This window comes from Poromitra crassiceps (genome assembly GCF_964638095.1).
Source record: "Poromitra crassiceps genome assembly, chromosome: 5".
In the NCBI taxonomy this organism is placed as follows: domain Eukaryota; kingdom Metazoa; phylum Chordata; class Actinopteri; order Beryciformes; family Melamphaidae; genus Poromitra; species Poromitra crassiceps.
The window spans coordinates 64138447-64210535 of record NC_139642.1 but is presented as its reverse complement, the minus strand read 5'-3'; the positions used below and the strand labels follow the sequence as shown (position 1 = coordinate 64210535).

Below are 72089 nucleotides of genomic sequence, written 5' to 3'. Positions count from 1 at the left end.
ACTATCAACACCAGTATTGTTGTATTGTAATAATATGCCATAAAGGTTTATTTACATTTTGGGGAGAGCAGGGGGGAAAAATCACACACACAAAAAAAGAAAAAAAAAGAAAAAGAAAATGCATTTCCTCTTCTGGCCTGGCAGGGGCGTCGTTGGAGAATGGTAGGGGAAATACTGCTCTTAACCGATATGGGGTCTAGTGTCCTGTCCAGAACCGTACCAAAAAGATATCTTATAGATGTCCAAAGGAGTTTCAATAAATCAACGAAATTTTCCCTTCAAGACACATTTACTCCCCCACTCTGTGACCAGGTAAAAGGAGAGTGAAGGTCCTTGCACATAGAGTCCGTTTTTTCGTCCGAAATTGACGCACGAAAAAAATAAAAATACGACCTAATTTGTGTCAATCATCATTGACACACCGAGTCCGACAATTACGTCCGTCATTTAAGTTTTCGGACGAGGTTCGATTTTCTGCGTTTTTCCGCATCCATGAAATCGTTTTGACAGGTGTTTGACCACTCAGAGCTGCCGTAGTGTTGCTATTCACAATGAAAAATGGCGTCTGAGAAGTTAATTCAGTTCGTCTCCCAGCACAAAGCATTTTATGACAAAGCAGGAATACAGAGATTCGGAATTAAAAGACAGAATGTGCCGGGTGATTGCAGACCAGCTTGGAATGCGGGACGCGGTGTGTGTGTGTGTGTGTGTATGGGGAAGGGGGGGGGGGAGGAGAGAGACAGAGAGCCACACAGACACACTGCCAGTTGTGGATCAATAGGATCGCGGTAGTTTTCTTTTCGTTGCGAATCTTCGCAACGAATATTGGATAATTAACGCATCGGACTCAGTGGGCAAGGTATCTGTGCGTGACGTTTTTTTTCCGGATGACGGATTAAAAAAACGCAGCGAACAATTCGGACTCTGTGTGCAAGGACCTTGACTCTTCAGTTTGCTGGAAATAGGCGAATTCAATAGGCATGCATTCGATTTTGTAAAGTTAATTTTGTAGATTATGATGATGATAATAATTCAAAATATTTATGCAGTTGTGTGGAATACGACCAAAATGACAGTTAGTAGTATTACTGTTTCAAATTGTAATTATCGTTAAAACTGTGTTACCATGATTACAGCACTTTGAAAAACACAGTAAATACTATCCATCGTCAACCAAAGTTAGCAACAGTCTGCCATACGCAGGCGTGCAGCCTGGGTGAATTAATTTCAGTGAGTTTATCAGTACTTTTTTAACATCTTCAGAACATTTGAACAATATGGTGTGTGACGTGTCTTAACAGCTGATTGTTTCACACGCCGTCTAGTGACGCCTCTGATGAAGACTGAAGTGTTACCGTCGAAACATGTCAGGTAGGAATGACAAGTCTGTGTCTGCTATATAAGAAATTCTAAATTCTAAGTAACAATATAGACACAATGAACCCTTTTGGATTAATACCGCGATAATCGTGATATGGAATTTTCATATGGTTTCATCTCTAGCAGTGTAGCATCGATTCTACAATAGAATATGTTTAAACAAACTGGATGCAGTTCATATCAGAGGTAGAGCACACTGACTGGCTGACACTCATTAATAAAAGACAACTACTGTATTGTATAGTATATCAATGGTAATCCTATGTGTCAGATCTCCTTACCTTGATGGTGTAGAGCGTGTAGGGGTGTGAGCCGGTGCCTCGGTGCTCCTTGGCGGTGATGGTGCCAGTGATGCGGAGGTTCTGGATGATGACCGGCCCCTCTGGGCTGCTGAGGGGCTCGAAACTGAAGGAGGGTAAAGGAGAAGAGCCCTGCAAGGGACTGACCAGCTCATTAGAGTGACCCAACCCTACCTGCTCCACCCCCAGGAGGAGCTCTCTGGCTGGGTTGACACAAGCCGAGCTGCCCTCCTTCTCCAGGTCCTGGAGGCTGCTAGAGCTAGGAGTCCCCTCTACTGTCCTTAATGATGACAGGCTACCGCCGTCCGTTTGTTCCACTGGTTTTGAGTTCACCATGACTTTGGGGCAGGAGCCCTCCGCTAGGCCGGGGTAAACGTCCTCCAGGTCCATGCCATTGTTCTCAACGGTCAAAACACATTCTTTCTGTCTATCGTACAGGCCCACCTCTTGGCCTATCAGGACTAGTGAATCGGCCAACGGAGAATCCAGGTCCGAGTCATTTTCCTGGTAGAATGGGTTTGACTTGGCTTGTCTCAGGTAATGTCTTAAAAAAGGACGCGTCGGGTCTTCTTCCTCCATGTTGTTCAGTGGACAGTACAGCTCCTCCGAGTCGATCATGTCGTAGGGAACCAGATCGAGCGTTTCTGTCTCCGTGTCTTTGGCCGTTTGGGTCTCGACCCTTAACGTGACCGGGCACGAAGGAGCCTCAGTGCATTTCGGAGGCCCGTGTTTGGGCTCCTGCTGTGGGTCCAGCTCGCATCCAGCGAGCAGCGGTGGCGCCGATGAGGTCAGCGGTTCTGTTGTGACCGTTTCCCGCCGTTTGCAAGACTTGGTGAACACTTCCACCATGAGCCCATTTAAGCGGTCTGGGTCGGAGACTTTGGTGATGAGAGGGAGGAGCACGTTACAGGTGATGAGCTCTCCGACCACAAAGCGGCCGGTGCGGGTCTCCAGGTGAGGCGGTGGGACCAGAACGTGCAGCAGCAGATCCACTATCGTCCTGGCGTAGTCGACCTCCAAGGCCGCGCTGGTCATGGCAGGGTGAGGTGTGCTAACCCTGGAGTAGACCTTCCACAACTGGTCACTCTCATTACTATTGCTTGCCGATGGAGACCTCTGCTGCTCACTCACCAACTCCTTGGTTCTTATGAAGTTCTGTAGGTGGCAGCCACACAGGTCCAGGGTCCTCTGGGCCAGCTCCTATAGAGATAGATTCAAAGTTACACGTTCCGCAAACAAGCATTTGTGCCTTTCACATTTCAAAGGTTTATTAATTTCTTATTATACTAAGATCTGGGTGAATACTCGATTCTGATTGGCTGCAGGGTGTCCATTGTTTTCTGATAATTACACCTACTAAGTAGTTCCAGTCTGTTCACCGTTCTGAATTCATGCAAAACACATCAGTGCCCCATGAACACCACAGGATAGCGACTTTAACACAAACTGAAGTAGGTGGTGCCCCTCTGATACTTTGAATCTCACATTCAATTCACTATTCAACTCGCTACTTCAGTATGCTACACAGCCTATCTCATTATGTAAATCTTGATATTGCGGACAATGACATGGCTGGATAGCTAGCTTGTAATGTTATTAAACATACTGTCAAATTATATTTACGCTTTGTCAACCGTACGCAATTTTATTGACTTTGAAACTTGCTAGTATAACTTTCGATTTCCGGCTCTGAACCAAAGGGTTCTTAGCTGAGCGGACTAGATTACCTCCCATTGTCAAGTCCAAGGTCCAAGGTTCGTACTATTTACTGGAGCAGTTAACGTTTCCATTGCATGAGAAGCTGATGGGATGGTAAAAGATTGTTCCAGGTATTAGTCAAACCCTCAAGTGTTAGCAGGGAAACTGAGGGGGATTGCAAAAATGCATGAAAATATAAATTGTCTTTTTTTTCTTTGGCAAGTGACCATGGTATAAGCTGGTTAATACACTTTGAGGTACCATTATCATAAATGGATGTACTTCGCGGAGGCACGCCTATATGACCAAGGTTATAAGAATGCACAATGCTTCCCCATACGTTTTATCTGCATCCTTGAAGCATTATAGCTATAAAATATGTCAAATGAATCATAAGTGCAAGCATCTTATGAACATGTATGACTATTTGAGAAGGTGTCTGAAAATAATTCTAATGTATTGTAAGAACATGTATTTAAAGGGATAGTTCAGTTTGTTTGAAGTGGGGTTGTATGAGATACTTGCATACAGTCAGTGGTCTACATGCAGTAGAATGCAGCCGGCGCGGTGCCAGTTTAGAGAAATTGAGACGGGCTGCATCAGGCAAGTAGAGCTGTCTGGTGAGTGTGAAGGAGGCCATGAGCAAAAACGTAAAAAACAACAGAAAAAATACATAAAATGCTTCCATACTGCTGGTATAATCCAAGTCTCCACAAGCCCTGAGATGCCAAGTTGACTTGGAAATACGTAATTTACTTCCTGTTTTTAGCTGACATGGTGCGGTAGTACTTGCTAGTACAACAAGTGGAGTTGCGGCGCCTGGCTACATTGAAGATTTCAGCTAAAAACATGGTGTAAATGATGTATTTTCATTTCATAAAGTGATAGTGATACCAATAGAGAACTTCATTCAATACATAATTTTTTTTTGCCATACTTTTGAATATTTTGGTCAAATCTTAGCACACTGAACTGCCAACTCCATCACACACCACGCTCAACTTCACCACCACAGACCTGTATGTTTTGTAGCGGCTGTATTAGTGGGCCAATCAATTAAATTGAAGAACGCTTGCAGTGATTGGCTGTGAGCAAAACCATACAAATAGTAATTTTCTCCTAGATCTGTGTACAAAAAGGATCAGATGCCAGAATTGTTTGACTGGAGAAGTTTTGATCCTACTTGGTACTGAATTATTTCAGTCGAGTATCGATACTCATCCCTACTTAGAGAAAGTCAGAGAAAGTGTTGGCTTAAATCTTTCACATCCCCAGCACACAGCCAGTCATAATGTAAACACAGTACCTTCCTGTCCACCTGGCGAGCTCGTCTCTTTAGCTCCATGGCCATGCAGATCATGGCTTCCTGCACCTCCGTCTCAAAGGCCCTCTCAGTGGACACGGTGGAGTACCAGGAGGAGACAAAGTCCCTGATGATTTTCCTCACTGTGTTGTGGATCTCCTGATCCAACTGCTGCTCATCTTCCACAGAGCTTGGAACCTGAAAGACAGTCTTGATTTAGGTGCTGCAATACAGTCCTGATTTAGAAGCTGAAAGACAGTCCTGATTTAGGAGCTGAAAGACAGTCCTGATTTAGAAGCTGAAAGACAGTCCTGATTTAGGAGCTGAAAGACAGTCCTGATTTAGGAGCTGAAAGACAGTCCTGATTTAGAAGCTGAAAGACAGTCCTGATTTAGGAGCTGAAAGACAGTCCTGATTTAGGAGTTGAAAGACAGTCCTGATTTAGGAGCTGAAAGACAGTCCTGATTTAGGAGCTGAAAGACAGTCCTGATTTAGGAGCTGAAAGACAGTCCTGATTTAGGAGCTGAAAGACAGTCCTGATTTAGGAGCTGAAAGACAGTCCTGATTTAGGAGCTGAAAGACAGTCCTGATTTAGGAGCTGAAAGACAGTCCTGATTTAGAAGCTGAAAGACAGTCCTGATTTAGGAGTTGAAAGACAGTCCTGATTTAGGAGTTGAAAGACAGTCCTGATTTAGAAGCTGAAAGACAGTCCTGATTTAGGAGTTGAAAGACAGTCCTGATTTAGGAGCTGAAAGACAGTCCTGATTTAGAAGCTGAAAGACAGTCCTGATTTAGGAGCTGAAAGACAGTCCTGATTTAGGAGCTGAAAGACAGTCCTGATTTAGGAGCTGCAATACAGTCCTGATTTAGAAGCTGAAAGACAGTCCTGATTTAGGAGCTGAAAGACAGTCCTGATTTAGGAGCTGCAATACAGTCTTGATTTAGGAGCTTAGGGGGAGAAATGGTGATGGAATGAAGCTGTCCGACTAATCAAGGGATGTTGCGCTCGGCCAAACCCACTGTCAAGCCTACCTCTTTGATTATTATTGAGAGGTATTGGTTTTTTCATTGAAGCAAAATCAGCAGTTTGAAAAGGGGGGGTTGAAAAATGAGTTTTTGAAGGCTGATACCAAAAGAATCTGGATGTGAAAATGGTATTTTTTTAAATGGAAACAAATTACAAGGACTCAGTGTTGCTCCCAGAATTGTATTATTGTAGCCTGGGAAGCTGACAAATGTTCTAGTTGCTAATTGCTCTGGCAGATGCATCGGGCCGCTCTCCCATTCGAACAGATTTCCACCCGGCCTGAAAACTGCCAGGCCAATCAGAAGAGTTTGATACAATGACGACAGAGGAGCGCCGATGGTGAGGCATTTTCGTGCATACCAATGGTGAGAGACTGATCCTCGCGGTTTTTGACTTCACTGAAATATATGTTTTTTTAAACAGCAGACTACAAAGTACTCCCCCTTACACAGTTAGCAGGACATTAACAGGAGGGCTTTCGCATGGCAGAGCATCAGCGCAAGACTGTATCATCAGGCACGTTACGCTAAGTTACGACTATGCTAAGTTAACTTTATAAACCGGGCAGGCCTGCTTTATTGCACAATACAAATCTTCGTCAAAACTTGCCATTTTCAGTGTGTAGGTTGCTAGCTTGCTAGCTAGCATTGTTGTATTGAGGCATTTGCGAGCGGACGGCCATGCAGGGAGCGGAAAGGGATTTCCCTTCTGCTACGACTGAAATGGTGGGAGCCAATGGCAGAGCTTATACCCGCAGCCTGCTTCTACTGAGTCCGACTACAAGTAAACAAACAGGAAATAGGTTAGAGGCACATAGGTACCTGCTCCAGGGTGATGAACCTCTCAAGGTGCAGCAGACTGTTGGAGTCCAGGACGGCCTGCGAGCCCAGCCAGCCTCCCAGCACCACCAGCAGGCTGGTGAACACACACAGCAGCCAGATGTTCACCAAGAGGTGGAAGAGCAGCAGCCAGGCTAACACCAACACCATACCACACAGGCTCCTCTGGCCCAACACCTCAGCCATGCTGCAGCCAGGGTGCGCTGCCTGGCCTGGCACCTTCAGGATGAGATGTGGAGACTACTCATCATGTCAGAGTAGACCCTGGAATGCAAACAGAGCAGAGGCTACTGAGTTTCAAATTGACAAGCCGCTTGGTTCTCATTATGCGATTTTCAACTTGCCAGACACGTCGCAATTTGCAAAATATCAGTCTGCCGACTAATAAGACTCTGAGTTTGAGCTTGAGATTTTCAACAATATATATATAATATTTTGGGGGTTTCCGGTGTAGAGCGGCTGTCAGTGCCAAGACTTCCTCTTCCGCTGTTCTTTACCGTCCGACAACGTACAGGATGCAGTTATCTGTTTAAAGAGATGACCCCAAATGTAGTCTGGACCTAACAATGCTAACACCATTAGCGACATGTTCTGGGATGTACAGTAAAATAAAAACACAGCTTTGGGTGGTCGAACGGTTAGATGTGCGATGTGATGTATCCCTCGTATTATAGTGTTTGAAGCAGGACATCATAGCTTGCTAAGTTCTCTAAGCCAGTGGTTCTAAACGTGGGGTTCCAGGGGGTCCCCAGCAAAAGGATGCATTCTTCAACTTCCCCATTATTGAATTTACAATTAGAGAAGTAACATTTTAATATTAGTAATATTTTTGTGAGTTATTTCTCTCTTTTAGACAAAATCATATCTAACAAGAAAATATCCTCAGATTTGGATCTGAGAGTCAAAATCTCATCAAATGGGGGTCTCTGGTGTGGACTAAATTAGAGCTCCATATGAAAACGGTTGATAATCACTGGACTAATCTAACGTTACAAACACCTGTGATCTTACCTGCCTATGACGTATGGAATCCTCCTAACGTCTATCTGTGTTTTGATGTGCTAATAACCGCAGCTAACGCTAGCTAAAAACGCGTTTGGCTAGCGTTGGCCCCGATGCATTCAGTCCTCTCTTTCGTCACGCCAAGCCTTCTAATATCTGACAATATATCGTTTATTTGTTTATCAGCAAATGCAACGTTACAAGTTGCACCCTAGAACATGGCAAAATACCTACAGGAATCACTGGAACATTTAGCGTACAAGTGATTCACCCAACAGCACTTTTCTATCAAATGTTGAAGTGGTTTTACATGCTGCTTGGTTATCAGAATGAGCTAACGTTATGCCAAATTGAATAGTGGACCGCGAGCATTTTGGGCGTAGGGTTAATTTACTATTTTGCAAGATTTGTTATGCTAGCTGTAACTGTTAGATACCGTTAGCACTGCTAAAGTAATGTTAGTTAATAGCTAACGCTACAACGTTAACGTTAAGTTAACTTTACGGAACACTTGAAATGTCGGACTGTCATAAAGAAATGTAGCTACCATAATGAAAATGCTAAATATTCAACCTACTAACGTTGTCATGATGTCAATAGATCTTGTGCGCCTTCTTGATCTTCTTGACAGTAGCTCCCAGCCATAGCTAGCTCCCAGCCCGTTTTTGTTTATTTCCTGTATCGTGACGTTTTCTTCTTCTTCGGATAGCTTTCCGGCAGACTAGATGCCTTACGGCACATTGCTGCCTCCCACTGGTCAGAATTATTACTGTTTATGGTGTTTCTAATTCCAGGCTCTTCATTGATACAGTCTTGGTGCCCAGGCTTAATACAGCAGCATACAGCCTTTCTCTTTCTTGTGTGTAACAGTTACATTCCATGAGCACGTGTTTGACAGTTTGTTTTTTTCATGTCGCACACAATCCATCTTCATGTTTTCCAATCTTTGACGTCTTCTTCTTCTTTAGTGTTTTATGGCGGTTGGCAAACCAACTTAAAATTGCATTACCGCCACCAACTGGACTGGATCGTGACGTCACGTCTCTTCTTCTTTCTTCACTTGATCTTTACAGAAACAAAACTCATCATGCTTGCTGGCTGAGGCTGATTTGACCTCTTTAACACTAGAACTGCCAAGCAGGCATTTTGACTGCTTTTAAATTTTGCAATGCAATAACTTTGTTGACATCAAACCCATAACTATAGGACCCTGACTTTTCCTAAATGTGTGTATTTTTTATTCTAACATTGTTATTTTATCAAAATTAGCCTACAAAACACAAAAGAGTTCTGAGTATTTCTACCTAGAACTCCCATATAGCAGTCATATTGACTGCCTGCCTTATAGGCTAATAGGGTCTATAGTGACCGTTCTCTGGTTAACATGTTTTGATGACTGATTTGACTTCTATGGATCTTTTATAAGAGTTCTTATCTCACTAAATGCTTTTAAAGCCGACATGAGAGATTTAGAGGCTGTTTCCCTAACACGCAAATGTTTTTAAATGACCTGGCTTGTTCTTTTTGCTGTAATTTTGTATTCTGTGCTTTCTGTCTGTAATGATGTGTTTTTGATGCTGCTGCCTGTCTTGACAGGACTCAGTTGAAAAAGAGATTCTTAATCTCAATGTGAACATGGCATTGACTTATCTGACACTATATGGGATAAGAGTCTGTGATACAACTCTGCTCAGTTAATAGTAGACATCAACTGATCCAATTCAAAGTCACTCACCGTCTGCACTATTCTAACCATAAGTTGCACAAGATTTAGGCCTATACCCGTCTGTCTCATCACCACTGTGTAACAGGTGTTGTGTATCGGAGGGCACTCTGTCTCACGCATTCTGGTTCTGCCCTTTACTGACCGGATTCTGGGCCAAAGTATTTAACTGGTACTCTAAGGCCTACAAAATAACCCTTCAGCCGGAGGCAGAACTCGCCATCTTCGGCTGCTCAGAGACCTCTATGGACTTCCCTACAGCTATGCAACAATCTCTGACACAGGGGACAATCGTTTCCAAGCAACTCATTCTGCAGGAATGAAAGTCCCCCTCTCCACCCTCTTTTCAGCAGTGGTTGGCGGATATGACTTCTGTTATACGGATGGAGAGACCATCAGGTTCCTGAGGAACAACTCAATTCAGAGATTTCTAGTTGTTTGGGACCCGTTTCTGGCCTACATCGACGAGGTTAGGGCGGGGCGACAGGTGATTCGCCCGGCTCGTCTCCCATAGACCCCCTTATGCAGGATCCCATGCAATAACATTTATTTATTTATTATTATTATTATTATTTCTTTATTTTTACAAGCACCTTCAACACGCTGTAATATTGGAGTGTGTGTGTGTGTGTGTGTGTGTGTGTGTGTGTGTGTGTGTGTGCGTGTGTGTGTGTGTGTGTGTGTGTGTGTGTGTGTGCACGTGTGTGTTTTTCTTTTCTTTTTCTTTTTATGTTTCTGTCTGAGTTTGTTCGCTTTTGTGTGTTGGTGTTATAAAAAGAAGGGAGAAAAGATAATTACATTCTAAAGCCGCATATTATCGTTGTTCTTGTAAAAAATGAAAAATATGATCGCTTGATTATGTCCCAATGTACTGTGCCCTGCAATAAAAAATATTCTTGCAAAAAAAATAAGTTATCCTTTATTTATCCCCATGGGGAAATTCATCCTCTGCATTTGACCCATCCTCTACTAGGAACCTTTCTAGAACTATAGGAGCAGTGGGCAGCAGCAGTGCAGCGCCCGGGGACCAACTCCAGTTCTTTTGCCAGTGCCTTGGTCAGGAGCACTGACAGGAGTATTAACCCTAACATACATGTCTTTGATGGTGGGAGGAAACCGGAGCACCCGGAGAAAACCCACACGAACACGGGGAGAACATGCAAACTCCACACAGAAAGAACCTGGGACGGACCGGTGTTCGAACCCGGGACTTTCTTGCTGTGAGGCAACAGTGCTAACCGTCACCATTGGCCACCACTCGACAATGATGAACGACATCGCTCTGGGCACCACTCGACGATTGTGGGGCCTGACATCATCAGTGGGTATGACATCCTCGACAATTGTGGGGCATGACATCATCAGTGGATATGACAACAGTCAGTGGCGTTTGCAGACCCTTTTCACAGCAACCCTTTTGAGATGGTAAGCAGGAAGTAGGGCAGCCTGTTTTAATTCCTGCTTCACCACCTCAAATGGTTACTGTGAAAAGGGCCTTAAATTATGTTGACATCACGGTGACATCATCACTGATGACATCAAAATTGCTCGAGTGACATCATCCTCGGGTGACATCACCAATTCCTAAAACAGCAACACACACACACACACACACACACACACACACACACACAATCCCCAAACTTGGTGATCCAGCAAAAGTTAAGAATTCTACAGTGATATCATGATTTACAGACCCTGATGATGTCATATTGTGACATCATCAGTGATGTCATAACTCCTTCCCTGCAGAGGCTAAGTAGGTGGAAAGAAAAGTGGTCAAACATAACACCATAGCTTCTCACAATCCAACAGGTATTGTCATGGCGTTGAAAAGAATCCACAAGGAGTTACATGACCTGCAGAGGGATCCCCCAGCTCAATGTTCTGCTGGACCTGTAGGAGACGACATGTTTCACTGGCAAGCTACAATCATGGGACCGAGCGACAGCCCGTATCACGGAGGAGTGTTCTTCCTCGCTATCGACTTCCCCACCGACTACCCTTTCAAACCACCGAAGGTCGCCTTCACAACAAGAATCTACCATCCCAACATAAACAGCAACGGCAACATCTGTCTTGACATCTTAAGATCACAGTGGTCACCTGCGCTCACAGCATCCAAAGTGTTATTGTCCTTGTGCTCTTTGCTATGCGACCCAAATCCAGATGACCCTCTGGTCCCAGACATCGCACACATCTATAAATCAGACAAACAAAAGTACAACAAAACAGCCAGAGAATGGACTCAAAAGTATGCAATGTGAAGGACTGTGAAGTTTTATTATTATTATGGCCTGCAATTCTGTTTTATTTAGAGATTTATATCATATAGTATTAAACTATACAGAATCTATTATCATTTTGCATTAAAAAAGGTTAATCAAACAGAAGGTAGGACAGATCACCGATATGAGTCCATTGGTACAGCAATGTTCTCCCAGTGGCAAAGTGATCAGATGAGAGAGAGCCTGAAGGGCCTGAAGAAGACCATGGATGACCTGGACCGCACCATCAATGCCTACGTCCAGAAGAGAGTCCTGGAAAAGCCGACCAACCACCGCTTATCATGGAGATGGGGACGGAGCCTCAGTCAAGGCTGTGAACGAGTGATTGAAGATGCTGAAGGCTCAGTCTGCTGCCATGCTCTTCTTCACTGTGCACCCAGAGGCCCAAAAGATCATCTGTCTGCCTGTGCCAGGTTCCACAGGACGTGGCTAACCGCCGCCTCAAGGCCAGCGAGTGCGTGCAGGAGTTGTGACCCCAACTGGATGGCAAAGGAGGTGGACAACGACATGTCTGTCTGCCCACCAAGCCACAGCCAGGAACACACAGCCTGAAGGAAGCGCTAGTGTTGGACGAGTTTGCACCGCTCAAGATGGGAGAGAACTAGGATGGAGGGGAGTATATGACCACTAACACTGAGCCTAAACAGTAACAGCTCCAGGATCTGGGTGTGAACACAGCACTGTGTGACTGAATCCTGGACTTCCTGACGGGCCACCACCAGGTGGTGAGAGTGGACAACTACACCTGTTCCCCACTGACCCTCAGCATAGGAGCGCCGCAAGGCTGCGTCTCCAGCCCTGTCTGGTATGACCCCTACCCCAAAGACTGCACAGCAACTCAGGACTCAAACACCATTGTGAAGTTTGCAGATGACATGGTGGTGGTGGGGCTGATGATCTCCAACAACGATGAGATGGCCTACAGGAAAGAGATGAGTGCCCTGGACAATGGTGCCAGTGCCAATCACCTCTCCCTGAACATCTCCCAAGACCAAGGAGATCATCGTGAACAACAGGAAGGGAGAGAGAATGGACCACTTCAAATACCTGAGAGTTAACATCCACCAGGACCTATACTGTATGGGCCAACCACACCTCCCAACAGCGCCTCTACGGAAGCTGCTGGCCGAGCACATCTGGCCAAGCACATCACGAGGTGCAGACTGGCCAACCTGCAGGAACTACAATATACCACCAGAGGTGCAGACTGGCCAACCTGCAGGAACTACAGTATACCACCAGAGGTGCAGACTGCCCAGCCTGCAGGAACTACAGTATACCACCAGAGGTGCAGACTGCCCAGCCTGCAGGAACTACAGTATACCACCAGAGGTGCAGACTGCCCAGCCTGCAGGAACTACAGTATACCACCAGAGGTGCCTCAGGAAAGCCAAGAAGATCACACAAGACACCCTGTTCTCCCCTTTACCAGCAGGGAGGAGATACAGCACCCCCAAAACATGCACCGACAGACTGAGCAATAGCTTCTTTCCTCAGGCCACGAGGGACTCAACAAATAAATAACACACACACACCCAAAACACACTCTCTCACACACACACACACACACACACACACACACACACACACACACACACACACACACACACACACACACACACACACACACAATACCTTGACTGAGTGCAATAATTCTGTTGTATTGTATTGCCATTTGCACATTGCTGCTGTACAACTTGCTGTGACTGCACCTCCTCTTCTACTGACAAGTGCTATTTTATTTCTATTCTATTGTGTTTTTAATTGTTTGCTTTATGTACTGTGCCGATCTGGCACCCCGCAATTTCAAGGCGATCCGCTACAGTACGTACTTTGTACGTATGTATTTTGGTTGTGATTATACCTGCTGTACTGTACTTGCACTGTCCTGTAATGGACCCCCCTAGCATAATGATTTCAAACGTACGTATTTGCACAAAAAATATCTTGAATCTTGAAACTAAAATAAGTCAATGGCAGATTTATTGGGAGTATGTTGGCTGTCGTGCCCCAATAAAATTAACTTTTCTGAACTTAGTTCTCACAATTGTTTTTAAGGGACTTTCCTACTGCCCACCTCCGTCACAAGCCGACATCTCCACCCTCGACTGCTGCCCACCGTCACAAGCCCACATCTCCACCCTCGACTGCTGCCCACCTCCGTCACAAGCCCACATCTCCACCCTCGACTGCTGCCCACCTCCGTCACAAGCCCACATCTCCACCCTCGACTGCTGCCCACCTCCGTCACAAGCCCACATCTCCACCCTCGACTGCTGCCCACCGTCACAAGCCCACATCTCCACCCTCGACTGCTGTCCACCTCCGTCACAAGCCCACATCTCCACCCTCGACTGCTGCCCACCACCGTCACAAGCCCAAATCTCCACCCTCGACTGCTGCCCACCACCGTCACAAGCCCACATCTCCACCCTCGACTGCTGTCCACCTCCGTCACAAGCCCACATCTCCACCCTCGACTGCTGCCCACCTCCGTCACAAGCCCACATCTCCACCCTCGACTACTGCCCACCTCCGTCACAAGCCCACATCTCCACCCTCGACTGCTGTCCACCTCCGTCACAAGCCCACATCTCCACCCTCGACTGCTGCCCACCTCCGTCACAAGCCCACATCTCCACCCTCGACTACTGCCCACCTCCGTCACAAGCCCACATCTCCACCCTCGACTGCTGCCCACCACCGTCACAAGCCCACATCTCCACCCTCGACTGCTGCCCACCTCCGTCACAAGCCCACATCTCCACCCTCGACTGCTGCCCACCTCCGTCACAAGCCCACATCTCCACCCTCGACTGCTGCCCACCACCGTCACAAGCCCACATCTCCACCCTCGACTGCTGCCCCTCACAGAAACCATTATAGGATACTTGTCTGATCAATAATACAGAGGGATTATTAGGCTATAGAACATGTTTCAACATGGCTGCAAGGAGAAAATGCTCATATCAAGACAAAAACACTACCGACAGCTTGAAGGAATTCAATGTTTATTGTTGTATAAATTGGTAAAATACATTTTACGCTTTAAAGGATAGTATATGAACACCAGGATAGATACAGTAGGCTACTTATCTATGTACAGTTTTTTTCTCTTTCTGATTTATCCCTAATTTTCTCCCCAATTGTACTTGGCCAATTTCCCCCTGCTGCTCCACCCTCTGCCAATCTGGGGAGAGTCGACTTGTAGACTAGCACCATGCTTCCTCCGACATATGCACAGTTGCCAGCCACTTCTTTTCACCGGACAGCAGGGAGCTTCACCGGCAGGACCAGGCATGTGGGAGGATCACACTATTCCCACCAGTTCCCTTCCGCCCCGAACGGGCACCCCGACCAACCAGAGGAGGCGCTAGTGCAGCGACCAGCACACATACGCTACCCCTAATCCGGCTTCCCACCCACAGACCTAGCCACTCCTGCCTGTATGGATGCCCGACCAAGCCGGAGGTAACACGGGGGTGCGAACCTGTGACCCTCGTGTTGGTAGGCAGGGAATCTACCGCTATACTACCCAGTCTATGTACAGTTTTAAAAACATGGTAAAAATCATAAACATTGACATCAGTTCATTATGAAAAAGCAATTATGGACAACTTTCACACCAAACTAAGATACTGACTTAAAGCTGCACTAGGAAATATGTTTATGTACAAAATAATCCACCCTGCAAGACAACACAGTGTCCCATCCCATCTAATGGAGATCCAGCAGATTCTCTCTATTTGTCCAAATGATGTTCTGCTGGCAGGTCTGACACTCATCACCCACAGGAAGTGATGAATCCAAACTAAAGAGTAAGGTGTGTTCACACCAACCTATTAAAGTTTTTTGCTGGCATCGAGTTTACATACAAAGTCAATGCAAACGAGCGATTAAGCGTATATTCGCCCAGGAGAAAAGTCGCTGGGCGTCCGAGCGACAGAGACAGACAAATTCGCTCGTCACCCGAGATGAAATATCCCAACCCGAGCGAAATTTCGCTGCCAACAGTCGCTTGCCGCTCAACGCTGATTGGCTGCCATAACCCCGGAGTATTTATTCATTCTTGGATCGGGGGAAAACACAGTTGTGTTGTTTGCGTTTTCATCCTGTCTTAACGTTAGAGCTGTGTGCTGCTTGTTTCTTGACAGTGAAGATCTCTCTCGTTAGCTCGCTGCACCCCGCCCACATCTATCAGAGGGAGACACAGGTGCTGCCAATTGTGCACAAATAGTCTCTCCCTCTCTCCGAGCTCTGAGTATGAACACCTCGGCCCGAGGGCGGAGTGCGCTCCCGGTTTGCTGTGTTGACGAGCGATTTAAACACAGCGACAGAGCGATTCCAAAGGGTTGAATCGAGCGACAGGGAGAAAAATAAATATCTCGGTGTGAACACAGCTTTAAATACAAACTGTCTGCTGATCAGCAGTGAGCAACACAGCTCGAGTGCAGCTTTAAAAATAATGGTATAAAATATATAGACAGTAGGCTATATAGATATAAAATATATAGACAGTATATAAAATATATAGACAGTATATAGATATAAAATATATAGACAGTATATAGATATGCATAAACTCTTAGAATGACTAAACGTTTAAAACTAAAATAAAAACCTAAAAGGATCTACTATCAAATACATTCTGTACAAAATAATGTGCATGTTTCCCTGCATTCCATCCAAATGCATGCTGGGACAAGCTCCAGCCCTGAATCTGAATATGAATAAGCAGGTATAGAAAATACACATGCAATGTTTGAATAGTAGAGATGAATGCAGGTATAGACATCTCATCTGTACAGTGTACAGGATACAGTGTGTTATGTACAGTGTACAGGCTACAGTGTGTCATGTACAGTGTACAGGATACAGTGTGTCATGTAAGTAAGAATGTGTTTAAATGTTATTCTAATCCGGGTCTCTCTTGTGTGGCTGCACACAATTCTTTTTAGGGGCCAAATGTACGTGTTCTGTCTGACATTTTACATTCAGCTGCAACTCATTTAATTATATGTAGAATGCAGCCTTCAAAGAACAAGACAACATCTGTATATGATATAATGCAGCATCAGCTCTATAATGTTACCATGGGCGGTTCACAGTTTGTCTTCAGAATAACCAGTGTCTTCAGTTCCTGTGGGAGTGGTCATTGCTGTGAATGGAGAATAAACATGAATTTAATTTTAACACATAAATGGGTGTGAACAGACCCACAACACTTTGATACTCGGTCTCCAAATACTCAGTTTGTGTTTTAAAGCTGTAAAACACTATGGTAATGCTGCATAGCTTTGTCCAAAATATAACAATAAAATACAGGAGAAAACATGAATGATCACAAAGCTGACTCGTTACCACAAGAGTTGGTGTTAAAAGTAATAAAACAGCATATTTGTGGAGGACACAGAAGTCAATAATATGTTGTGAACTGCAAGTGGGCGTAAACCTGTTCACAGGTCACATGTGACTTCTAGTACAGACGAGACATTTCAACACTCATTTGTTAAAAAGATGTGCTACAGTAAACTGTTGTATTTGATTGATCTTAACAATTAAAACTGATATTTGGTATTATACTGATATTAAACTGATATCTTCATACTTTAATAATTGTCTGGTAACTAGAGACAGAGAAGAAACAAGCTCAGTCACTGCTTGTCAGTGTGAGTGGAAACAACTCTTTCACAGTTTGTCTGAGAACTGTTGCTGTGATGTCAGAATTTAGACAGTGTTGTAACCACATTGACGCCAGAGCTCATGTGTGCACGCACAGCAGCTAGCAGGTGTCATACAGTGCACCCAGAGTGTTTGAGGAGACATTTGCATAAACAAGTCCACAATGCAATGGTTCTCGTTGACACGATATTGTTAGCAATAGATCTATCTTGACACCACCAGCTATCTCTGCTGGTGTGAACTCATTCGTGTGAGAAGCTGAGGAAGTGAGTAGTTGATATGATCGACCACACAACCTAAAACACCTACAGTATATATGGTAGAAGAGAAAAGATACAAATAATCTCATCTAAGAGATGGTCATGGACATGTCCTCCTTTATTCTAATGGGCATCACTCATGGACACAATATGGATACATATGAACAGACAAACTAAAACTCTTAAGCGATTGGCTGAAACTTATCTGACACCTTGGAAGTATTTTAATTGTCTCGTTATTAGAATGATCTGGGCAGTGACGAGCCAAAGCAAACAGCCAAAGTGACTGAGGTGATTTGAACTGCAGCCTGACTCAGGATTACATCTGTATCATCAGTAATGATGCTGTGATACAGTTTCAGTGAAGAGTTTGTGTCAGTGAGCCAGCAGGCTGAAGGTTAGAGAGGATCATTATAACTAGTTTGTGTCAGTGAGCCAGCAGGCTGAAGGTTAGAGAGGATCATTATAACTTTACCTGTGGTTGATATCATTTTCATAGTCAGAGCTCTCTGCTGGATCAGCATGCTGCCCTGTTGAGGATGATCAGATGAATATATTAACACACATCACACACACACACACACACACACACACACACACACACACACACACACACACACACACACACACACACACACACACACACACACACACACACACATCACACACACACACACACACACACACACACACACACACAAACACACCTGTGTTGTTTTAGGTACATTTAGGCATCGCTGGCTGTTCTGTATTAAATTTCATGTTTATAATTTGTGTACTCACCATTCTTGTGAATGTTTCTGAGCTCAATCGAGGAAAAGGTGATGTCACCGGATCCACCTGCAGCTCCGCCTGAAATATAGATTTTCACTGGAATTTAAATCAGTCAGTTACTCACCTTAATTCCTGTGATTCTACCATTTCAAACTGCTGCACATTAATAATAATAAAGTAAATACTCTACCATTTTCACTGTCTTCAGAGCCTTTGATAGATTCATAGATGTCAGCATCACCTACAGGTCAGTACAAATAAAACTCAAATTAATCCCTTTTATTCCATGATACCACCTCAAACCCCACACATCTTGTTCAAATAGAGAATGTTCAGTGGGATATCTAGAGATAGATGTAAGCAAAGCTATACCATTTATATAAGAGCCTTGGATTGTTTTGTAGATGTTATTATGACATTTTGGTTAATCAAGACTCAATTCAACAATTTACATACTGTTTGATTGTCTGATTTAACAATATGCAGGGTGGAATACATGTATTCAGAATACAGTATTTAGAATACAAAATCTGAGTATTCTGTTCATTCAGTTGAGTTACATTTTAAATTGCTGGTATTCTGAATACAGTTACTTTCTTTAAAAAAAATGCTTGAAGTGAATGTTTTATGTGTTTGTTTTTATTTGCTCTAAAATTCATTTGAAGCACACAAGTTGTGTAGCTACAAACTAATCCATTCAACTATTGACAAATGCTACTTATTGCTTTTAAAAGGTCTTGGCTCATGCAGACTGTGTTGCACAGTTTGATTTCACTACTGTTAACAAAATGTACTAATGTAAGTCACTTTGGATATAAGTGTCTGCTAAATGAAGTCATGTAATATGTAAATGTAAGAATTCCAAAGTATTCTGAATAGGTTACATCACTTGAGTATTCTAATGGAATACGTTACAAAATACATTTGAGGGCATACAGTATTCTGTAGTGGAATAGCTTTTAAAAGTAACCCTCCAACACTGACATGTCACAAAAAGTTCCAATCTTTGTTTTCTTTGAAGACACACTTTCTATTGATTATAAAGTGTTTGTTATAAATGTTACTGTAGTTTTAGTTGTGAAGAGCAGTCATGATTAGTTTGAAGACTGACCATGTTGAAGAGTGCCATATGCATTGTCTTGATCATCTCTCTGGTCTGTAGTGGAGGCCTGGTTGGTGCTCTGAGACTGGATGGGTCTAATAAATGGAGTAAATATAGTCAATAACATGGAAGTTATGGCTGTTCTGGTTAAGATGAGAGAATTGGTGCTGTACTTACCTGCCACAACATGGACCTGTGGAAAACACATGTGTTGTTATAGTCTTGCTTTACAAACAGTTCCTCTGTTATTCAGTGTCATGACATAAGGGAGAGTTGCTCAGTGAGTTTGAATAGTCACAGTATAATCACTCTAATATGCAGGAGAAAGTCTCACCCTTGGACTTTCTGCAGATGAGCCACAGCAGCAGCAGCAGGAGGAGGATCAGTAACATGACAGCAACCAGTAGAATGATCAACCACACAGGAAATGAAGAGCTTGCAGGACTGGACACTGCAAGTAGAGAGGTATTATTAAAACACTTATTTTAAAGTGAAATAACAGATCATGCAACAACAAAATATTGTTTTGAAATTTAACATCTTTTGTCACATCCACTCTTAACTCTTTTTTTTGCGGAGGGGGATGTAGGAGTGATCGTATAACATCAGTCATTCACAGCAAAACAGTTATTCTAAATGTTACCTCCCATAATTGATGATAAAAGGAAGAAAACATATCACACAGTAGGCTGATAATGACCATTCAGTCACTTGGAAAGGATAAGAATGTTGGAACATGTATAACTTTATTGAAAGTAACTAAAATATTTACCCGCATTCTTGTTTTAGTGACAAAAATCCGAAGAAGCCATTTTAATTCTACTCACATTTGACTGCCATCCAACTCTGTGGTGATTCTTCTCCAGAGTGTTGACACTTGTAGAAGCCTTGGTGTGACTGAGACACAGCATGGATAGTCATCTCCCCTCTGGTTTCATTTTGGATGAGTTGGTCATTTTGATAGAAATCTACATTAGAAAGTAATGATCCTCTCCTGGATTTACAGCCAAGAGTGACAGAATCTCCCTCAGTCACAGGATGAACAGGACTCAGCAAGAGAAGATATCCACCTATGAAACAGTAAATTAAATATTCAAACAAAAAATTCAAACCACACTTCAAGTTGGACACTTACTGTTACAAAACATCACTGTTTAGAAAATAAAATTCAATATGGAACATCATTCAAGTTGTAAGCTACCTTAAGACCCTTGATGAAAGATTTGTTGATGAGTAAAATACATGTAACACTTTGGAAACATATCCACATGTGAGGGGTTTGCCAGGAAAATATAATGAAATGATGAATGACTTGATTGAATGTAAAGGGGAAAAGTATAATGGAAACGCACGGTGTGCAGTGATGTTGACTGCAGTGCTGAACTCTCCTGATCCAGACTCACACCAGTACACAGCACTACTAGACCTATACATGCTGTGGATGCTGCATTTGGATCCAGTCATTGAGCCCCACCAGTAAGATGAACAGTCTCTCAGGTCTCCTCTCTCAGTAAACAGCTTCACTGTCCACTCAGTAGAGTTTCCCTCACAGCTCAGAGAGACAGACTCAGAGGAGAAGTGCTGCGTTCTGTTGGGACTCACTGTGACAGAAGCTGATGAGCCTCCATCTGAAAGACAAAACACACAATCAGAGGTCAAACTGACACCAGAGATATTATTTACATGTAAAGCATTTCCCTTGAGGCAGCTAAGTGTATTTATAAGTGTGTGTGTGTGTGTGTGTGTGTGTGTGTGTGTGTGTGTGTGTGTGTGTGTGTGTGTGTGTGTGTGCGTGCGTGCGTGCGTGCGTGCGTGCGTGCGTGCGTGCGTGCGTGCGTGCGTGCGTGCGTGTGTGTGTGTGTGTTTACATTTCATCTGATAACAAAGAATGAAAGTACCCTACCTAAAGTAACCTAACCTTAGGGTACCTTATCACATTGCCCTGTAACTCTCACCCAACATTTTAGATAAAGTTATTGTGTATACAGTATACAGAATACAGAATACAGTAAATGTGTATTCAAACAAAGCCTAGTCAGAACGAAAGAAAGAAGAAAGACAGAAAGAAAGAAAGAAAGAAAGAAAGAAAGAAAGAAAGAAAGAAAGAAAGAAAGAAAGAAAGAAAGAAAGAAAGAAAGAAAGAAGCAAACAAACAAACAAACAAACAAACAAACTCACCTCCAGACCAGATAAACTTAGGTTGACTGTCATCAGTGTAATAGACAGGTTCTCCTCTCTCAGCTCTACACATATATCCTCCTGTGTGTGTGGGTCCATGAAGGATGTAGGAACCCTCTGCAGTGCCATCGTTGCTACCAGGCAGCAGCTCATAGGTGTAGGAGTTGTCTGGTAGTTTGGGAACAGCCTTGGACCAGTAGAACCTCCATCCTGCAGATGAAGCTTCAACCTCACAGCTCAGAGTTACTGAGGCTCCAGGACTCAGCCACACAGGAGAGACCGTGAGGACAGGTGTGGGTTTAGCTGTTGGAAAGAAGTTGCCAAGATGTATAACTTAGTTGTATTATATCCCATGCTTAACAATATTTAATAAGTTTTCCTTTAAGTGCTGCCTCCAAACATACAAGCGTATAATATAATATGAAGACAAGACATGTTCAGTATGAATGAAAGAGGATCTGACTTACATGATACTGTCAGCTTGAAGGCACTGCTCCACTCTGTTGAAGACTGCTGTCCACTCCTCTGTCTGCCCTTACACTGATAGTCTCCACTGTGGTATGTATAAGCACTAATCCTGTATTCTTTTTGTTTTGGAGTTTTTTCTGAGCTGTTTGTTCTCCATTCATACTCCCAGTCAGTGTCTCCTCCTCCCTGGATCTCACATCTGAGAGTGATGGTCTCTCCACTGTATATCTGAGGCCAGTTGGGCTGCAGGGTCACGTTTGCAACTGTTCACACCAGAAATGCACAATTAGGATACAAACAGAAACAGAAAATCATTTTTTTTTGTTTTTTTCCCCCCAATCATGAATGCATGTTGTTTTATGCCAAAACAAACTAACCTAGTTTGGTTATAGTGATTGGATCAGTGTACTGTGTGAAGAAAACTGGGTCTCCTCTCTCTCCTCTGCACCAGTAGCGTCCTCCCTCTAAGACTCTGATAGCTCTGTTGGCTGCACCATCCTTCATGATCAGTGTGCGAGAGCCTGTGGTTTGTCCCTCCCTCCCGCTTTATCTCCCGCTGCTGTTTGTAATCGATATGGCCTTTTTCGATACGAGCGGCAATTGAATGGAATCGTCCATAAACTTGAAATCAGATCATATCTATATGCTAAGCTAGGCTGCTGCTATGGAGCACCTAAAAACTTCGGCACTGGCATGTGAAAAAGGGCTCGGTATTGGAAAGTACGCACTATTTGGGAGTGCCAGGGCAGGGCACCCATCCTATGGATAACAACATTGTCTCGGTGGTGGGTACAGTTGTATTGTGATTGATAGTGTGTATGTCGCGTGCAGCCACAGCGTTGTCGGCAAGTCGGCGTTACAGTGGCTGTAGGGACCGACCGTGCATCCAAGACTCTGAAAGATATGACTGATGAGTCTCGCGTTGAGGCTAGTTAGATAGTTAATTTATGTTCTCATAATTATATAACAACCACAATGAACCGCGATGTGACAGAAAAGGTGTTATTTACAGAGCGCATTCAGCTTGCCCCGTTTGCACCCGTTATAGCCTGTTTGAGGATGCTACTCTGAGCTAAATATCTTCTGTGGGCATCCGAATGAAACCAAAGTTAGTTGGGTGAGTAACACATCATATTTTAAGCTGGAAATAAGGTCTGGGGTGTAAAAAACCGGAATTCCCCTTTAAACACTTGAGATTTGACTTGAACTTGCATTAATTGACATTAATTAACTGTGCCCAGTGCCCATTTAGAAACATATAGCCTGGACCTCTAAATGGTATAAAAGGGGCATCTAGCGGAATGAATATACTCAATACTTTAGAAATATTTGTTAATTCCCCCATACCCCCAGTTCACACAACAGAAGACTGCACCAGATAGTTTGTTGTGTAAGTAAATCCACTTATAAATATGTGAATATCTTTATTGTGAGAAATTAACTTTACCCTTTTTTGATATCTTATCCATCATGGTTATATGTGATGGTTAGTTATTTACACCATGAATATGTTAGATTACACCATCTGCTTATCTTTATACACACATTTTAAATCAAAAAGTGGTATAATTAAAACAGCTGGCAACTCTGATCAGCATTTAAGAGGTCAGAACTTAAAAATTCTTACACAGTAAAGCTTCAAATCATAATTAAATGTCTACATCACACAAGCACACAATAGCAAACAGGGTTATTCTCATATAGTGTAACTCCATGGGTTGAACAACATCCTTAATGACTCATAAATAAGTGCTATAGGTGAAGGTAAACAAGATGGTGATAATAAGTTTGATGACTTACCTGATACAGTCAGAGTGACTTTATTACTCTCTTTTTGATGGTTTGGGTCACTTATGAGATAACCAATACACTGATATTCACCACTGTCATATGTTTCTATATGTGGTATTGTGAGGCGTTTATTCTCAGAGTAGGAGGAAAACCTTTGACCATCCTTGTCGATTTTGTAATACCAGTCATCCTCCTCTCCTTCCTTCATGTCACATATGAAGGTAACAGACTCTCCACTAAAGACATGGGTCCGGCCGGGTTCAAGGGTCAGCACAGCATCTGTTCTCCCAACACAAATACATATACAGCACTACACTATTAGAAGATAAAATAAATACTGTAAACAGCTGTTTTCAGCGATATGTGACAAACTTACTCATAAGTTGTGCAGAAACACAGTGAAATTATATGGAAATGTAGAATATGAAGAGGAAGCAATACAGAACAATAGAGTAGAGATTCATCTTGAGTGAATGAATAGAGAAAGAGAATAGAGAAAGTTCTGTCCTCACCTTGAGCGTGTCCTTGGTAGAGGAGTGTACTCATCACTAAAATAAAGATTGAAACCTCATCAGACACTATCAAACTGTCAAAATAACAACCAACAAAGTTCAAACAGCTCAAGTTTCATCAATAAATAGAAACATATTGATTACAGCCACCAGACTCTGCTCTATTCAAACTGTCAGTGACAAAGACATGAGACAAACCACTGATGCTGTGTTCTGTTCACCACAACATTGTCATTATTCTGCAGCATTGGAAGACAGAAAGTCAGTATGTTGTACTCACAGAATAACAGGAGCCCAGCACAGAGCCAGGTGCACCCCATCCTCACATCCAGCTCAGCTCCACTCTGTCTCTCTGCTTCTGACTGACTGTTCCACTTCCTACAGAGTGAGCTTATAACCTCTGTGCAGGAAGAGACAGACAGAGAGCTGCCGTGAGAAAGAATTCACACCTTGGCAGTGTGAGTTCTAACTTAGTTTCGACCATTGCTGTTTCCTTCCTCTTTATTGCAAGAGCTCATAAAATGACGTTTAGTTTGACATAAACATATTTTTAATATGTATGATTGCAGGCACAGAAAATCCATGTAATTATTGCAGATCAATAAGACATCAGATCCTTCATCAGTGTCTCAAACTAAGTGAAGAATGAATCAGAGGCTGACATGGTGAAGAGTGCAGGGTTAAGCAGCTTGGCAGCATGTTTGTATATGGCTGTGCATTTATGTATGCATGTATATACATTATATCCCCACTGGATTGGGTATATGTGTCTCTAATCCATGTGTATGTCTAGTGTGTGTGTGTGTGTGTGTGTGTGTGTGTGTGTGTGTGTGTGTGTGTGTGTGTGTGTGTGTGTGTGTGTGTGTGTGTGTGTGCGTGTGCGTGCGTGTGCGTGTGCGTGTGCGTGCGTGCGTGTGTGTGTGAAATAGAAAGATGGCCGTGATCTCAAACACATCGAGTTTTCTTATTTTATTTTTATTTTTCATTATGATCAGCACCAGATCAAAATAAAGTAATAATACTAACACATAATAACAAACAAATATAAAACAATGCCAGAGTTACAAACAAAGCTAGAGACAAACAACAAGATGCAGAGAGGAAGAGGAGGATGTGGTGATGGTGACCACTTATCTTCAAAGCTCTCGGTACACAGTATTTTCTGTTCTAACATTTAATGGAATACTCTCCACTTCATTTGGATATTCAATCAAACTTTATTTGCAGACTCCACCGTCCAAATAGACATACAGTCACATATAGTAAATAGACATAAAAACACACACCACAACAACAACAACAACAACAAAAAACATTATAAGAGGCGATATATCACATATTAACAAAAAGTGCTTATGCAAATTCAATAAAAGGCATCTAAAGATAAGAACAGTAAATGCCATTAAGATGCCATTTAAAAGTGCTTTATACACATTCTATAAAAGGCACGAATACCAGTGTGTCCACATATAGGATTGGTATCTCACAGAGCTACACCTTGGGTTGGTCAACTGTATAATGAGATCATTCTGGGACCCCTGCAGTCTACATATGAACTTGTACATTAGTCTTCTCAGGGTGGCCTGGAAGGTGTTTATCCCTAAATCACAAAAAAGCTTGCTGGCACTACTACCCCTGGGCTTCTTGAGCAGGATTCTGAGACAGTCATTATAAGCAACCTTGAGTTTGCACAAGCTCTCTTTCTTATATCTCACCCAGAGAGGGGCCGTGTACAAAGGGGTGCAGTAAGCTCTAAACAAGTTCACCTTCACTTCATCAGAGCAGTAGTGAAATTTTCTCACTAACACATTGGCTTGGACATATAGCATTCTTCTCTGTCTAAGCATGTCAGCATCATCCTCCATCTTATCATTGATGATGATTATCAGTGAAACAAAAAAGTTTTAACATATTATGTAGATAACGCTTGGATTTTCATGAAGTCCTCATTGAACTGTGTATAAATGTCTGGAGTACCACTGACATGTATATAGACCAGCTGATGGCTTATAGCTTACTGCTGCTGCCACACATGTTCAGTGTGGCGGTTGGAGAGGCATGTGGGAAAAGTGACTGAAGAGATCTTGGTCATTACTGCACCAATTTTAAAATCTTCTGCTCACATGACTTAGTTAGGCTGCATAAACAAATATGAAACTAGGTTCTCCTTTAAACCATCCTCAAATGTGTGTGTGTATTAGGGTTGGCACCGTGGACGATGGCATCGACCATCGTCGATGGGCCGACCCCCATTGACCTCTGACCCTTCTACATCGGACCATCATGATTATCTGTTTGAATTAAAAATTTGGCAGATTTAATAATAAAAAAGGCTAAGTCCACTCAACCGCGACACACGGGGGATGCACGGGCGGCATTAAACAAGCAGCAAAGCGTACCTTATCCCCAGTTCAGAGAAGCGGTAAAGCGGAGAGGAAGATAAGATAAGCAGAAGTTGGTTGTGTTGTGAAAATGTTAAGAAAGAAGAAACTTCACGTTCTTTCCTGTTTTCAACCCAATGTGAGTAATGAAGTCGTCAACTGTGAATTCAACTCGCCTGTTTCCAGGAACTCTCTCCATTACATACTGTGTAGGCCCCCTGCTGCTGTGTTTCTATCTCTCCTTAACGTAATCTAATGTTAGGTTCAAAACTGAGCCCACACAAATCTAACGTTAGCTGCCAGTAATTCTGCCCCTTTTCTGCCAGTTAGTTAAATTAAACACACACACACGGTGTTGGTCATGATCTGTAACGTTAACGTTTGATTGTTTTGCGCCTTTCAATATTGCTGGTAGTGATAGCCTACTGTTTGAATCGCCTGGCTCTGTGCTGTAGTAGTAGTCTATCCAAGCCCGCTGGTCTCTCATGACATGTAGAGCTCAGCTGTCCTGTTGTAAACATGAACGTACATTGCAGTGGGCAGCCAAACGGCACCGCATGGACTTCATAAATCATTAATTAACCCCACCCCCCCCGTCAACGACGATGCCATCGTCCATCGCGATGTTTCACTGTGGAACCATCACGATGGTTATTAAGGTGACATCGCACAACCCTAGTGTGTATGTATGTGTCTGTGTGTGCATGCGCCACGCACGTGTCTCTCTGTGTGTGTGTGTGTGTGTGTGTGTGTGTGTGTGTGTGTGTGTGTGTGTGTGTCTTTCTCCCTCTGTCTGTGTGTGTGTCTTTCTCTGTGTGTCTCTCTCTCACCCGTTTATCTTTCTCTCTCCCTTTCTGTCTGTCTTTCTTTCTCTCTTTTGTTGTCTATTTCCTCTCCCTCTCTCTGCCTCCATATAAAGACACATTCTGTATCAGCACACAGCAAAAAGTTGACAGTTTTTTTCTGATTCATCAGGTGTTTGTGAGAGCTGTACATTACACATTATACATTAACATTACGTTCATCAGGTCGACAACCTCAGCGTTTTGCTGCAGCCATACACTGACACAAATGTGGAATAAAAGCTGCCCCTTGACCTGAAACCATGCTGTGATCAGCTGTGTATCATCTTTAGATTGTTTTGTAATCCATAATACAGATATAATGCATGTGATACCGACCCAAGCAGGCAAGCATTTACAGAACCAACAGCCACACGGTTCATTTGAAATCTTGGAAATTATTTATTCTGCCTACAGAGACATTCACTCTCATCCCATAGGCTATTGCTGCTCTACCAGAAGGCTTCGGACAGGTATTTATTTGTTTATTTGTTTATTTAAAAGGATCCCCATTAGCTGCCGCCGAAACGACCACTAGTCTGCCTGGGGTCCAAACACAATACACAATACATTACAGCAATTGTAACTGTAGACAGTAAAGTTCAGTAGTAAAATAACATAGTAAAAAAAATAAGAAATAGTAAAATGCAGTCAGTGCAATACAGGAGAATCACAGAGTAAAAAGCAGTACAGAAATAGGGAAAAAAAAAAGTTTGGTCAGCTAGTTATGTAGCTGACCAGCTACATTAGATCAGCTGATCTAAAAAGACACTGTACTATTAAAAGACATACTATTAAAAAGACAAACATTACAAGAGAAGTAAAGTTGTGTGACAAGTTTCAATGTGTGTTTGCTGGTGTTAGTGAGTGCAGATGGGATCTATAGTTTCCCTTTAAAACCTGCCCTCCCATGGATGGAGGAAATGTTTACTGGCAGACAATTCCAGGACATTATAGAGTAGATCTGTATGTGACAGTTTTCTTCATAAAGTTAGTTTTGGGTCTAGGCAAAGTCAACGGACCACTGCTCGCCCCTCTGGTGGAGTGTGTGTGAGTACGTGAGCTATAAATGATGCTGTCCAAGAGAAAGCCAGGAGTTTGGGTATGAATAACTTTGTGAAAATGTACAAGTAGGATTGATAAGAGTTTCTGCTCAACAGTAAGCCAGCTACGCTAGACCTAGGGGAGCACCCAAGGACCAGCCTAGCTGCTTTGTTTTGTGCAACTTGTAATTTTGCAAGAAGACCTTTAGCTGCTGATGACCATACCACAGAGCAGAAGTCCAAATGACACAGAACTAATGAGGAAATGTATGTTTCGTGTATATGTGCCTGATTCTAATTTATTTGCTATTATCAATGTTTCTTGTTAGTTTTCTTTATGAATACCTTCACTTTTGCTTATGCAAAAGTGAGTTTTCACCACTTTTCTTTTCCTACTGTTGTTTTGTTTTTTCTCTCTTGTTTCTGCTATGTACTTTGTACGGATTCTTGTTATTTTTACTTTTCTGAGGTAGAGACCAAGCATATTAAGCCCAGTTACATTTTCATGTTTCTATACCTGCACATTGTTTAGTTGTTTTCATTTTGTCTGTTTCTGTTTTAAAAAATGTGCAAAAATAAATAATAATAATAATAATAATAATAATAATAATAATAATAATAATAATAATAATAATAATAATAATAATAATAATAATAATAATACTAATAAATAACAATGGAAAGAGTAGTGTATTATGTCCTAGGCTACTCAAGCAGATGTATTGTTACTTTGCTGATGTTTTGCTTCAGTACCGGTGTCAAAATGTACTGAAGTAAGAAGTAGCTCGCTGTGCATTAACTCAACTGTGCAATATGGACTCTGCAATTGACTGAACTGTGCAACATCTCTCCACACTTGCTGAACTACTGACTCTAATTGCTCCCAGTGCCAGACTTTTTACTAATTTATTTTGTGCATTCAGTATTATTTCGCTCTTACCTTGTGCCTTATACACTATCTATATTTTATAGTTTTTTATCCTTAATTGGGTTTTGCTTCAAACATATTTCCCATTGTACTTCTACTTACTTACTTGCTTAATTACTACTTAATTACTTACTTAAATGTACTCGGAGCAAAAGTTACTGAGTTACTTTTTACAAATTAGAATGTTGTTATGTATAGCTACAAAATAGCATAATATGCTATTTTGTAGCAGAATAGTGATGTGAGAATATAGTGATGTGAGGAATAATGAAAGTTTGCCTTTCCATTTTTCTCCCTTTATTGCTTTTGCTTTCATTTTCTGCCATCTCTCGGTGTTGCACTTATGCTGGAAACAGGAAAAAGGTGGGTGCATCATTTTAATTTTAAAGAAATCTAGCATGATTTTTACCTGTAAGCTCAATAAACTAAAATAATATGTCACTGCTGGAGTTACCTGCCGACTCCTTATATGGTCGTCTTCCTGTCTGCATTTCCTGCTACACCTTATATATGTTTGTGTTGCAGTTTATCCTTGTTTGTCACCCTGATGAAGGCCTGTGTGCCGCAACGCGTCGGTGCGTTTTTCATTCTTGCTACTATGCATTAGCCATACAATAAAGGCTTTTTAACTTTTTTTCACCTACAAGAGTGCCTTGGTTACTTTTTTTTAGTCTAAACTCAAATAATAATGACTTTTCTTGAAATACAAAGAAAACTAATAAAGCCTGCTCATATACGTTGAATGAGCAGGTGAGATATTGAAGTGCTAGGATGGGGGAAATGAGGTGTGCTGGTGACTAGTATAACCGGGCTAATCTGATTTGTTCAGTGTGGGTGACTCTGTGGGAAAATAGTTGTGTCAGAGCCGAGGAGCCTCACAGCTCTCCTCATTCAAACACGTGTGCACTTTCACACATGACACACAGCCACAGTCCCAGGCTGCTTTAAGAAGACTCTCCACTCACAGCTTATTTAGCTTGATCTCACACGGGAACTGGACCTTTTGCTTGAATCATGCCTCGCTCTATGACCACTGATGAGACATTACCTTTGCTGATGGTGAGTGGGATCTTGCATGCAGGAGTCCAGTGTGTGAGCATATTGTGATGGTGCTGGTGAGTGGGATCTTACATGCACCAGGAGTCCAGTGTGTGAGCATATTGTGATGGTGATGGTGAGTGGGATCTTGCATGCAGGAGTCCAGTGTGTGAGCATATTGTGATGGTGATGGTGAGTGGGATCTTACATGCACCAGGAGTCCAGTGTGTGAGCATATTGTGATGGTGATGGTGAGTGGGATCTTACATGCACCAGGTGTCCAGTGTGTGAGCCTATTGTGATGATGGTGAGTGGGATCTTACATGCAGGAGTCCAGTGTGTGAGCATATTGTGATGGTGATGGTGAGTGGGATCTTACATGCACCAGGAGTCCAGTGTGTGAGCATATTGTGATGGTGATGGTGAGTGGGATCTTACATGCACCAGGAGTCCAGTGTGTGAGCCTATTGTGATGATGATGGTGAGTGGGATCTTGCATGCAGGAGTCCAGTGTGTGAGCATATTGTGATGATGATGGTGAGTGGGATCTTACATGCACCAGGAGTCCAGTGTGTGAGCCTATTGTGATGATGATGGTGAGTGGGATCTTGCATGCAGGAGTCCAGTGTGTGAGCATATTGTGATGGTGATGGTGAGTGGGATCTTACATGCACCAGGAGTCCAGTGTGTGAGCCTATTGTGATGGTGATGGTGAGTGGGATCTTACATGCACCAGGAGTCCAGTGTGTGAGCATATTGTGATGGTGATGGTGAGTGGGATCTTACATGCACCAGGAGTCCAGTGTGTGAGCCTATTGTGATGGTGATGGTGAGTGGGATCTTATGCACCAGGAGTCCAGTGTGTGAGCATATTGTGATGGTGATGGTGAGTGAGATCTTACATGCAGGAGTCCAGTGTGTGAGCATATTGTGATGATGATGGTGAGTGGGATCTTATGCACCAGGAGTCCAGCATATTGTGATGGTGATGGTGAGTGGGATCTTACATGCACCAGGAGTCCAGTGTGTGAGCTATTGTGATTGCTCATCAGATTTTTTGGCATTCTTCAATTATTATGCATTTAGTTGCAAATGGATTAATCAGGATATAAATAATACTATAGAAGATTATGAGGAACTTAACACTTTATAATCACTGCACGCTATGAAGAATTCAGTATAATGGATTGTTCCTCCATGAATACACATTAGTCCGCAATTTGTGTTGTTTCTGTTTCCTTTTTCTGTTGAGAATATAATTTTGAGACTTGCGAGTCTTATAGTAGTATAGTAGTAGTTATAGTAGTAGTAGTATATATATATATATATATATATATATATATATATATATATATATATATATATATATATATATATATATATATATATATATAGTAGGCTACTACTGGAATGGTATTCAGGTATTGCCAGCATTTTATTCTCATTTGTACATGCTTTGTAAGGGTTAAATAGTCCTCACTTTAGATTAGGTCACACAAAATACTTAACTAAATACTTTCTAATACCTTATTAATGTGCGAACAAGGCTTTATCAGAATCAGAATCACTTTTATTGCCACAGTATGCAAGATTACGGAATTTGTCTAAGTGTCATTATGCAGCGTAGCGGTCATGTTAATATTCAGAGATAAAGAAATAGGAAAAACCACAAAAGACAATCACAACATTACAAGTGCAGTCCAATATATACAATATATACATGAGTGGAGGAATGTTCAGTAGGCATAAAATATGAATAGAAATTACAAATTACAGTATTTACGGATACTTGGAAAATTCGAGTCATATTTAATAGTCTAACTAGCTCAGCCTCTCCCACTAAAGCTGTCACATGGATGGTCTTGTTGTGTTGGCTATAGGTTTCATTTTCCACGGCTCATAGTGTCAGTATCAACAGCAGCAGGAGGAAGCCCAGAGCGTGGAGCTCCATACTCAACATCGTCCCTCACATGGCGCTGTGCAAATTCTGTAAGTATCAAGCTGTTTTTAATCCAGTCAAATTATTCACCAAGTATAATTAGCCTAAAAGTCAGAGATCTACAGTTAAGATGTGGTAGCCTACATTACCACTACATATACAGAGCTGTGATTCAGGATGAAAGAACTTGTGACTATTGTGAGTTGAATGAAGTGGAGAACAAAATCGTTTGCTTTCCCATAATACCTGTAATACATGTTGTCCTGTGTGGATTTGTGTATTATGTCTTTATTGTGTGCTTAAAGGTTTGTGTTTATGTTTGTGGGATATCTCCTGGACCTTTATGTTTATGTTTGTGGGATATCTCCTGGAGGTTTATGTTTATGTTTGTGGGATATCTCCTGGACCTTTATGTTTATGTTTGTGGGATATCTCCTGGAGGTTTATGTTTGTGGGATATCTCCTGGACCTTTATGTTTATGTTTGTGGGATATCTCCTGGACCTTTATGTTTATGCTTGTGGGATATCTCCTGGACCTTTATGTTTATGTTTGTGGGATATCTCCTGGACCTTTATGTTTATGTTTGTGGGATATCTCCTGGACCTTTATGTTTATGTTTGTGGGATATCTCCTGGACCTTTATGTTTATGTTTGTGGGATATCTCCTGGACCTTTATGTTTATGTTTGTGGGATATCTCCTGGAGGTTTATGTTTGTGGGATATCTCCTGGACCTTTATGTTTATGTTTGTGGGATATCTCCTGGACCTTTATGTTTATGTTTGTGGGATATCTCCTGGACCTTTATGTTTATGTTTGTGGGATATCTCCTGGACCTTTATGTTTATGCTTGTGGGATATCTCCTGGAGGTTTATGTTTATGTTTGTGGGATATCTCCTGGACCTTTATGTTTATGCTTGTGGGATATCTCCTGGACGTTTATGTTTATGTTTGGATGATGTTTATATGGATTATATCTATTGTACAGTTAGTTGATGGTGTGTTGGATTTGTTGTTATTAGTTACTGTGTCTGAATGACCCCATGAGGGATCATGTAAATGACTAGACACGAAAATAAAAATTCATTCATTCATTCACCTGATGCTACTGTTGCCATCATTAAACCAATTATAAATCGACCTTTGAGATGTTCTCGAATGTAATCTAGTAATAAAAGCTTTGAAGTTGTCCTGCAATGGAGAACTGTCAATTGTGCTGTATGCTTTGTGTTGTATTGTATTTTTTTTAAGTAAATAAAAATAATTTATAAGTAAATTCATTCATTCAATACAGCCAGGTATATTACTGTGAAAAGTGAAAATGCAATATGAGTGGTGGGACATTTTGGAAATTCCTTATCATAAAGCCCATAGTTCCACTTCGACAAGTGTCTTCTCTTTTTTTTGTTTAGCTTGTAAGGGGAGAAAGGAAACTGGAAGTTGGTCTGAAAATGTAGTTTCTATTTTCCCCTCGGTCATCAGGGTGTTGTATTTTCCCCTCGGTCATCAGCATGTTGTATTTTCTGTCTCCCTCAGTTCCTCTTCTTCTAGTTGGGGTGGTAGTCTTCACTGTCAATGGGCTGATTGGAGACCCTCTGTTCGAGTGCCTCCAGGACACAGACTACAGCGAGCTTCTTCACATCGTGGACAAAGGTCTTCCCACCACAAAGGCCCCTCGCCATGTAGCAGTCATTGGCGCAGGCATCGCTGGACTGACCGCTGCCAAGTTTCTGGAAGACGCCGGCCATAAGGTACAGTGTTTTACAGTGGAGAGAGGACAGTGTTTTACAGTGGAGAGAGGCCATAAGGTACAGTGTTTTACAGTGGAGAGAGGACAGTGTTTTACAGTGGAGAGAGGCCATAAGGTACAGTGTTTTACAGTGGAGAGAGGACAGTGTTTTACAGTGGAGAGAGGCCATAAGGTACAGTGTTTTACAGTGGAGAGAGGACAGTGTTTTACAGTGGAGAGAGGCCATAAGGTACAGTGTTTTACAGTGGAGAGATAGAGCAGATTTTCTTTCTTTTTTATCTTCCCACCCGCCCTTGGATTTCCACCATGTTTTCTCCTGAATTGTACTTGGCCAGTTCCCCCCGCTGGCCCGGTCGTTGCTCCATCCCCTCTGCCGATCGGGGGAGAGTTGTAGACTAGCACGTGCTTCCTCCGATACATGTACAGTCGCCAGCCGCTTCTTTTCACCTGACAGCGAGGAGTGTCACCAGCAGGACATAACGCAGGGGAGGAACACATTATACCCTCTCAGTTCCCCCTCCCCCCAAACAGGAGCCCTGACCAGAGCAGGCACTAGTGCAGTGACAGGACACATATATACCCTTCTTCTAGCTTCCCACCCGCAGACACGGCCAATTGTGCCTGTACGGACGGGGACGCCCGACGAAGCCGGAGGCCTACCAGGGGAATCTACCACCACTACATACTTGGTAGATTCCCACAGAGCACACCACAGAGCATATTTTCTGTGTAGTTATTCGAATTGTACTTTGTGACTGTTAACAATGATAATGCTGTTGCTATCAGAGTGTATTTGATTAGACTCATCATATCTATGCTAGGTGACCATAATAGAAGCCAGTAACCGTATTGGAGGACGCGTGGAGACCTTCAGGAACCTAAGAGAGGGCTGGTATGCAGATGTGGGTGCTATGAGGATCCCCAGCTTTCACAAGTGAGTACAGCGGAGGTGTGTGTGTGTGTGTGTGTGTGTGTGTGTGTGTGTCACTGAAAACAGCGTGCCATTCTGTGGTATAATGCAGAACCAAGGACACGCTATTGCATTTTTCCAACAACTGATATGAACTTCCTCTACTGCAGAGATACTATCAAAAGTACCACACAGGTGCATTCCCTGGGACAGGTGCATTCCCTGGGACAGGTGCATTCCCTGGGACAGGTGCATTCCCTGGGAAACACCAAATTTCTCTTTTGGGTCGAAAGCTGAAAAAGTTTGGCAAGCCGTGTCTAGATGGTGTAGAAATGCAGGGGGCGGGATCTATCCCTGTCTCATCATTGGTTGGAATCGCCTCACAATGCAAGTTCCAGTATGAACATTCACCATTGAGGACAGTGTATCCAACTGCACAGAGTAACTTCAACAAATCAACAGCTGATTCACAGCTATGGTGCAGGAGTCCTGGTTTCAAATCAAGCACACGGTCACACTTTTTCGAGCGTCGTATTTCAACGTTGTGGGGAAGGAGATGATCATCACCAAATATTATATATTAATAATAATAATATTATATATATATATATATATATATATATATATATATATATATATATATATATATATATATCACTAGGCACTTTAGTGATATATATATAACGGTATATATTATATTATATTATATTATATTATATTAATATAATAATATTTTCTCATCAGATGATGAGGAAACGTCATCGACGTCGCTACGATTTCCATTCCGGATTATTTATTTATTTTTACAATATTCTTTATTGATTTCAGTTTGCAAATGATCGTAACAATGACAATATCATATATTATTTTGCAAAGAAGTATATATACCCGCTCCCATCTGCATCCCACACCTCACCCCATTCCACCCATCCCCTCACAAAACAAAACAAAAACCCATTCCGGATATATAATTAGACCCTGACTAGACGTAGTGGTTTGACGTGCAGAAGACGGTCGTTCTACGTGAAAATGTTTGCTAGGGTTGGATGATGGGAGTGACTTGGTGAAGAGCATATCTTTCTTATCCTATGATTTAAAGTAAAAAGTGTGTAATTACTAGAGTGTGTATCAAAAATGCTACCCAATAAACACACATTAGCAAAAAGAAAACGTCTTATGAAAAAGGTGTTGGTTTATAAGGCCACAGAGAGGTCAAGTGGGTTAATTTACCACGAATAATGCAAATTTTATTATGAACAAAAATAAGTACTACTAAAATAGGCCCGCTGAAGCTGCCATCTTACAAAATGTCTATTAATTTCACAGGATTCTGCTTTCCTTCGCTGCCAAATTGCACATTTCACTGAACCACTTCATCCAAGATGACATCAACACCTACTACCTGGTGAACGGCCTGCTGCAGAAGACCTACGCTGTGGAGAGCAACCCTGACATCCTCAACTACAACCTGGCCCCAGAGGAGAGGGGCCAGACGGCTGCTCAGCTCTTCACTAAGGCTCTGTGGAAGGTTTGGACACATTCATTATGTATTAGGGGTGTAACAATACGTGTATTCATAGTGAACTGTTTATGTAGGTTATATGCTTTAGGTTTAATACCCATTACAAAACAAACAAGGATATCACGGTCAGCTAAAACTGAGAAAAAGACTAAAGGTGTTTAAAAAAACATTGTCATAAATTGAAATCAAGATTTAAACTATAGACTAAAAATAATAAAATAAGTCAATTAAATTTAAAATAATTGAAATTTCTCTGGCATTCATTTTTTTCTTCTTCTGTAGACTATCGAAAACATACCAAACCGTGACAACACTATGTCGTATTGAACCGAACTGTGAATTTTGTGAAGTGTATGTTTGTATCTGTATGTTTTGAGACACAATGGTATTTTATTTAGTGTGCAAGTACACAGCCAATTTTTTTAAACTGTGTAATCTGCTGGCAGGTCAGGGAGGATCTTAAGAGACGTGGCTGCAGCGCCACGCTGGACAAATATGACTCCTACTCAGTGAAGGTACACATTCATTGAATCCATGGTTGTTTTGAGAGGTAAACTAGAAAAAGGCTCGCGACACAGAGTTTCTTTAAGCTCCCGTGGACAAGATTTAATAGATAGAGACAAACAGTTTTGATCCGATATGGATCTTCGTCAGTGTCATGTGAAGCACATACATTTCAGGAAGTGTTTTTATAGGTACAGGACAGGTACATAGGTACACACCTCCGCCTACTGGCTTGGAGGTAGACCCAGGCTCACTTTTAAAGAAGAAGTGCTATCTAAGAACAAAACTTCTAAATATAACAAAAAGGTGTAGGCTACATACAGTATATCAAAAAATGTATATGTATATATATCAGAAGACACAAGTTCAAATTTCAAAGTGATTCAGTTAGTCAATACTTTTTAGTATATAGGTGGAGGTATGTACCCATGTACCTGTACCTATAAAAACACTTCCTGAAATGTATGTGCTTCACATGACACTGACGAAGATCCATATCGGATCTATTAAATGTTGTCCACGGGAGCTTAAAGTCCCTGGAAACCAGAAATAATAGATAATAGTACTAATAGTAATAATAGAAACTCTCTGTCACGAGCCTTTTTCTAGTTTAATTTTCTGTGTTACAGTTTAGCTCAGCACCAAGAAGTGGATGTGCGTAAGTTCCTTATCACTTGTTTTGAGAGGTAAACCATCCTGATCACATGACCTCACTGTAGGATGAGAGGACACTGGCCTGGTCAACATCCTGATCACATGACTTCACTGTAGGATGAGAGGACACTAGCCTGGTCACACATCCTGATCACATGACTTCACTGTAGGATGAGAGGACACTGGCCTGGTCACACATCCTGATCACATGACCTCACTGTAGGATGAGAGGACACTAGCCTGGTCAACATCCTGATCACATGACTTCACTGTAGGATGAGAGGACACTAGCCTGGTCACACATCCTGATCACATGACTTCACTGTAGGATGAGAGGACACTAGCCTGGTCAACATCCTGATCACATGACCTCACTGTAGGATGAGAGGACACTAGCCTGGTCAACATCCTGATCACATGACCTCACTGTAGGATGAGAGGACACTAGCCTGGTCACACATCCTGATCACATGACTTCACTGTAGGATGAGAGGACACTAGCCTGGTCAACATCCTGATCACATGACTTCACTGTAGGATGAGAGGACACTAGCCTGGTCACACATCCTGATCACATGACTTCACTGTAGGATGAGAGGACACTAGCCTGGTCAACATCCTGATCACATGACTTCACTGTAGGATGAGAGGACACTAGCCTGGTCAACATCCTGATCACATGACTTCACTGTAGGATGAGAGGACACTAGCCTGGTCAACATCCTGATCACATGACCTCACTGTAGGATGAGAGGACACTGGCCTGGTCAACATCCTGATCACATGACCTCACTGTAGGATGAGAGGACACTAGCCTGGTCAACATCCTGATCACATGACCTCACTGTAGGATGAGGGGACACTAGCCTGGTCACACATCCTGATCACATGACCTCACTGTTGGATGAGAGGACACTAGCCTGGTCACACATCCTGATCACATGACCTCACTGTTGGATGAGAGGACACTAGCCTGGTCACACATACTGATCACATGACCTCACTGTTGGATGAGAGGACACTAACCTGGTCAACATCCTGATCACATGACCTCACTGTAGGATGAGAGGACACTAGCCTGGTCAACATCCTGATCACATGACCTCACTGTTGGATGAGAGGACACTAACCTGGTCAACATCCTGATCACATGACCTCACTGTTGGATGAGAGGACACTAGCCTGGTCAACATCCTGATCACATGACCTCACTGTAGGATGAGAGGACACTAGCCTGGTCAACATCCTGATCACATGACCTCACTGTAGGATGAGAGGACACTAGCCTGGTCACACATCCTGATCACATGACCTCACTGTAGGATGAGAGGACACTAGCCTGGTCACACATCCTGATCACATGACCTCACTGTTGGATGAGAGGACACTAGCCTGGTCAAGCATCCTGATCACATGACCTCACTGTAGGATGAGAGGACACTAGCCTGGTCAACCATCCTGATCACATGACCTCACTGTAGGATGAGAGGACACTAGCCTGGTCAACATCCTGATCACATGACCTCACTGTTGGATGAGAGGACACTAGCCTGGTCAAGCATCCTGATCACATGACCTCACTGTAGGATGAGAGGACACTAGCCTGGTCAACATCCTGATCACATGACCTCACTGTAGGATGAGAGGACACTAGCCTGGTCAACCATCCTGATCACATGACCTCACTGTAGGATGAGAGGACACTCTCTGGTAGAAGCAGGAAGTGACGTTCCACTTTGCCTCTCTATAACACGATTAAACAAGAACAAGAGTCTCATGCACCAGCGGAGTTTCTCTGCGGAAAAGGAATTTTCGCCATTCTTCTAAGTGGATCTGGATTGCATTTGGCGATGTTCACTGGCTGAAGGAGTTGTCTGTCAAGGCAGGTGGATCCAGACTGATCTGTAGAGCCAAGCGGAATATGAGGTCATGTGATTAGGATGGTTTTACCAGACTAAGAGGACACATTCATGTGGTTTAAGGGCAGATAGAGTCCAGTGATTTAGCATAGCCCGACGGGCATCGCTGAACGTGATGTCCGTTCCGGTATCGCTTGACGCTGATTTTGGACGCTGTCGCTCATAAAAAGTATAAACACCTAGGCGATAGGAGAACGCATTGTGGAGCAGGATGTGTTTCACATGGATTAATGCCGGACAGACAGAGAAGCTGCCAGTCAACGTTACCGTTTTGATTGCAACATTACAAAATGGTCTATCTGCTTGCTAACATGCTGTATGACGCTTTCCAGGCATTTGCCTTTTTAACAGCATCTTTATAATCTGCCCGGTCGTTAGCCCAAAGGCACAGGAACCGTGTCCTTGTGTTTATTAAGTTTTTGACAAATATGTGATCTTCTTCCATTGTTAATTCAGTTAGCTAACTAGTGGCTTCAGAAATTGCGGTAGGAGAGAAAAAATGGTGGTTGTCATGACAACAGAGCCAACGATGGGGTCAAAGTTGAATCCAGATAAGGTATTGACGATGGTCGCAGTGTTCATCGCAATGATGGGATATCGCCCGTCGCTGGAAGTATAAACATGTGTCGTTATCACCGACGATGGAATGAGATCGTGGTCGGTCACAACGACCATAAATCGCTGGACTCTAAACTGCCCTTTAAGTCTTTTGGTTGTGCTGTGAGTGACTGACAGGAGGATCATGTGACTTAAGTCATTTGGTTGTGCTGTGACTGACTGACAGGAGGATCATGTGACTTAAGTAATTTGGTTGTGCTGTGACTGACTGACAGGAGTATCATGACTTAAGTCATTTGGTTGTGCTGTGAGTGACTGACAGGAGTATCATGACTTGAGTCATTTGGTTGTGCTGTGACTGACTGACAGGAGTATCATGACTTAAGTCATGTGGTTGTGCTGTGACTGACTGACAGGAGTATCATGACTTAAGTCATGTGGTTGTGCTGTGACTGACTGACAGGAGTATCATGTGACTTAAGTCATGTGGTTGTGCTGTGACTGACTGACAGGAGTATCATGTGACTTAAGTCATGTGGTTGTGCTGTGACTGACTGACAGGAGTATCATGTGACTGAAGTCATGTGGTTGTGCTGTGACTGACTGACAGGAGTATCTGGTGAAGGAGGGCAACCTGAGCCGCGATGCCTTGAGGATGATCGGGGACATCCTGAATGAAAACAGCCTCTTCTACACGTCGCTGACAGAGATGTTGTACATACAGGCAGACATCAGTGACACCATCGAGTAAGGACAAACAAGATTATGTGTGTGTGTGTGGGGGGGGGGGGGGGGTGAACTAATGCTTCAAGTTGGGGCCCCAAAATGTCTTGTAACAGCCTTGAGGAGGACATGACAACCTGTTGGCCTATGACATGGGTTAGTTAGTTATCGTTCACATTCCTATCCACCCACATGACTTAACCACTTAAGGAAGGAGCCTGCTGATTGGAATTTTAGTGACACAAAGGTTTCTTGGAGACAGAGCTGCTTGGGAGGCAGACATAATCTCATTGGTTAAACCTCAATGGGTGGGACCAAATAACTAGGTTTTCTGGCTGCCTCTCAAAGGAGAAGAGCCTGGTTAACTGTTACTACTCAGTTGGTCTTCACAGACCGTTTCTGTATCTGCTGGATCTACAACTGCCATTTTCACTTTTTGTACTGGATGACCAGATACGAAGCTTTTGGCCCCACAATCACAATCAGAATCAGCTTTATTGGCCAAGTATGTACATATAAGGAATTGCCCTCCGGTTTGCTTTGCTCTCAACATACACATACAGGAAACAGCTACTATAAGTGTGATGTAAAGTGTCTATTTTAAATACGTATATATGAAGGAGTACATATACAGTAAATGTGTAAATACACAGGATTGTAAGGCTTATATATATTGCACGTTTATAGGCTATGCCGTTCAACATGAACTAGAAATACCGCATTGCGGTTGTATGCCTCCGCCAACAAGTGAGCAGTCTACATCCATGTCTGTCCAGACTCATACAAGCACAAACACCTTAAAGTCCACAGTGCAGAGGTGTGGCCATTCAGCCTTATGGGACTTTAGGCAATGTTTGGGGGTACCTCAACAGCGCCTAATCATTTTCAACATGGGAAATAACCCCACCCCTCGAACCCCGACTCTCTAGGACCTCTCTATCCCTAGCTACGGCACCTTTCCCCTAGCCCCACCCCTCACCATGGCCCTTCCCACCACCCAGAACCCCCTATCCACTCCCTCTACCCACCCCTTGAACCCTGACTCTCTAGGGCCTTCCTATCCGTAGCTACAGCCAACTTTCCCTAGCCCGCCCCTTACTGATCACGCCCCCTGCCCCACCCACATCCCCCATGCCACACCCCTCGAAACCTGACTCTCTATGACCTTTGTATCCCTAGCTACAGCCCTTTGCCCCAGCCCCGCAACCTTCCTCCAAAATCTAATCAGTTCATTCTTGAGTCCAAGTGTACGTTTGAGCAAAATCTGAAGCAATTTCATCAAGGCATTCCTGAGATATTGCATTAACGATAATTGGACGGACGACCCAAAACCATACCTCCGGCCCGGCTATCGCCGATGGAGGCATAAAAAGCTGTACAAAGTTGTACAAAGGCTTAAATACAGATATGTTTCAGATATTGCACAGTTATATGTTGTTCAATGTGAACAAGACTTTGAGTCAGGTATTGCAGTTATTTCCCAGAAAACACATCAAATCGTGAATATGTGAACACTCGAGTCACATTTTCAAGGAGCTGCACGTCACGCCGACAGGCTCGCCAGCCGCGGCGCACCACTCGGCACATTCGCCCGTATGTAAAGGCTTTAACTCGAAAAACGGGTTATTTGACTCCGTCCAATGTGTTTTCACTGAGCCAAACAGCTTATTTCAGCCTCTGGAACAGGTCTGTCTCCAAGAAACGTTTGTATAAAACTCTACTTGTAACCCAGTCACCAGTGTTGCCAGGGGGGGCGGGTTTACAGAGCCACTTGTTTCTATAGACCTGCAATTTTTTGGGCAACAAAAACATCATCATCCCCAAATTGAGGTGTTCATCTTGTCTTCTTTCCCTACAGGTACTATGAGGTGACGGGTGGCTTCGACCACCTCCCGCGAGCTTTCTATCAGTTACTAAATGGCACCATCCTTCTCAACTCCAAGGTCAAGCTCATTAACCAATCAGGCAGCAGGGGTGTCACCATATCATACCAGGACTGGCGTAATTCCGGCTCCCTGACCAACCTCACCGTGGACTACACCTTGGTCACCGCCACCGCCAAGGCCACCTTGCTCATGGACTTCCAGCCGCCTCTCTCCAGCCACAAGCTGGAAGCCCTGCGCTCTGTCCACTATGCCAGCTCCACCAAGGTGGTCCTCAGCTTCAGGGAGCGCTTCTGGGAGAAGGAGGGCATCAGAGGAGGGAAGAGCATCACAGACCGACCTTCTCGCTTCATATACTACCCCAGCCATGGCTTCCCCGGCACAGCCGGAGGGGCCCTCTTGGCGTCCTACACTTGCTCCGACGATTCCACTCTCTTCCAAGGGGTGAGTGAAGACGAGCTGAAGGCTCTGGTCCTGGAAGACCTGGTGAAGATCCACGGAGAGGACATCAGGCCTCTGTGTACTGGGGGCCTGGTGAAGAAGTGGGGCTTAGATCCATACAGCCTGGGAGCCTTCGCCCTCTTTACGCCATACCAGCAGGTCGACTACGCCCAGGAACTGTTCCAAAGTGACCGAAGGGTGTATTTTGCCGGGGAGCACACAGCCCTGCCTCACGGGTGGATTGAAACCGCTATGAAATCTGCACTCAGGGCAGCTACAAACATCAATAAGCTGACGCTTTAGTTTTTACGCGTAGCGAATTCACAGCCCGTTCCTACTCCAAACTCGTTACCAGAGCCCCGCTTTGTCACGCGCCTTGTATGTTTGAGGTAACGCACCGCGGAGCCTTGAGCGTTTTGTGGAACGCACCACAGGCATACTGCACTCTGCACCTGTGGGTTCAGGCAAAAGGTCAAGTACGCCGTCGGGCTCGTCGTCCAGAACAAGCTGGGAAGAGGGGATCCTCTCTCTCCCTGGTTTTGAGTTAGGGGCTTGGACTTGAAGACCCGCGGCCCCCCCCCACCTTATCCAGACCCTAACCCTAAGAGCACCTAACCAATGCCTAAACCCAACCTGTGGAGCCCCCATGCCATTCGCATATGTACAATGGCCAGTGTTGGGGGTAACTCATTACAAAAGTAACATATTACATGTAATATATTACTTTTAGCAGTAACTCAGTAATATAACTTATTACTTATAGGATTTCAATAATATTATACCAGTTACTTTGTCAAGTAACTCAAGTTACAAATTGAGTTACATTTTATTAAATCAAAGCACATATTTAAAAAAGATACAATAATTTCCTAATCAAACTGTGTGTTTTTATGCAAATAAGCACTATAGATGACAATAACAAAGGAAAATAATAATTATTATTACACTGACTTCAAGGCGGTTTAAATTATTTTTCGGGATGGCTCCGGGGCGGCGATGTCGTTCTGCTGCTGCTGTTGTTTTGGTAAAAGTAATGCAAAAGTAGTGTAATAAGTAACGAGTTACTCTACACAGAAAGTAATATTGTAAAGTAACGTATTACTTTCAAATGAAAGTAACTAGTAATATGTAGTATATTACATTTTGAAAGTAACTTGCCCAACACTGAAATGGCACAATGGTACTGTTCCATAAAACACACAAGGCACGTGACAAGGCGGGGCTCTGGTATGAGTTCGGAGTTAGAATGTGTTGAAATTTAAAATGGCTGCAAATGTAGTGGACATGTGTATAGTATTAATATGACCCTTTGTTTTGAAATCCTTTTCTAGGATTAGACCAATATTGGACTCAGATAGCAGCCAGTCAGTATCATCTCTGATATGATGCAGTTTGCCTGTGTACATATTTATCGTATAATTGATCACGACTACACTAGTTGTCTGCCCTGAATCTCAACTGACTCTAATGAGACATTTTGATCAGATTGAGAATGTTTTTATTATTACCCTTATCGGTAGAACGCCATTGTTTTCATGTTTTGTACTCAAAAGTGAAAGAAATTATGTTTGAATGTTTACTGCTTCTATACCAGCACTTGTCAAGTCATGTCTTCAATTTCTGTAGGTTTGTTCTCCCAGGGGGTACTACATTTTGCTATGGAGAAAACGAAATGTTGGAATACTAGGCTATATACATGTAGTTTGAATACATTCAACTGTCAGATGTGTGTTTACATTGAAATACAAAATAAAACTTTATGACAATGGCTGATGATAGAAATACAAAATAATTGACTAAAGAATCATGCAAACGTGGTTAATCTGCCAATTCAGCAAACACACATTAGAGATACAGAAGTTGCGAGGTGGCAAGAATAGAGAACTCATGTCTTAAGAGTATAAAGAAAAAGAATGAATGTGGGACAGGATGGTCTAAAAACCAGAGCTTCTCAAATGTTTTCATGTCACAGACCTCCACATCAGCACAATAGGTAAGAGATTTTATCCTTATGGACAGACTTTTGTTGCTGATCATTTAGGTTTGAATTATTGTCCAACTCTGGTCAGAGTGAAAGACTGAATGGAATAGATATTGAAGAGTGCCTAAGTCACGCCTTCCTCAGGGTTCTAAGTCACGCCTTCCTCAGGGTTCTAAGTCACGCTTTCCTCAGGGTTCTAAGTCATGCCTTCCTCAGGGTTCTAAGTCACGCCTTCCTCAGGGTTCTAAGTCACGCCTTCCTCAGGGTTCTAAGTCAAGCCTTCCTCAGGGTTCAGCATGGGACCTAGTCTACTAAGGGATCTCATTCCCCATTCATTTTTCCATCAACGTTTCTTAAAATCCTTACAAAAATAGTTTGAGTTGGTCAAACCAAGCGATTCAGCTATATTCATAATCACCAGAAACCATAGAACATTTCACTTCACATTTCTTCTTCTTTCACAAATGAGGATCACATGCATGACTTCTGAAGGACGCTTCGAAAATCATAAAAGAGGTCTTCATTTGTGAAAATGATCGCTGTTTCTTAAACTTGTGTTAACCACAGACCTTATTTCAAGCATTTACTCAAAATCCCCATACAAAAAATCCCATAGACTTTTAGACGAAGTGCTAACATTCAGGTCTTCTGCACTCACTGTATACACTCACTGGATACACTCACTGTCTCACTGGATACACTAACTGGATACACTCACTGTCTCACTGGATACACTAACTGGCAAATGGGATGTTTTTCTACAATTAAAGCTGCACGAGTATGCAGCAGAAGAGGGAAGCGCTGCATGGATCTGATGGCTCCTCCGACAGGTGCTCATTAGTGGGGCAGGTAATAGTATTAGACCAACAGAATCCAGGAGGTCTTGCTTGACCTAGCAGGTCGATACACATTGGTCTGTTTGCCTTTTGCTTGATTAAAATACATAATTCTACTTGAAGACGGAGTGCCTTAGTTTTATTCCATGGTAGTCTGCATCAAGACCTGGGGACTGACATCAAGCAAGAAGACCTCCTGGATTCTGTTTGTCTAAAGCTGCATGAGGCAAGATTTTTTTTGGTCAAAATACACCTGTACACCTGCAGCAGCCCCACTTTAACAGAGAACAGCGACTGACAGCGGTTTTGCCCCCATCTACCCCCAATTCAAAACATGCCTACTGTCCAGCGACATCTTATGGATACAAAACATTTTATTCGTGCTATAACAAGAATGATCTTTGATCACATCTGAGGAACCTCATGTTTACATACAGTACAACGCAGGCTATGGCAGATGCCGTTAAAACAAGAGTACTCCACAGTCACGTTGGCCTCTCCAGTCCATCATTAATGGCCACCCTTCTGTACGATCTGCGTGAAGCGGTTGGTGATGGCCAAGGTGGTATCGATGAAGCGCTCCACACAGCTGACCAGGCACGCCTCTGTCCGCGAGTCCAGCTTGGAGCCCGGGCTGTCGATACACTTGTCCCAGCACACGTCAGTGAAGTTGTGCACCTGAAATGAGCAAAAACAGCAGTGACTTCCAATGTGACTGAGCAGTGTTCACATGTACTGTAGCAGGCAGGGATGTAGTGCAACTTCAAGGTAAGAACACCTGAGGCTGAGCTCACTTTTCCAACCTCTTTACTTGTGGAATAGAGTCGACCTTTAAAGGCTGACAGAAATCTTTCCGGGTAATTCGATTAGAGCCAGACCGATACTGGACTTTTGAGGCCGATGCCGATACCGATATTAGGGAGTAAAAAAATTCTGTTATCGATATATCGGCCGATATTCTTAGATTATATATACACATTATATTAAACAATTATTTTGCAATGATCCCTCAAATATCAAACACTTGACAAAGATATCACTTGACATGACTTGAGATATGTAACGTAGGCAGGATATTTTACAGCTTATCAATAAACTAATATCGGTGGACCGATATCGGTCGGGCTCTAAATTCGACATATCATGACATGTATCAGACTTTGTCAGTGTAACTGAGTAGATTAGTGGTTAAGGTCCAGGATGCCGAAATTGATCGGCCAGCGATCGGAATTGGCCGATATTCAGCATAAATATGAGATTGGAGAATTCCGATAATGTTTTATAGTCGTGGACTGCAAAAACCCAGCGATGACGAAAAACCACGAGAGACGAACTCCAGAGTTCACTCACTCACCACTCTCGCTGTATCTGTTTACACTTCCCTTTCTGTAACTGTTCTTTTACATTGTGTTTTTTATTGTGTGTAAGGTCTGTTTTCATTGTGTTTTATGTTTGTATGCATGTTTTATGCTTTTTCCTCTGTAAAGCACTTTGTGACTTCTGCTCTCGAAAGGTGGTATATCAATAAAGTTACTTACTTACTACAGCTTAGCAGTAGAAATAAAATAAGGACATTCTGGAGGTGACGTATCAGGAAAATTATCAAATGGATGCACGGGGGGGGGGGGGGTGTAATCCTATTCTCTTAATAGGTCACACACTTCAATCTTAATCTGCCAATCTGCTGTATTATGGAGTAACTAAATGTTATCAGACGGAATCCTTGAGACTACAAAATGTTGAGAACCACTGGTCTACTCCAGGACCAGGACGTTTACTGTGTGAGCTGTGGAAGGTGCGTGCTGAGCGGAGTCCATGTGAGTAGATGTCTGTTCCTCTGTTTGGCTGCAGTGTGTCACAGTGTGTCACACACATCCGACCGGGACATCCCCCTATCATCGCTTATTATTTTCCCTGAGTTTCCCTTTCCGTTTTCACCAAGTTTTCCCAGCTCGAACTACAGACGTTTAGGCAGAAGCATTTGAAAATTGCGAGAGCCAACCGTCTGTTTTAAGAGACTACTTCAAGGTGGGAAAACTAATGAGGGATGATAGGGGGATGGCCCGGATGACCCGCCTAAAGGCAGGTGATTGGAGAAATACACCTAAAGGTGGGACATCCGCCTGTGTCTTTCCAATCACCTGCATCGGTTTAAACTTCCTCCTGTCTGACTCTGCCAGATGGGGCGGTATTGAGTTCACAAAGGCTGTGGAAACACTGCTTTTAAACTGTTGTTTCAACCTGGAATATCATTGTAACACCCCCAACCATACTACTGGCTTCCCTAAGGAGATTATTATATATGGGTATACGGGTAGGTATCATATATATCTCATATAGGGGTATGAGAGCGTTTTAACCACTTGATACCCCAAATTTCAGATACTGAAGTTATGTGACGCTGTTTCGGAGAGGAACAGAGGAACAGCAGAACATATGGGCTAAACACAGGTGCAACCAAAGCATTCATAGGGGCCACAGCACTGGAACACCTAAATGGATTGGAAGTTGGAAACCCTCATTAATGTTTTGGTTGCCCCCCCTGTGTTTACACTGCCTTATAGACACAATGGCTGCGGTGAAAAAGGCCCATTGTGAGTAATGTAACAGCGACTCAGTTATCAAATCCTATGTAAATAAAGTGTTGATGGATTAAATGAATAGATAAATGAAGACATGGATGTTGATGTTGTTGTTGTTGTTGTTGATGATGATTTTTTTTTATTAAGTCATGCTCTGCCGTTAATGTATGAAGCAAAATACAACATTGCATGATTTTAAAATGAAGTTTGGCGTGCCATTAGTATGCGGCGTGGTTTGCAGTGTGGACAGACTGACCTGGGCCTGGAACTGTGCTTTCTGCTGCTCTATAGCGATCATCCGCTGCAGCTCCGACGCCTCTGCCTTCTCAGACGAGTTCAGATCAAAGCCGTCCATTCTTGCTTTAACAGGAGATCAGTCAGGCAGCTTGCTGGACTGCAGCTTGTCGAGATGACCTTCTTCGCTTTCTGTGTGACTGTCAGTGGTTTCTCCGTGTGTGACTGCAGACTGGCGGAGCGGCCCGTTCAGCACCGATCTACACGTCATGTGGAACGTTAAACGGAAGCAGCAGCGCGAGTTGTGCCATTTGTAAATCGGCGTGCGCACTTGTGACGCATGGGGTGACGCAGACAAAGATCGTCTGTACTGTCAAAACACTTCTATGTTCAGCCCTCGTCTTTATTTGCAGAATAGACTTAATCCCCTTAGGCTGACATGAAAATATTTTCTGCAGCCTACCTTATCCTCATTTGAGTACCTATCTTATCTCTTCGTACATCTTTGAACAGCTGCTTGCTGCTGGCTGGAGGCTGGAGCTCCGTATCACTGGCAACAATAACACTTCCTGTCCCGGGAGATAGCAACAATAAGACTTCCGGTTGCCTTCAAAATGAAAGCGACGTAATGTATGTTTTTAAAAGACTGAAAAGTGTTACAACTTTCCCCCCATAAAATAAAATTTGCGGATTAAACCAGTCTAGAGAGTCTAGAGTTGTGCAGAAAGGTTCTTTTACTTTGAAAATCTGCAACCGGAAATGCTTATTGTTGCTCGTCACTATGGAACAGAGGGGCTGGCAGCTCGAGCCAAAAAGTACATCCGGTTCACCTGCCGTGACCTTGGTTGGCAAATCATCATGGCGGCTATCGTGAGGTTAAGTTCCTTCTGTCACAGAGGAGTTAAACGTAAGTGCTTCTGTCTCTTCGCCCTGTCTGTCTGTCTGCTGTTTAAACGCGACTATTTAGTTCAAATAAGAGGTGTTTTTGACAGCAACACACAAGCGAGGTTGAGGTTGACACGAGAACACATTCCACTAAAGCAGGAAGAGCAGGCAGGGACACTCAAGTTCACGATGAGGACGGAAAACAACAACGACTGGATTTCAGCTCAAATCTCAAATATAGTAACATGAACGTTACTATAGGTTAGCTAAGGCCCAGTGGAGTCTCTATCATGCCCCTTAGCCTAGGACATGATAGAGGCTTCCACTGGTGATTGGTACATTTCCAATCAGACAAACAGGGACGGGTCGTGTTGGTGCTGGAGGTGGAATAGATGCTGCATTCGTTTATGGCCAGAGCAGAGCTGGCAAGTGCGTCATCTCCGAGCTTCAAGTCGCACAACCATGGATGCTAATAAGTAGCCATTAGCCGTCTAAGCTAGCAGCTAGTAACAACATGAACGTTTAGTTGTATGGGTTTAACTATTATATTGGTATGCTCATTGGTCTGAAATAGCGTTGCCAACTTCTTGAAATGGAAATAAGGAGGGGGGGGGGGTTCAGGGATGCCCAATCCCTACTATATTATAGACAGTACAAGTTTAAAATGTATTTACAATAAAGTGTTAGTTATGATTGTCTCACTTGTGGTTTCCAGGTTGCTCAAATGAAGCTGTGAATGTTTGTCCCGTCTCTTCTCTTGTGTTCAGCTCTGTTGTACAGGAGCACTTTGCTGGCCAGACCGCTGGTGGTCCCACACAAAGACCAGGAGCGGCCCTACCTGCTGACAGCACGGATCCATGCATCCCAGGCTCTTAACGGTCAGTGTTAGTGTGTGTTCAGTATCTCAGGCTCTTAAAGGTCAGTGTTAGTGTGTGTTCAGTATCTCAGGCTCTTAAAGGTCAGTGTTAGTGTGTGTTCAGTATCTCAGGCTCTTAAAGGTTAGTGTTAGTGTGTGTTCAGTATCTCAGGCTCTTAACGGTCAGTGTTAGTGTGTGTTCAGTATCTCAGGCTCTTAAAGGTTAGTGTTAGTGTGTGTTCAGTATCTCAGGCTCTTAAAGGTCAGTGTTAGTGTGTGTTCAGTATCTCAGGCTCTTAAAGGTTAGTGTTAGTGTGTGTTCAGTATCTCAGGCTCTTAAAGGTCAGTGTTAGTGTGTGTTCAGTATCTCAGGCTCTTAAAGGTCAGTGTTAGTGTGTGTTCAGTATCTCAGGCTCTTAACGGTCAGTGTTAGTGTGTGTTCAGTATCTCAGGCTCTTAAAGGTCAGTGTTAGTGTGTGTTCAGTATCTCAGGCTCTTAAAGGTCAGTGTTAGTGTGTGTTCAGTATCTCAGGCTCTTAAAGGTCAGTGTTAGTGTGTGTTCAGTATCCCAGGCTCTTAAAGGTCAGTGTTAGTGTGTGTTCAGGCTCTTAAAGGTCAGTGTTAGTGTGTGTTCAGTATCCCAGGCTCTTAAAGGTCAGTGTTAGTGTGTGTTCAGTATCACAGGCTCTTAAAGGTCAGTGTCAGTGTGTGTTCAGTATCCCAGGCTCTGAATGGTCAGTGTTAGTGTGTGTTCAGTATCCCAGGCTCTGAATGGTCAGTGTTAGTGTGTGTTCAGTATCTCAGGCTCTTAAAGGTCAGTGTTAGTGTGTGTTCAGTATCCCAGGCTCTGAATGGTCAGTGTTAGTGTGTGTTCAGTATCTCAGGCTCTTAAAGGTCAGTGTTAGTGTGTGTTCAGTATCCCAGGCTCTTAAAGGTCAGTGTTAGTGTGTGTTCAGTATCTCAGGCTCTTAAAGGTTAGTGTTAGTGTGTGTTCAGTATCCCAGGCTCTTAAAGGTCAGTGTTAGTGTGTGTTCAGTATCTCAGGCTCTTAAAGGTTAGTGTTAGTGTGTGTTCAGTATCTCAGGCTCTTAAAGGTTAGTGTTAGTGTGTGTTCAGTATCTCAGGCTCTTAAAGGTTAGTGTTAGTGTGTGTTCAGTATCCCAGGCTCTTAAAGGTCAGTGTTAGTGTGTGTTCAGTATCCCAGGCTCTTAAAGGTCAGTGTTAGTGTGTGTTCAGTATCTCAGGCTCTTAAAGGTCAGTGTTAGTGTGTGTTCAGTATCTCAGGCTCTTAAAGGTCAGTGTTAGTGTGTGTTTAGTATCCCAGGCTCTTAACGGTCAGTGTTAGTGTGTGTTCAGTATCTCAGGCTCTTAAAGGTCAGTGTTAGTGTGTGTTCAGTATCTCAGGCTCTTAACGGTCAGTGTTAGTGTGTGTTCAGTATCTCAGGCTCTTAAAGGTCAGTGTTAGTGTGTGTTCAGTATCTCAGGCTCTTAAAGGTTAGTGTTAGTGTGTGTTCAGTATCTCAGGCTCTTAAAGGTCAGTGTTAGTGTGTGTTCAGTATCACAGGCTCTTAAAGGTCAGTGTTAGTGTGTGTTTAGTATCCCAGGCTCTTAACGGTCAGTGTTAGTGTGTGTTCAGTATCTCAGGCTCTTAAAGGTCAGTGTTAGTGTGTGTTCAGTATCTCAGGCTCTTAAAGGTTAGTGTTAGTGTGTGTTCAGTATCTCAGGCTCTTAAAGGTCAGTGTTAGTGTGTGTTCAGTATCCCAGGCTCTTAACGGTCAGTGTTAGTGTGTGTTCAGTATCTCAGGCTCTTAAAGGTCAGTGTTAGTGTGTGTTCAGTATCACAGGCTCTTAAAGGTCAGTGTTAGTGTGTGTTCAGTATCTCAGGCTCTTAACACGTTCACTGCCAATGGCGAGTTGACTCGTCAAAAATATTCCAACGGTTGACTGCCAATGACGAGTTGAGACGTAAAAAAAAAAAAAAAAAAAAGATTTTGACGGTGCTACGTGGATCAATGCCCCCCACGTCTCCTATAAAAATATTGGAGCGACCGAACGTGTACAACCCATTCCACCGACCCACTAAGTGGCGACAGTGCTCTCCATTCTAGAGGAAGGCAAGCAAAAAGCAGTGAGGAAGCCATTCTCATGAAAATGGATTGGCGAAAACGCTTTCGCGCTTGGGAGCTGGCGGTGGGGTTTTGCAAATTTGCATAATAGATTACGGGTGGAACACACTTTGAAACACGCAGCATAAATAAGACCAGAATCGCAAAAGCTTCATCAAAGCTCTCAGAACCCCAAGAAACGAGCGAGCCCATCCATCCAGACTTGCCCAGCGGCCGCCAGGCAGACAGGCAGACAGGCACAGCAGCAGCAAAGCAGTGAGCCTGGTGACGCGAGGTTACAGCAGCAGCAGCAACGAGCTTGTGACACGCCCGCTGCAGCCAAGAAGAACACACACGGAGGGAGGAGTTTGAAGGAGAGGGGTGTTTCCTGCTGTTATGGAGGAAATTACTGTTCAAAACTATTGTTTAGATGTCTGACGTCTTACTGATGCCAAAAATGAATGGTTAAAGTGACTGTTCTATCGAATTTCACAAAAAGCCGTTTATCTCAGAATAAATTTACAGACGCTGAAACCATGCTGTATTCAACTGCTAATGCTTACATAACTACTAACTCTACAAACTAACTATTTTAGACAGAGAAAGCACACATTCTATTAGTTCTTTTGAGATATTGTGTGTTCACAAAATCCTAACAGAAACGAATCCTCGGCTCTTGAAAGATGAGCCAGAATCCTCAAAAAAAACCTCTGGCAGAAGCTAACTACAGTTTTGAAAAACGGCTGGCAGTGAATGTGTTAAAGATCAGTGTTAGTGTGTGTTCAGTATCTCAGGCTCTTAAAGGTCAGTGTTAGTGTGTGTTCAGTATCCCAGGCTCTTAAAGGTCAGTGTTAGTGTGTGTTCAGTATCCCAGGCTCTTAAAGGTCAGTGGTAGTGTGTGTTCCCAAGGGTGACATAATTATTGTAGTAACCTAAATAATTTCATAATTGTAAAATAGTCCTAGAGAAGTTTTAAAAATACTTTCTTTTTTTAAAACACTGGACTAAAAAACAAGACATTTCGGTGTTCATCCAAAAACCATCATCAGTTGTAAATGCAGCAGGAAGTACATTACATTTACATTACATTACGTCATTTGGCAGACACTTTTATCCAAAGTGACTTACAATAACACATTTTTGTCAGCAATAGAGCAATCAACTATGCAACACAGTCTATGACAACTACAACTTCTGAAGGAACAGTGGTACAAGTTTAGTTTAGGTTAGTGTTTTTTTTTTTTTTTTCTTTAAGAGAGAGAAAGAAGTTAGATCAAGAAGTAGAAATTAACATAATGTTGTGCCTTCAAAAAGTCAATTTTGACCCGTAGTGAGTCATGCAGTAATACATTAGCGCTTTTATTTTGAAAGTAAAATCATATAGCTTCCGTATGGTTAGTAGCCACGACAACATGTGTGAGTTTGCTGGGCTCAGTTGCTGTGACAAGTCGTGTAGTAGTGTATGGTCCCTCGTCTGAGGCAGTCGTATAGTGTGTTTCAGTCCGTTTTTCAGTCGTCATAAAACATTTTCAGGAGCCAGTCGGGTAGTGTATACTCCCCAGTCTTTTATACTCTTACGTCTTTTATACACTTATGCTGTCTTCAAAACGGTTCCTCAACGTTTGATGGAGAAACCAACTTGCTCCACCTCACAAGAGGGACAATGCTGGTTTTAATGTTCCACTGATGTGAAGCTGAGAGGGAGCAGAAGTGGCCTGTGGCGTAGGACTGTTTTCTAGTCCAGATTTAGCACCCAAATGCTAGACTGCTGACTGGTGGTATTTTGACACCAGGGTCATCTGAGGTCTACTGGACATTTAGCGGGAGGGGGGGGGGGGGTCTTGGATTGCTTCAGTGTATTCTGCTTTAGTAGCTTCAGAGATGGGAAGTAACTAAGTACAAATACTTTGTTACTGTACTTCAGTATGATTTTCAGGTCTCTTTACTATACTGAGTATTTATTTTTCTTTTTACGTTTTACTTTTACTCCCTACATTTTAAAAGAAATATGTGTACTTTCTACTGTACTGTGTTTGCTTGTGTGTGTGTCTCTGCACAGCGGGCTCGGGCTCCAAAGCGGCCTCTCTGCACTGGACAGGAGAGCGGGTGGTGAGCATCCTGCTGCTGGCCTTGGGTCCCGCCGCCTACGCCCTCTACCCCTGTCCTGCCCTCGACTACCCCCTGGCTGCTGCCCTCACTCTGCACGGACACTGGTAAGAGGGGAGAGCGGGTCGTCCACTAATCAGAAGGTCGGTGGTTCGATCCCCGGCTCCTCCAGTCCGCATGTTGAAGTGTCCTTGGGCAAAGACACCAAACCCCGAATTGCTCCCGATGGCTGTGCCAGCACCCTGCGTGGCAGCTGGCCGCCTTCGGTGTTTGAATGGGTGAATGTAGGCACATTGTAAAGCGCTTTGGATAAAAGCGCTATATAAATGCAGTCCATTTACCATTTTAGCCCCCACTCTGCACGGACCTGTGTAGAGTGAGGTACTCTGAGTGACTACCCACTAATGGTTCTCAAGATTAAAAAAATGTTGTGTTTGCCAGTAGGTGGCGCTATGCCGAGTCTGTGTGTGTGGTGTGGGGTGGGGTGGGAGGGTGGCGTGGTTTCGGTCAGACATCACGAAAGTGACCCAATGTCACTTTCGTGACACAAAACATGACGCAAAACGTGACTTACAGACAGACACACACCACTGCCCGCCCGTCCACATAGGCAATTTTATTATAGGATTTAGGAAGGACGTTGTTTGTGTCTTTTTTGGGACATTTTTAACATGTTGGATCACTGTCATTTAGAGATGTTGCGATACCATTTTTCCCTTCTCATTACAGTTTGTATTACCTGATCCAATAACCAGTATGTAAAAAACAAAAACATGATGGTTGTACACCAGCAGTTATCTAACAGATCCTTTGGCGTTTGGGAGTATGAATGAATGAAAGTTCTCTGAGCCCTCCACCAGACTTATTTCACAAAGCCTCCACCCAGCACAAAGGTTTAGCTTGAGCACTGACCCGCACAGGACTTAACACAAACTTTTTGCCATGGGACTTTTGTGAGGAAATTCATCATTCATGCTCGAGCTCTCAGCAGCTGTTAACTCAGGCTTCATCTGCGCTGTCTCTGTTTGCTGACTTGAGAAGGTAGCTTTAGCTTAGCGTCACAGCCATGTGTTCTGCCGTCACTCTGAGCGCAGACTAAACGGCATGGCAGGTGTAGCCCACAAATCCCAGTCATGAGTGGTGATAAGTCCTCTTAAGCTGTGGCTTTCGGGGCACTTGGATTTCCTCGATGGTCAGGATGTGCCCTCTTCAACCTAAACTAGTACCCCGTTCAAGACGACTCGGAAACACTGGAAAAAAACGAGCTCCGACCTGTAAAAAAGGAATCGAACTGTTGTCCAGGTCGGAATTACAGGTCGGAAATTCGGGTATCATTTTCAGAGATACGGTTTGTCCCGAGATGACGTCATCAAAGTGTTTGTTGACCTAACTTGAGGTGTAATTATGCAATATGTGTTTATATTGTTTATATTTCGCTCTGATCATAGCAATATGTTGAATCCAACAGCTATTTTACCAGCTGTGTATGTTTTTGTAACTCGGAGTTAAAAACAGCATGAACGCAACTATGCCAGCGGCCGGAAAATCTGAGTTGAAAATTCCGAGGTCTGAGTTGTCTTGAAGGCAGCATGATGCCTTGGTGTCACCATCACTATGGGAAGTTGAATGGGTGAGATTATAATATATATGTATATATATGCGTATATATATATACGCACATCACCGAGGTGCAACAAGGCTATCCACCTTATTTTTGAATGCCCTGCTGTCAAATAATTATGGCTGCAAAGGTCCGGTCTGAACGTGACTGATTGTCGCAGCTTTGACATTTCCTCGGCAAAACTCCGACGCTGGGGAAAAAAAAGTTGCTTGTCACTCGTTTGACGACTTATTTGAGGGAATGTAATAATTGTATCTATCACATCCGCTGTTTCTGTTGCTCTTTCAACAACTCGGGATATTTATCGACGAGATTTTTGCCAAGCTGGACGTGATTTGCTCCGTTCGCCTGCAGCTGTCGTTTACAGACGACGGGCACTTGGTATGTTGTGTCTGTGTCCGGAGGAGAGGCTGGCCAGAGAGACTCGTGTCAGGCTGTCAGCAACATAACGGGGGGTGGGCACTGGAAGAAGCACCCACGTCACATCATGGCAGCTAGAAATAAGGTGGATAGCAGGTAGCCTGCACACTTACTCCAAGCCACTAGTTTAACGAGGAAAAGTGAACATTTTCAATCCTACATTGGATCTTCATCAAGGTCATTTCTGATTCGACTACGGCTTGGAGTAAGTGTGCACCATCACCATGAGAACCAGCTAGGTTAATGCCCCGGTGTCATTTGGTGTTGCCATCACCATGGGTTGAAGTATGAGAATGTACCACGGCTTCCTCTTCTGAGCCGGTGTGTCTAATGGGATTCCCTAAAACACTAAGGAATGTTGACCTGAATGCCTCATGCATGGCTTCAATAAGACGTTGACTAAGCATTCTCTTTTTTGAAACATGGTGGTAGTGGTGGACTTGTAATATAGATATTAGGGGTGTGAATGACCAGAGGTCCCACGATACGATATTATCACGGTACTTAAGTCGAGATAAAATATTATTGCGAGTTTAAACATATATATTATTGCGATTTATTACCTTTTTTCAGCTGCAAATTATGTCCCCAAAAGAAAAATAAATCTTTGTCAACATCTGTTTTATCTAATGAGAGAGATGAAGTTTCCAGTCTGTTCATCTCACTTGAATCTTTTTAATTAAGCAAAAAAAAATATTGCCACACAAAATATTGCGATACTATGCTGCGTGTATCGACTCCACCCCGCCCCTAGTAGATATACATTTTAGATCATTGGAGATTTGATATTCGACACAACAGGGTGTTTTCCCCAGAGTCTGTCCCTAAGTACTTAGTCCTGTTTCTTCATGATTACACATTTCATTCGTGAAAGTTGGGAGCTCGTGGTGGTGGGAGCTTCCATAAAAATTCCATTGCATTTTATTTGCATTTATATTTTATATGTACTGTATAAATATATAAAAATAAAATTTTATTATTTTATATGTGTGTGTGTATATATATATATATATATATATATATACACACACACACACACACAAAATAATCTAATTTGATTTTTATATATTTATACGTATAAAATATAAATGCAAATAAAATGCAATATATACAGTATATTTATTTATTTATTTATTTACAGTGAATGGATATTTGACATTTCTCTCTTTTCCCCTGTAGGGGTATTGGACAGGTGTTGACGGACTACGTTCACGGCGAGACAAAGGAGAAGGTTGCCAAAGCCACTCTGTTCCTCTTGTCCACGGTCACCTTCGCTGGGCTCTGCTACTTTAACTACAACGACGTGGGCCTCTGCAAAGCCATCGCCCTCCTCTGGAGCAAATGACACTGAGGACTGGGCAGCTTGGGAAGGAAGGGGGACCTAGACGCTGGGTTTGGGGTAATCCCGTCTTGGCCGATTGTAAAAATTCAAGGGATTCTATGTAAATTCTTATAAATATATAATTTTGGACAATATTACAGTGATTCACGAGTGTGTAATTGTAAATGAATGTTGATCAATTCAGGCATTTTTTTTTTATCGTTACTCAATTCAGTTCCAGTGATTTGAGTGACTGGTTTCCATATTGTGTTGGGTGATTGGCTCTTGTTGATGTGCGATGTGGACTAACTTTAAGCTGCGTTCACCTAAGTTTTTGATCCAAAGCAACCAAGTGCCCATTCGTTAAGGCCCCGTTCAGACTGGCAGGCCAAATCCGATTTGTGAACTTTAAATGACCAATAATGATTCTATCCACATTGGTTTTCTGAGTCTGAACAGCACCAAATCTGATTTGTGTCACTTGTCCCAAACCACATATGGAGGTAGTTTCAAATGCCATTTTAATGTGCTTTTGACTGATGTGTCTTCAGTGCGGACGTATTTGAACGTCACTTGCAATGCAACACACAGTGCCCATCAGTGTCTTTTGCAGAGGCGGGGGCTTGAATAGCAAACAGCAGACAGAGAAACACAGCGCACCTAGTAAACTTTGCTCATAATGGAACTACTAGATAGATAGAAAACATTTACTCACTGAAAATAGGAAATAATTTGTACTTTCGTCTTTATCGTCATTTATTTTTCACAACTAGCCTACCTGTCAGCGGCACCGCGGCGCCTCGAGTGAGCGGACAGGCAGCAGTGTCAAGCCAGCCGGAGTTAAATACACCACTTCTGGTCATAACTTTCAAAATAAAATCCCTGCCTTTCCCAGGCTGCAGCTGCTGCACTGCCAAACGTCGAGGAGTTCGGCACTGTGATGTTTGTAACATTCATGTGAGCCCCCTTTGGCGATCTGGGGAGAGTTGTAGACTAGCACATGCTTCCTCTGATACATGTGCAGTCGGCAGCCGCTTCTTTTCACCTGACAGCGAGGAGTTTCACCGGCAGGACATAGCGCGTGTGTGGATCGCGCTATTCCCCTCCCCCCGAACGGCCGCCCCGACCGAGCAGAGGAGGCGCTAGTGCAGCGACCAGGACTCATACCCCACCGGCTTCCCACCCGCAGACACGGCCAATTGTGTCTGTAGGAACATCTGACCAAGCCGGATGTAACGCTGCGGCGAATTGAAGCCGGGTCTCTGCTGCGGTGGTAGGCAAGTGCTTTTATCTCAACACTACCCAGACGCCCTGGAAGGTCTTTTCTTTAAGGTAAGGGAGGCTACATCTGTAAAGTAACGCCATCCACTCGAGCGACTTCAGCGTTTCCACCAAGTACTACAAACGTATCGGCTAACAATGTGTCATCCTCATCAGGGTCCCAAATGAATGCCAACAACTAGCGCTCAAGGTTATGTTATCTGCCTCTATTTTACAAGTCAGTGAGCTTTTAACTTAGCAGTAGCCTACCTGATTCAATACAGGAAACAGCATTGTAAACGGGTAGGTGACCTATTTCTGTACGGTGAACAATCTGGACTTAATTTTAGGCTTCACCCACTTGACAGGCGAGGTAAAATGTTAATTTCGGACAGGGATCCTAATATTATGCATGCTTGCTATCTAGGCCATATTACATCCAATTTAATGCTCTTGTGTATTGACAGCTTTGTTCAGTAGTTCATTGGCAGGCTTATCAACATTGTGTTAATGTGCCACCTTCAAATATGTACTCATACCTGATGTTTTGTACACACAAACAGTGCTCGCATGCAGGTATTTAAAAGGGCAAAGCTTTATTTTTGTACTGCTGGGATGGTCAGGTCGAGGATGACTTAACCCATTGATACCGGATGCAGCATTTGCCTGTATATCCCTCGTTGTCTGCGTATCCCTTTAAGACCGCGTTAACGCGGGTTCGCGGTCTTAAAGGGATACACACACAAATGCTGCATCAGGTATCAATGACTTAAGTTATCCTGTAAGAGCCTATAGCTGTGCTGTCCTCACATCGCTCCTGTAGGCTATTAACCATCACTGAAGAGCTTCTTACCGTTTGCTGTTGGTGTTTGCTTGCTGTTTAAGAAATGTGTTATTTCTGTTGAATGAATCTGTCATTTCAGATTACTACCGTATGCACAAAATGAGATGTGGGAGGGGAAAAGTGCATTGTTCATGCCTCACCAGAAATAAAGTTGGATTTATGGTTGGCCTTTGCTTATTTTTTCCCTATAGCATTGTATGACTTATCGTAGCTTGATGTTAGGAAAGAGTATGAAAAGTACAAAAAGGGAATGATTTAAATTTTAGTATAATAGCTCAGTTATGTTTCTAGCCCCTTATAATGTTTCAAAGGATAGCACCATCATCACAGTCATGGCTACCAGTGTTGGGCAAGTTACTTTCAAAATGTAATAGACCACATATTACTAGTTACTTTCATTTGAAAGTAATACGTTACTTTACAATATTACTGTCTGTGTAGAGTAACTCGGTACTTATTACACTACTTGTGCATAACTTTCACCTAAATAACAGCAGTAACAGAATGACATTGTCACCCCGGAACCATCCCGAAAAATAATTTAAATCTTCTTGAAGTCAGTGTAAACGGTCCAAAATTCAAAATGTCATCCTTTTCCTTTGTTATTGTCATCTATAGACGGTTTTCACCAGCTGCAACCCCACAGCACTTCCTTTTTCTCAGCTTCTTCTGTGTTTTATGGTGGTTGGCATCCTTAAATGTTGCATTACCACCACCTGAATTGTATCAGCTTCACAGTGCTAACTATTGACAGTGTCCACTTTCTCAGCTATTCAGGGAAAAACACTGACATAGCCTACTTCTATTTTTTATTTTTGCTATGTAAACGTTTAAATGTAAAGATAGGCCTATGCGTGCAATAACGTACTGATAGTCAGCTTACTCTGTAACATGTAGCTTTTATTAGCCTCTCAGGCTAGCTCCGGGACGCGATCTTTTTTTTCCCATGATGGCGAAGGCATGACCCGCCCCTCTCTGCCTCTAATTGGCTGACTGCACTCAGCTGCTCTCGCCTGCTCAGGATTCAGGATGGGAGATATATTTTAGTGTAAAAAAAAATAATTGCCTGGCTCCAGCTAGCGTCCCTAGTGGCGACGCCCCTCGAAGCTTACCCCTTTACCCCCCCTTATGGGCGGACCTGTCCACTACACAACACTGTATTTACATAGGCTACGTTACATATTTGCGTGAATGAGAGGGATCTCACACTTGTACTGATGTCCAGCATGACTGGTGACGAGGGAAACATGAGTTTGTTTACTGCATCGCGCCATGCACCGGGTCCGCCTGGTGCGCGGGGGTCTCGGCCGGGGGTGTGGGACCCGGGCAGGGCGGGTGGTGGCAGCCTGGTGGTGGGAGTGGCTGCCCTGGGTGTCTGCCCAGCAGAGGGGCACTTAGCCTGGGTGGTGGCAGCCTGGAGGTTGGGGTGGCTGGCCTGGGTGTCTGTGCCCAGGCCAGCGCTCTCCTCTCCTCTTCTCCTCTCCTCTTCTCCTCTCCTCTCCCCCTCCTGTCCTGTCCTCTCCTCTCTCCTCTCCCCCTCTCCTCTCCTCTCGTCTCCTCCTCTCTCCCCCTCCTCCTCTCTCCCCCTCCTCTCCTCTTCTCGCTCTGCTCTGCTCTGGTTGCGCCTTTTATACACGTCCTAAACGGCGCAGGACAACGCGATTGGCTGGCTCAGATTTGAACAGATCTGAGCCAGCCAATCGCGTTATCCTGTGATGACGTAATGTCCTGCGTCCCATGACCGGATGAACCATATATGGACTTCCTCCCCCCGAGTGGCTCGTGTTATCATAGCTGCTGACTGTTACTGCACTATCCGTCAGATCCCTTTGCAATACTAACCCCGTGCAATCCATAAAGGTACATGGACGTTACTCTGCAGAAACTACAGTAACAAAATCACAAATTGCTCTGTTTTTGGAGCTCTGCATGTCTGTGTTTGTCTAGTACGTTAGCTAACGGCTAACATTCGCTAGTTAGCCAACCAACCAGCAGCTAACATTAGCTAGCTAGCTAGCTTACCGGAAGCGATATTTATTTCGGATGATGGCGAAGGCATAACCTGCCCCTGGCCCTCTCTGCCTGTGATTAGTGGCAGCGTTATAAACCATAGATGACTACCGTATATTAAAAACATAAACACACTGGCGTCTTTCATGCAGGCTAGCAAGCGTAACTGCTGTATGTCTGTCTGACCCACTGAGTCTGACGGTCTGACCACAGACTGTAGAAAGAGATGTAATGCAGGATAGCCAAGCGAATGTGTTTGGATGGAAGTTTGACGCTAGGCCAATCAGAGGCAGAGAGGGGCGGGTTATGCCTTCGCCATCAACCGAAAGAAAATATCGCCTCCGGGACAACAACGCTTCCTACCCAGCGTGTGCACGTCTTTCCGACAGGGGTGGTTGTTATGGCAACTATCAACAACAACAACTACTACTACTAACTACTACAAGACAGAAAGACCGAAATAGGCTACCTTGTTAATGTGTCTGTCGGAGACCTAACGTTAACATTTAATATGAGCCGAATATCAGCCTGCGCTCAGCTATGTACTATGTATACAGGAAGTAAACCGGATATTCAGGTGGGTTGTGACGGTTGTTATTGTTGTCAAGTTAAAACTGTCTATAGGGGTTATTTGCATAAAAACACACAAATTGAATAGGAATTAATTGTATCTTTATTTAAATATGTGCTTTGATTAAAAAAAAACTAAAAACTAAATGTGTGTTACTTGACAAAGTAACTGGTATATTATTACTGAAATCCTATCGATAATAAGTTATATTACTGAGTTACTGCTAAAAGTAATACATTACATGTAATATGTTACTTTTGTAATGAGTTACCCACTGATGGCTACTACATACATCTGCAGTGTTCAGTCTGCAGAGTCAGCAGACTGAACATCCCAAAGGCCTTAATGAAGAGTTGTTGCTAGGATGTTTCCTCTAGTTACTTTTTAACTTTATTTCAAATTTTTCTTTGTTGTATCTTTATTGTTCTGCCTATTATAGCTGGAACAGTAGTAGGACCATTGACACAGGAGGACCTTTTATCCTAATGGCTGAATGAACTGCAGGTCAGGTTGGCAGCAGCTTCACTTGCAGGGCTTTCTGTTGTTAGACTGATATCCTGCAGGGGGCACTATGCCACTCTTTAAAACCTCCTGTTTGGTTTGTGCAATATAGGGATGTTTGTGGTGCAGAGTTGTGATAGAAGAGCATTTCTGACTGGGCCTTTATCTTTTAGATGTCCTTTCTATGAGAAGAGTAATAATAATAATAATAATACATTTATTTTATAAGGCGCCTTTCACGGCACTCAAGGTTGCCGTACAACAAGTAAAAACAGTTACAAAAATACAATCAAAACAGTTAAATTACATGACAGAAAAAGCACAGAGCTTGCAGCAGAGCAAGAGTGAGCAAGAGTGTTATATGTATACATAATACTCTTTTTTTTTAATAGTTTTTGCAACAGTGTTTTCATGTCCTCTATTCTGTGGTCACTGTACCTATTAACCCTTTATTGAATTACTGAATGTACTTCCGGCTTGAATGTATTTACATGTCATCTCCACCTCACGCAGCACAAAGCTGATGAAGGCTTTAAGCTGAAACGTGTTTGTTCTTCTGCTGTCTGTACCAGATGACCATTAAACTGTCAAAGGACATTCTAGTGTGCTGGCCTATACTTGCTTTTTTATGTTTTGCCTTGGCCCTGCACCTAAGTTGACCATTAGTCTTGAGTGTGCTCGCTAATGTTGAGTTTAACCGTTGCCAGATACGACAACCCGTTTCTGTTGGTTACGATGTTAAAGTTGAACCTGTCAGATTTGATTCCATGTGTTTTCAAGGTTCAGGGATCGTATCAATACTATCGTTGCTATCAAATGCCAACAATATCATCAATTAAAAAGCACTACTATCAATACTAAAAAAATTAATTTTATAACCTATAAAAAGGAAGCAAAAGGGTCTATTGTGGTGGTGATGGTCTCCTTTGTGTGCCATGAGCAGCCGTTCAAAGCACTTTGTGATTATTGGGGTAAGTGATAGTGCTTCATGCATTTCACCGTCTCAAGGCAACTGTGCACATTCGACAAGGTGTGTAGTCTTTTGATATCACTGGACATAAGTTGGAAAATAATGGAACATACCATAATCGGTTGATCTGAAAATTAAGCTTCATTCTTAGTTTAGTTTTGCACAATTTAGAAAAACACAAATATGACAACGATAACAAATTTTACACCGTGCAGGGAGAAGCAGAAAACACTCCAACTCCACTTGAGTGCCTTGGACCTCCTTTTAACAGTAAGATGTTTACATAATTTTGGCAATTTATCCTCACTTCAATAATATTTATTTCAGCAAAATGGGATTGTCAAGCAGACAGACTGACCAACACTGTCATAAAACCTGTCATAAATGTTGCATGCACTTGACAATTCATATAATAAAATACCACAATACTTGGCATTTGTGCGATATGGATATATTATTGCCACACAAAATATCATGACAAAACACCAATAGTACATTTTAAACCCACATCAAGGGAGAGTAGTTCTTTTGTATTTAATTTTGGTTCAGCAGTACTATCATAATGGATCACTATAAATATCTGGGCTTGACGCTGGACGAACATAATGACCTTTAAGGAGGGTGTCAATGTCCTAGCTCAATCACAGGGTTCTGTACTGAACAAAGTTAAACACTGGTAATCTGGGTTTTTATACTTACACACGACTGTATAACTGAAGTGTCTGTCCGGTGTCGGATTATGATTCTGGTGTTTGGTGTTTCTGTGAACACATTGCATCTCAGAGCCATCCGTTATTATCTAGGAGTTTATAATCTCACTCCAGTTCTGGCCATTATGGTGATATGGGATGGGAATCCCCAAGCATCAGACACAAAGGTCAAATGCTTCGACTTTGGAATAGACTGGTGAAAATGTCTGATCAGAGACTCACTAAAAAGATCTTTCATTGGGACATAGACATCCCTGGGCAAATTAATTGAAATCCCCATTTTATTCCAATGATTTGTCATTTTTCTTTCATAACAGGTTATTTTGTGACACACAAGTAATATGTTTAGTTTGTATAAAGATAAACGGTCTGTCGACTTATGGTATAAAGTTTATTATAACCATTTTGGTTTATACTATAAACCAAAACTAAGAAGATATTGTCTCATAAAAGACAGTTACTGTGTGTGTAGAAGCCTGTGTGGAGTTTGATTTGAACAGAAAGATCTGTGTGCTCAGTTGCGCTCTGGAACTCTTCCCTTAGCACACATGTCAAACTCAAGGCCCGGGGGCCAAATCCGGCCCGCACCTCATTTGATGTGGTCCGTGAGAGCTATAAAGAATACAATTCTTCACAATACAGCTAAACATTGCAATTTTGTTAAATTGAATAATAGTTGTAGGCTACTACTGTAGTTGTCTGTTTGCCATTGATTTCCATATAATTCTGATTTTAGAGCTAGTTATTAAGTATTAAGTTATTACTAAAAAAAACAATAAGAATCAAATCAGAGGCAATATGCAATATGATAACACGTAGGCTTGATACATTTATATCATGTGACATTTACCCTTTGAGGGCAACCATAATGCTGATGTGGCCCGGAATGAAATAGAGTTTGACACCCCTGCCTTAGCACTAGAGACTGTTGGTTTAATGCTGAAGATGATAGACTCTGTTTACTATGTGAATTCAGTTCAATTGAAAACAAGATTCATTTCTTGTTCTATTGTACTGCTTCTGATGAGGCAAGGGACATATACTCTTTAGTCAAATGTCCTCTATTTATGTTGACTTTTTTGAGTTGGACGATCATGACAAACTTGAGTTGTGTTTAAAAAAAGGAACCTCCCTCACAGCAAATTGTATTTGTCGAGCAAAGACAGAACTTGTTATTTAGAAAGTGATGTATTGTTCTGTATTGTTGTCTGAGCAGTACGCTGACTTGTAACTTGTGTTGTTTTAAACGTACCATTGTAGCGATGTTGTTTTGTTGTATGTATCATGTAAACCCATGAGGGTTGGACACGTGGAGTGACACTTAAATCAATTAATCAATCAATTTTTCTATGCGTTCATTCATAGATCACAGCAAAGGATTATGGGAGACAGGGAGGGACTAGTGTCACGTTCTGGCTGAGGACAGTCAGTCTATCTTGCGACAACATGCGAGCGATGTAACATGTAGAGTACATAGAGATAAATGGCTCCAGCGACTTGCTGGGCCAAAAGAGAAGTGACTTGTTTCTGTTCCTGCGTGTCTTCAACACAGAATTAAATATTATTACATTTGATAATCACAGACATTAGAATATTTTTGTTAGAATGAGACTCTTTTATGTCTCTATTCCCCTCTGTCTTTGGCGAAATACTAATCACACAATGCCCTATTAACCACAACAGAATGTATTTTGTATGTTTATGTACGGTCTTGTTGTATTCAATTCATATCTAATTCATATTGGACCGATGTCTAGCTATATATTGCTCTTCACAAATTTGTAAAATCTTCTGCAAGACTATTCTTCCTTTACAGTAAACTATATTGTAGGGTATGTTGTATGTTTTTATAATAAATAACGCGATATTCGCCTCAAAATGTTCAACTTTGCAGAATAATTTGCGCAGTCAAACTTTTTTCGCCCCAGTTACGACCATGAGAAGTTGTCTAGGGGCAAACAGGTGTAACATAAGAAGTCCAGGAACAAAAGGAGATAAAGTGAATTGAAAGTGATCAAACAAGGATTTATTTTAAACAGGAGATTTAAATGACACAGGAAGCCAGTAACTTCAGGGTGGCCAAAGGGCCAACCAAATTACATAGAAAATAAAGCAAACTACACTGAAACAAAAACACAGTCCTATCCTCCCTAGCCTACTAAAAACAGGAGAAAAGGGGGGATGAAAATAAAGGGCAGCACACCCCTACAGGGCGTCTTGAGTTAGCACTAAAGAAAGAAAGAAAGAACAACTGGAATCAAACCCAGGGTCAAAAAGTCAATAGAGTAGCTAGTCTGAAGAGGCCAGAGAAGACAAGCTACAGCGTCAATGCCAAATGTCCAAAGGCCACTAAGCATAAAGGCATCAACTTAAAGGCCAGTAAAAGGTAATAATCAAAGTCAAATTGACAGAACAAATAGAGCCGGCAAATGAGCTAACAGCTAAAAGCAAAGGCTGCAGCTTCAGAGCAGAGAGAGAGGGCAAAAGTGCTGTAGAAATGGCAGAAGGCACAACAGAGGAGTCTCCCTGGCTTCTTTGAGAACCAGCTCCAGGTGAGGGCAAAGTCATCACATTTATGACTCGAGTGTGACTCGAGTCCAAGTCCTCGAGTCCACTAACTGCATGTGGCAACCTTCATCTACCTGTGTCTCATTGTATCGTGTCAGCACCAGTTTCTTAATAGGATTATCATCCTCATCATTCACATCCTTCAATCCTAAAAAGTGAGAACGACGATCTTTGAGTGAGGATTCAAACAGCATCTTCGTACCGATGCTCCTCACGATGAACAAAGCCTTGTGTCCTTCATCCCCAATTATGTCTGGAAAAACATCCTACAGAAATACAAATACACACACACACACACACACACACACACGCGCACACACACACACACACACACACACACATTACATTTCCAATTTTTATCAAAGAAAAAGGGGTTTGGACAAGTTATTTGACAGTAGCCTACATTTTAGTTTTATGCTATATTTAACAGCGTTGTGTAGGTGGTACTTGTTTAACAGCGTTGTGTAGGTGGTACTTGTTTAACAGCGTTGTGTAGGTGGTACTTGTTTAACAGCGTTGTGTAGGTGGTACTTGCAGCAACCCATGTTAAGGGCTTGCCCAGGGGTGGATACGAACCGCCGACCTTCGGCTTGGGAGTCCGACATGTTAACCACTGCACCAAGAGAGCTAGCTCCCTTGGTGGAGCGGTTTAACTTGCCTTTATACTGGGGAGTGAGTTTAACCAATCCACTCGCTACCACACTGGACTCACGAGGAATCCGCGCTGATTCACCTCGGTTATACTTGTACTACCAAGATGGTGTATGGTTCAGCACCATGGACAGTGCATAATATCTGTCTTGCTCTCTCTCTGCATGACAGGCCATTTTCTTCAATGTGCCAACTAGGGTTGGGTACCGAAACCCAGTACCACTATGGCGTCGCTTTCTGTATGGCTGGACTGGGACCGAATTGCAACGCAGATGTCATTGCCTCGATGCCATGCCAGAGCTGGTGATTGAAATATCCGCCCTCTGGGTCTCCGAAACACGTCTTCACTAACATCGTTTGGAGCGCACCACGTGAAACCGACTGTCTTCCTCTGTATGACGTGTCTGTCGCTTTCTTCACCCGTGCGACTCACCTTCCAACTTTTGGTCGAATATTCTACACTTTCTGGTGTTTTAATTTGTGTCTTAAGGTACAAAGCTGTTTGTGTGGTGTCATCTTCTTATATGAAAATAGAGGAAGTGTTTGTTTCTCTGTTTACATTTTTGTCCCACATTGGATGATGTCATCAGTGATGGTCACTCGAGCAATTGTGATGTCATGATGATGATGTCACAATGTCTGTGACATGCAAAGTTGGAGCAATTGTGTGCTGAGTGATGTCACTTGAGCACTCCATGATGTGATCAGTGATGGTCACTCAAGCAATTGTGATGTCATCAGTGAGTGATGTCATCAGTGATGCGAAGTTGGGCCATTGTGCTCTGCGCATGCCAACAGAGCAGGCGAGGCCACGCAGCAGCCGAGCTGTGGGCAAGGCCGAAGTTGAGCAATCGTGCGCTGAATGACATCACTCAAGCACTCCATGATGTGATCAGTAATGGTCACTCGAGCAATTGTGATGTCATCAGTGATGCGAAGTTGAGGCAAGCATGCACTGCGCATGCCAATAGGGCAGGCGAGGCCACGCCTATGTATACTCACCACTGTCTCTATGTATACTCACCACTGTCTCTATGTCTCTATGTATACTCACCACTGTCTCTATGTCTCTATGTATACTCACCACTGTCTCTATGTATGCTCACCATTGTCTCTATGTATACTCACCACTGTCTCTATGTATGCTCACCACTGTCTCTATGTATACTCACCACTGTCTCTATGTATACTCACCACTGTCTCTATGTATACTCACCACTGTCTCTATGTATACTCACCACTGTCTCTATGTATACTCACCACTGTCTCTATGTATACTCACCACTGTCTCTATGTATGCTCACCACTGTCTCTATGTATGCTCACCACTGTCTCTATGTATACTCACCACTGTCTCTATGTATACTCACCACTGTCTCTATGTATGCTCACCACTGTCTCTATGTATACTCACCACTGTCTATGTATACTCACCACTGTCTCTATGTATACTCACCACTGTCTCTATGTATACTCACCACTGTCTCTATGTATACTCACCACTGTCTCTATGTATACTCACCACTGTCTCTATGTATGCTCACCACTGTCTATGTATGCTCACCACTGTCTCTATGTATACTCACCACTGTCTCTATGTATACTCACCACTGTCTCTATGTATGCTCACCACTGTCTCTATGTATACTCACCACTGTCTCTATGTATACTCACCACTGTCTCTATGTATGCTCACCACTGTCTCTATGTCTCTATGTATACTCACCACTGTCTATGTATACTCACCACTGTCTCTATGTATACTCACCACTGTCTCTGGACAAATGTCATCATCCGTCGCACTGCAGCAGACCACTTTCTTGCTGTCTTTCTGCGTGATTGTGACGGCCTTTCCAGCAGAGGGTTCAATTGACTTGTAAAATTGCAAGCTGAACTTGCAGCCTACAAAGTAAATGGAGGAAAAGCAAGGGAAAAAGTAGCATGTAAACATTAATGATAAAAAAAAAAAAAGTTCTAAAAAATAATAATAACAACAATGAGTGAAATCTTGTATAGTGGTACTCTCTGCTAAGCACCTCACGATTAGATTGTGATTCAGAAGGCTACTATGTGATTAGATTGTGATTCAGAAGGCTACTATGTGATTAGATTGTGATTCAGAAGGCTACTATGTGATTAGGCCCTCGGCCATTTTGACAGATTAGTGGCTAGAGGGAGATGGGTGGTGTTTGGGGGTTGACGCAGGTGGGGGAAGGGGTCATAGGGTGCTAGACGGTGCTAGAGTCGGGATTCGAGGGAAGGGTGGGGGCATATCTATGGGTGGTGTTTAAGCAGGGTCGAGGGAAAAAAGCGCTGTGGTCTAAAAGGTTTGCGCTTGTTTAGGAGAACCCTGCTCAACCTCATGCACACACTGACACACATTCAACACCTGGAAGCTGACCAGTACAACCACAGTCTGATCTGCTGGCCACTGAGCAGCCCCACTGGAGCGGTTGGGGTTAAGGGCCTTGCTCAAGGGCACCTCAGTGGTGGTAATGAGGGAGGGGCAAGCGCTGCCTTTTCACTTTCCCCACCCAGATTTATCCTGACGGTTTAGTTCAATTTCAAAACTATGAATGTGAACTATTTAATTTTAAGCTTTGGGAACTGAACTTTGAACTAGCTTTTATCTGAACTTGTGCACAACAATGAGTGGCAGTCTGGGTCCAGTTTAACTAGGCCTGCCTGGTCTTGTTTGCAAGTCCAAGTCAAGTCTCAAGTCTCTTATGGAGCGTTCTATCATCTGCTGCATGCCATATAACCTTACATTGAAGTTTGTACTTTAAGATCATCAACACCTTACTGAATGACACGCTCAACATAAATCAAATTAACAAAACAATATATCAGCAGTTCACTGTACAAATACATTTGAGACTCGGTGTAGCTTATATCGGAGCATCTTACCAGATTCCCTTTTTGAACCTTCGACAGTTAAGGATTTAAATACTAGTCTGCCTCCATCATCCATAGACATAAAGCAGTCGTCGTTTATGATCCCATGGGATGGTATGGAATTCACCCCCGCTGATATTTTAAAACCGTCTGTTTCCAGTTCTGCATCTTTGAAAGAAACTGAGGTGAAAGTGAGGTCATTAAGACATGTAGTCAGACATGCAATGCCTATTCAAATAAATGACTAAAGAATTGTATCATCCACTTTACATAATGTAGGACATTGGAAAACAAGAGCAAATCATGTTATTAGTTTCAGTACAACATTATTGAAAAGCCCTCATGAACTTCTGTAAAATATCTCATCAGTTTTACCTGCAAAATAGAATCCATCATCATCTGCACACACGAATGCAACACTGGGGCAGCTGCTGGTAGCCATCAGGTAGGCCTATAGCTGGTTATATATCTAACAAGAACAAAAACAACAAAGACAAGTTATGGAAAATATCCCCAGAATATAACTGTGGCAACACTGTGTGAGGAGATAATAGCAGGGATAGAGAAACCTTCATGCATTATTTTTTTTGTGATATTTCTTTTTATTTGAACATACAAGAAACACAAGAACCACAAAACATCTACAAAAACACACAATACAAAATACAAGTTCACTCAAAAACATAACCCCCCACCGCGCAGGTCCCCCCCATCCAACAACCCAGAACACTAACTGGGTCACACAAAGGGAAGTTAGCTGCACGCACGCACACACACACACACACACACACACACACAC

At 42.9% G+C, this 72089-nt stretch overlaps 4 protein-coding genes, 2 long non-coding RNA genes and 1 pseudogene across 7 annotated transcripts in view; 3 read left to right on the top strand and 4 right to left on the bottom strand.

Moving 5' to 3' along the window:
• Positions 1 to 6732, bottom strand: part of snx19b (sorting nexin 19b) — a gene marked incomplete at both ends in the record, with an annotated part of 60536 nt that extends 53804 nt beyond the window's left edge. The window contains 3 exons of the mRNA XM_083637149.1: positions 1662 to 2879; positions 4684 to 4878; positions 6529 to 6732. Coding sequence (XP_083493275.1) covers positions 1662 to 2879; positions 4684 to 4878; positions 6529 to 6732 — 1617 coding nt within the window. The remainder of the gene's footprint in view (positions 1 to 1661; positions 2880 to 4683; positions 4879 to 6528) is intronic.
• A 4362-nt stretch (positions 6733 to 11094) lies between these two features.
• LOC310776872 (ubiquitin-conjugating enzyme E2 D2 pseudogene) lies at positions 11095 to 11538 on the top strand (annotated as a pseudogene). The gene has a single exon. The product of its transcript is annotated as a ubiquitin-conjugating enzyme E2 D2 pseudogene (transcript).
• A 3054-nt stretch (positions 11539 to 14592) lies between these two features.
• Positions 14593 to 19468, bottom strand: LOC310777115. The gene is made up of 5 exons (XR_014552723.1): positions 19387 to 19468; positions 18466 to 18516; positions 18285 to 18353; positions 17977 to 18031; positions 14593 to 16717 (listed from the first exon to the last, which is right to left on the bottom strand). It is a non-coding gene; the product is annotated as an uncharacterized lncRNA (long non-coding RNA).
• An 11066-nt stretch (positions 19469 to 30534) lies between these two features.
• il4i1 (interleukin 4 induced 1) lies at positions 30535 to 43666 on the top strand (the record flags this gene model as incomplete). Its single annotated transcript, XM_083636854.1, has 8 exons — positions 30535 to 30579; positions 32439 to 32547; positions 34036 to 34250; positions 35071 to 35183; positions 36486 to 36687; positions 37128 to 37196; positions 40927 to 41063; positions 42898 to 43666. The coding sequence occupies 8 exons, from the start codon at positions 30535 to 30537 to the stop codon at positions 43664 to 43666; spliced, it is 1659 nt and encodes a 552-aa protein (XP_083492980.1).
• A 2817-nt stretch (positions 43667 to 46483) lies between these two features.
• timm8b (translocase of inner mitochondrial membrane 8 homolog B (yeast)) lies at positions 46484 to 49423 on the bottom strand. Its single transcript, XM_083637429.1, has 2 exons — positions 49019 to 49423; positions 46484 to 46858 (listed from the first exon to the last, which is right to left on the bottom strand). Exons 1-2 carry the CDS (start codon positions 49115 to 49117, stop codon positions 46691 to 46693), a joined length of 267 nt encoding a protein of 88 aa, XP_083493555.1. The 5' UTR covers positions 49118 to 49423; the 3' UTR covers positions 46484 to 46690.
• A 408-nt stretch (positions 49424 to 49831) lies between these two features.
• sdhdb (succinate dehydrogenase complex, subunit D, integral membrane protein b) lies at positions 49832 to 59818 on the top strand. The gene is made up of 4 exons (XM_083637583.1): positions 49832 to 49903; positions 50649 to 50759; positions 54902 to 55055; positions 58169 to 59818. Exons 1-4 carry the CDS (start codon positions 49855 to 49857, stop codon positions 58332 to 58334), a joined length of 480 nt encoding a protein of 159 aa, XP_083493709.1. The 5' UTR covers positions 49832 to 49854; the 3' UTR covers positions 58335 to 59818.
• A 7362-nt stretch (positions 59819 to 67180) lies between these two features.
• The window catches only part of LOC310777120, a 12977-nt gene continuing 8068 nt past the window's right edge, over positions 67181 to 72089 (bottom strand). Inside the window, exons 2-5 of the long non-coding RNA XR_014552726.1 lie at positions 71666 to 71759; positions 71303 to 71470; positions 70164 to 70297; positions 67181 to 68010 (exon numbers count right to left, since the gene is read on the bottom strand). This is a non-coding gene — a long non-coding RNA (uncharacterized lncRNA). The remainder of the gene's footprint in view (positions 68011 to 70163; positions 70298 to 71302; positions 71471 to 71665; positions 71760 to 72089) is intronic.

Excerpts from the sequence above, each read along its gene's own strand:
- timm8b (XM_083637429.1), bottom strand. The coding sequence starts at position 49,117 with ATGGACGGCTTTGATCTGAACTCGTCTGAGAAGGCAGAGGCGTCGGAG. Across the intron at positions 46,859-49,018 it reads AAGCACAGTTCCAGGCCCAG|GTGCACAACTTCACTGACGT; the intron begins GTCAGTCTGTCC and ends TGCTCATTTCAG.
- sdhdb (XM_083637583.1), top strand. The coding sequence starts at position 49,855 with ATGGCGGCTATCGTGAGGTTAAGTTCCTTCTGTCACAGAGGAGTTAAA. Across the intron at positions 49,904-50,648 it reads CTGTCACAGAGGAGTTAAAC|CTCTGTTGTACAGGAGCACT; the intron begins GTAAGTGCTTCT and ends TCTTGTGTTCAG. Across the intron at positions 50,760-54,901 it reads TGCATCCCAGGCTCTTAACG|CGGGCTCGGGCTCCAAAGCG; the intron begins GTCAGTGTTAGT and ends GTCTCTGCACAG.